The 72,089-nt window shown below is 38.1% G+C and overlaps 1 protein-coding gene across 6 annotated transcripts; it reads left to right on the plus strand.

Moving 5' to 3' along the window:
- Positions 1–2,171: 2,171 nt before the first annotated feature.
- On the plus strand, positions 2,172–52,993 carry PPP6R3 (protein phosphatase 6 regulatory subunit 3). Of its 6 annotated transcripts, XR_010783869.1 has the most exons (25): positions 2,172–2,272; positions 23,749–23,981; positions 24,990–25,176; positions 25,990–26,127; positions 26,690–26,755; positions 27,624–27,736; positions 28,205–28,318; positions 28,990–29,119; positions 30,193–30,345; positions 32,235–32,384; positions 32,871–32,935; positions 35,403–35,518; positions 35,910–35,995; positions 37,202–37,288; positions 38,881–38,978; positions 40,933–40,987; positions 41,654–41,784; positions 42,414–42,532; positions 43,862–44,015; positions 45,088–45,194; positions 46,131–46,281; positions 49,088–49,105; positions 49,430–49,552; positions 50,614–50,735; positions 51,525–52,993. XR_010783869.1 is itself a non-coding variant. In XM_066552760.1 (24 exons), the coding sequence occupies exons 2-24, from the start codon at positions 23,755–23,757 to the stop codon at positions 51,574–51,576; spliced, it is 2,640 nt and encodes an 879-aa protein (XP_066408857.1). In that variant the 5' UTR covers positions 2,172–2,272; positions 23,749–23,754; the 3' UTR covers positions 51,577–52,993. The 6 variants fall into 6 exon arrangements, 4 of the variants coding, with proteins under 4 accessions (XP_066408857.1, XP_066408859.1, XP_066408858.1 ...); XR_010783870.1 differs by lacking the exons at positions 50,614–50,735; positions 51,525–52,993 and adding an exon at positions 48,470–48,661 and having other exon boundaries at positions 49,430–49,512; XM_066552760.1 differs by lacking the exon at positions 50,614–50,735.
- The last annotated feature ends 19,096 nt before the right edge of the window (positions 52,994–72,089 follow it).

The raw sequence follows: 72,089 nt of genomic DNA on the forward strand, positions 1-72,089 counted from the left end.
TTTGTCTTTTTGTAACATCACTAGCTTTGTCTTAATGGGAGCAGACCTGCTGATTGTTTTCCAGTAGGATGGAAGTACAGCTGTACTGAGCTTAACTTTGTCAGATGAGCATGTGAGAGATGTGAAGATACATTATTCACAGTGGAGTTGGTTTGTCCTAGACTGCTGATTTAAAGAAATATCTTGTTTTCCTCTCCCTTTGGTACATGAAATCAACACAGTGCTACCCTTCAGTTTTCATGTCCTCTACATGAGAGGCCTTTAAGAACTACCCTAATGCTAAACTATCATTTGAGTTCTGTTGTTTCTTTCTCCAGTGTAACTAAATAAATTAGTGAGTCCTTGCCTTAAGTAGCCCATGCCCTCTTAACAAGAAACCAGTCAAAACCACATTGAAACTTGACAAAACCCCATCGAAACCAAGTAAAAGCCCACCAAAACCAGACAAAACCTGTGGACACCAGGCAAGGCAGGTACCTGATGGTGACCTGCTGCCCACAGGCAATGTGCTGCTGGCCACAGCTGGGTGGTGTCCAACAGGGACAGGAATGTCATCCTGACAGTGACATTCTGAAACCAGGGAGGCTGCCCTGAGGGACCCAGGGGCTCGAGCCAGAGGGGTCACCACCTTTTTGGGCAGATGTGATTCGGGAGGCTTTGTGAGGGAAGGCCAAAAGCATCCTGGCCAGCCAGACTTTGTTCATGCCTTTAAGACACAGGGTGCTCAACATGCACCGTGGGTGTCCTGGTGTCCTGTGCCACTTGTGGGGCACAAGGTGCCTATTCACGTGTGTGCCACCTGAGCTTTCCAGCAGGGGCCCTTGCCCGCCGCGCTCAGCCGAGCAGGCCTGCAGAGCAGCAGCCACAGGTGGCAGACAGGGAGGTTTGCCAAGGCTGAGGCACAGCACCCGCCCTGGATCTCACACACGTTCATTCCCGAGCGCTTTGGGCTGTATGAGGAATTGTGTGGCCATAGGACCAGGGCAGTAATTGTCCCCCTGTACTGGGCACTGCTGAGGCCACACCTTGAGTGCTGTGTCCAGTTCTGGACCCCTCAATGCAGGAAAGACACTGAGGTGCTGGAATGAATCCAGAGAAGGGCAGTGGAGAAGGGTCTGGAGCACAAGTCCTGTGAGCAGCTGAGGGAGCTGGGGGGTATTCAGCCTGGGAAAAGGAGGCTCAGGGGTGACCTTATCACTCTCTACAACTGCCTGAGAGGAGGCTGGAGCCAGGTGGGGGTTGGCCTCTTCTCCCAGCCAGCAAGCAGGATAGGAGGGAATGGCCTGAAGTTGCACCAGAGGAGTTTTAGATTGGATACTAGGAAAAATGTCTTCACTTTAGAAATTGTCATGAATTAAGAACAGGCTTCCCAAGAAGCGGTGCAATCAACATCCCTGAAAGTATTCAAAAGGCAGGTGGAATCTGGGGACATGGTTTAGTGATAAGCAAGAAGGTGTTGCTGGTTGACGCCTGGACTTGATCGCCTTAAAGTAGGTCACTTCTAACCTTAACGATCCTATGGTTTTATAAAACACACTCTGCCGCATCTTAGGCGGCGTTGGAGGCCTGACGGGCAGGGGCACCTGCAGGCACAGGCGAGTCCCGCTGGTGCAGCAGCCGGGCGTTCCGACACCGAGGGAAACCCCGGGCCCCCCCGCAGCCCTGCGCGCGCCGCCGCCCTGTTGTCAGGCAGTTTGGCGCCCGCGCGCGCCCCGGGGGCGTGGCCCCGCGCGCTGGCCAATGGCGAGGCGCGGCGGGTGAAGCTGCGGGACGGACGCCACCGCTGGCTCCCGCCCCCCCTCGCTGCGGCCTCCGAGCACCTCGGCTCCGGATTGGACAGAAGGGGTTTATTTTTAAAAGGAATCTGCTTTCTCTATTGGTCGAAGGAGACGCCTGTCAGCGTGACGTTGCCTTGTTGCTAGGCTGGGAAGGTGGGAATCGAGGCGCACCCGCCCCATGCACTGATTGGCCAACCGGAAGCCGATAGCCCGCCGCCATCCGCGTCCCACCCTGTCGCAGTCGCGCAGCCGGGCGACTGACATTGGCCAGTCGCCAATGAGAGGCCGAGTTCCGCACAGCGCCCAATAGGAAGGGACGATCCGGGGAGAAGGGCGGTGCCGGGACGAGGTGATTGGCAGGTGGGCGGAGGCAGAGGAGGGCTCGCCGGAGCTGCCATGTCCGCCATCTTGAAGCGTCGGTGATGGTGGCGAGCGGAGGTTTTCCCGCCTGAGCGGAGGCACCCGGGGCCTGTGGCGGGGGACGCGCTGCCGAGGTACGGCCGGGACGGCGCCGTGATCTCCGCCCCGCCGCTTCCACGAGAGCAGCGCTCCGGCGGCGGCTCCTCCGCGGCGGCGCGGGCCTGGCGGCCGCTCACGGCCGTGCGGGGGCTCCGGGCGCTGCTCGGGCGGCTCCGGGCCGGGGCCGCCGGGGCCGGCGGTGCGCGGCCTCCCGCAGCCGCAGCGCGGGGCCCGCGGCGGGCGGGGCGCGGGGGCCGGGGCGCGGCGGGGAGGCCGGTGGGTGCGGCGGAGCCCTCCCTGCCTGCCCCACTTGTGCCCCGGGCTGCCGCGCGGGGCTCTCGCTGGGGCTGCTCAGCAAGGCGGCTTCTCGGAACTGTAATGGTTTGGGAGCGTAGCAGTGTTTGGGTGAGATTTAACTGCTGTTAAATGCGTTTGGCAAAATGTCGCTTAGAACCTGCCAGTTTTTCTGGTTTTGTTATTTGTTGGTTGCTAAGAACTCTACAAAGTGTAAGAGGGAATTAAGTGTTTTAGTCTACTTAGTGTGATACGAGACTGTCTTGTATGACATAAGTGCAATTGAGGCTAAAGATCATTTCTGTCAGCATAAATTGTTGTTTAAGTCAGAACAGGGATACTTTGAATGGGTGTGTTGCTATTTTAAAAAAGTGTTCTGAGTGGAGAGAACTTAGGAGTAGGTGGATAGCTTTTGAAAGGAATCTTTTGAGATGTTGACAACTTAAAATTGAAAGATTGTGTTACTTAGTGGTGGTGCTGTTACTTAGGTTTTGAATGTCCTTCAGTGGAATGAGTCTAAGTGTACTCTTAACAGTGCAGTGCGTTTTTGGATTGCACATATACCTGTATGGTTTTTTTTTTTCTGGGATGCTGAAAGATGGGAAGTCTCTCAGTGTTCCAGAAAGATTGCTAAAGTTATTTGAATTTGAATGGTCTATTTCCAGTGCAACAGACATTCAAATAAGACTCTGATTACTTAGTTCTGTGTTATTTATGTTTTCCGTAGCAAGACATGGACTAACTGAAGCTTGCAAGAGTTTATACAAGTAGAAAATAACACTGCAGAATTACCTTTCAGTATGTAAGTTGTTAATGAGACACCATGCAAAAGTGATATCCAGTTTACATGTTTTTCTTGACAGTTTGTATTCTGACGTACATGTTTAGGTTCACTTAAATTACTTGTTTTGTCCATCTATGATATTATTTGAACATTAGGGATTCTTCTTATTTGCTTTCTGTTTGAAATGCAGAATGTATAGGCATTGAATCCTGTACTGTCTGGAGTTACTAAAGGAATTAATTTTCTAAAACTACTTGGAAATACTGTTTTGGCCAGAAGAACTGTTGATGAGGTCTGTTTACAGTGACCAAGGAAAACATTGAGTGGAGTGAAAGGTGTAGTTTAGAAATTCCAGAAAAGCAACCTGTTTAACAGGAATAACTTTAAATAGGGTAGTGCATTACAGCTTCTTTACAAGCCAGTTAGATTTATATGTAAAGTGCTGTAAGCGTCACAGCTTTGGATTTTTAAAAAATACAATTCAAGTAGCTGCTATTCCCTCATGGAATTAAAGATACTGAGTAGTTAATGTGTCTCTTCACAATACTGCCTGCAAACTGCTCACTTCTGCTGAGTTGCTGAAGTGAGTAAAAGTGACTTTTTCCTTTGGAATGCTTCTGTCTTGCTCTTAAGGGAGGTGATGCTATAGCCTGTGTACCACTCAGAGAATTCCACTCTGTTCCAAGAGTGGAATTCAAGTGAATTAGTAGATGGAACCTGAATTTAGCAGTATTAGAGCAGAAATTTGTCTGTGTAGCTTTAGTATTGACAGATGTTTAGAGAGTGAACTCTGTTGTTATGGCTCAACATCTTTGCTTATTTACTCAGCTTAAGCTTGACATGCATGTACTGTGAAGTGCTAAAGAGCTGGCTCAAAACCAACCAGTCAGGACGTTGGGACAGTCAGAAGGAGAAGTGTGTTGGAGTAGTGTCTGGTCCCCTCTCCTTTCTGTCCATTAATGTCCTGTTTTGTCCAAGTGCTTAAAAAGCCTTGAAGTATGTACTTAACTCCACAGTTAAAGATGGAAGCTAAAAAATGGGTTATTGCAATATGGTTGCAAAGAGAGTGTTTCAGCATAGTACACAGCATCTTTGTAGGTGGGGGACTTTTGTATTCACTTTTCTTGGGTCACTGAGGTAATTTATGGCCTTGGAAACTATGGTGGAAAGCATGGCTTTTGTGCTTGGCCAGAAGAGGTGCTGGTATGAGCATAGGGATCTCTTTCTGTGGTAGGGTAGGATGGCTTCAGCACCTTGTGTGTCCTCTAGATTGGTCTTTTGTAGTAGCACCTTCACCTGTGGTCCCTAAGCTTGCTGTGTACTCCACTGTCTCGTATGCCAGGTTTAGGAATACTGCATTAGCTCAGGTTGGGATCTCACAGCCTGATTCTAGAAGACCACATGTCTGGTTGGGTTGTCCTAAAAGCAAGATGTAGAGCCATTGTTTTTGGCAAAACTTTTCACAATAATAAAACAAGTAGGAGTAAATGAGAAATAATATGTTGCTTGTGTCTTCTTATTTTGGTAAATTGGAGGAAGAGAGCAAAGAACTTGAGAAACTAGTGATCCTGGTATTTTTGGGGTGGGAAGCAAGTCTGAAAGATCAAGGAGAAGATGCACAGAGAACATGAACATCATGCTGAAAGCTCTGCATAGCATGTTTAATTGTTTCTGTAACATGTCAGGGTGCCAGCATGTGTTTTAGAAACCATATGCTACTAAGCAACTGAAGTAAAATATTTTTCTACTCTTGGATATTATATGTAGCTTTATAGCTAGTTTGGGACACTTCTCAGGAAGTGGAATAGACTGACTTGAAAAGATTTGGAGGACATGTGGTTTAAGCTTGCCTGTTTATGGAATAGCTCTTCACATAATATTGGCAAAAATTTTGTTGGTATGAAGTACAAGACTTTTTGTGACCCTTGATTATTCAATAGCTTACATAACATGCCAAGAAGCATGTTTGAAATGGTATATGGTGATTTGGAATAGGTGAAGAAGTTCCTGCCTCACCCTTTGACTTTTTTTTTCCTTCTTGTTGTTCGTACAGTCATCCCTTAATTCTGTTAAATGGATGTATCTTTTCCTCCTAAACTTGAAATGCTCAGTGTCAAATCTGTGGGATATGTTGCATGCCAGCTGTGGAAAAGAGTAGCAAAAGCACCTTAGCATACAACCTTATGGACCAGTGAAGCTGTAACACTCCACTGGAGGGGAGATTTATGTTGTTAGGCCTGGAGGCAGAATGGCAGAGAAGAGTGCCTGGGAAATGCAAAGTGGGGATTTGATTAACAAAGGGAAGGAGAGTAAAAAAGGAGATTAAAAAAATGTATGTGTGCACAAACAGAAATTGCCCAGTGGTGAGATTTGAGGATGGATTAGTTTCCTTGAAAGGTTCTTAAAATTTTATCTGATTTCATTTTGATAGAGATGGCTCCAAACATTTATGCAGTTTAAGTTGTGTGTCTTTGAGGAGGTGGAGTACTGGCCTGGTGTTCTCTTCCCTGTGTCCACTGGCTCTTCTTGAAAATGAGCACAGGAACACCATAGGCCAGCTCTTGTCACCTGTGCCAAAAGATGCTTTTAAACGTGGAGAAATCTCTAAAGCCCTTTTAGGATGCCCAGGCCAGTCCTAGATGAGGCTTAAGAGATGGCCATGTGATTTCCAGTTTGGTAATAAAGCACAGTTGGGATGGAGGATGAAAACTTCAAATTTTTTAGTAAAAAATAGTTTCTGAGTTAAGTATGTTCTAGAATAGCTATTTCAGTACTCAAAGCATTCTGATTAATTACAGAAGTGAATCACAGGCTTCCCACCCCTGTTACACAGTGGGAGAGTTTCCTTCTTGAGTGACCATTGACAGGATTTCTAACTGGATACCAGTATATAAAATAAGATTTTGTTGTACAAATTTAACTTCTGCTGTGGGTGTTTGAAGGGAATCCCATTATTTCCTAAACTATTCTGTAAATGTAAATGATGCTCCTTTAGAAGGGCAAAGCCCAAGACTAATCCTCAGTTGTGTTGCACATTTCTCTCTTGTGGGAGTAACCTAATTGATAGATTAAAAGCTTCAAATAGTGCTTTATGCAGTGGCTGTAGGCAATGCTAGTGCAGGTATGATTGCATTTTCCATTGTATTGTTTGAGCCTTTGTTAGAGCAGAAAACAAGGACTCTCAAGGCTTGCCTTGCTACAAGTTGATATTATTTGAGTTCTGTTTGCATTATGAAAGGAGTGTAAGCCACTGCCTCCGCAGGGTGGATTTCTGCATCTTTATAGCAGAGTGCTTATACAACTAGTGATTCTTATAGAAATGGTGAAAATAAAATGCTGTTTGCTTTTTTTATAAGTGTAGTGGAAACCAAGCCTTGTGTTTCCAATATACTTAGTATAGTATAGGGGGGGAAAAAAGGGTTTTGTGTGGGTTTTTTTTGTATGTGGTTTTTGGTGTTTTTTGGGGTTTTTTTGGTTTTTTTTTGTTTTGTTTTGTTTTGTTGGTTTTTTTTTTTTCCAATTACTCTTAAGTTTCATTAAGGCAAAATTCATAGGTTAGGTATTGGTGAAAAAACTCATTCTTTCTGTGATTTGCAGAGGTAGAGCTCTCCATATTCTGTTCTTGCTTACCATGTACCTACTGCTCGGACCAGTTACCAATCTTAAGAGTTCAGCTGTAAACTCTAAAGTTTACAGTTTAGAGTAAAGTCTGGTTTGAACTGCAGAATTTGAATTCAGGTTATTTCTTCTGCTACTGTCTTTACAGACTTGCTGGATGTCCATGTAACTGAAAGCTAAGTCTTCTAGAAAATAATAGGTAGTAGGTTACATTTGACAACTTCAGCTGTTGTCACCAAACTTCTTGGAAAAGGATGGAAAGTTTAGAGACAGCTAAAACAAAGCTGTGGTGGTGGCAGGAACAGACCCACTTTTTTAGGAAGGGCGTTCCTATCAGGAATTTAAGGTCCGTGTCAGTGTTGGTCTAGATGGAAGTGCGCCTAGAAGTTGCAGCAGCTCAGGGTTTTTGCTCCCATTGGCCATATTTGTCTTTTTCTGTTCTTCCTGGCTCTTACAAAGGAGGAGTTTGTCACTGCTGGTGGCAGCTCTGATGGGTGATGACATGTAGGAGTCTTTTCCTGTCGGTGAGGGACAGCTGTAGAAGGTACAGTGAGCTGGCCATGAAGTATCAGTTCTTCCTTTTGGCTGTGACAACCGAACATCCATCAAAGGATCCTTCTCTGTGTGTACTTGATGGTGGGCTCTTTGTTACAGATTTAATCCAAATCCAAATAGCAGAAAATTGTTCACTGAACTCTGTTTAGTGAAATCTTTATCTCTTGATAAAAGAGATGGTAAAGGTAACATTAATGAGAGATCTGCATGTCTTAATGATCAACATAAAAAACTAAATGTTTCTTTTCAGACTGCTTGCTTGTACTCTAAGGGCTGATGCTCTCTTTTAGAGTCACAATATGAAAGTTTATACATTTTTCTGATACAAGTAATATGCGATTGAAGACTGAACTTCTCAACCCATTAATGCTTGATTACTTTAGTTACTTAGTAGTTGTGCCAGGTGCAGTTGTCTTAGTATGACTTCAGTCATAGATTGGCACATACTTTTTTCCCCTGTCTCTGCCTCATCCAGTATGCCCTCCTGCTGTACTTAAATATAACTTATTTTGAGAACAAAAACCAAAGAACTTTAACATAGCTTAACTGAGTACCAGGTACACTTGGCTTTAATGCTCTGCTTCAAAAATGTAAATTTATAATTTGCAAAAATGCAAGTTATAACTATAAATTAATCCCTAATGCCTTGGTTACTGACTAGGGAATTTAGTTTCCCAGATTGGAATTGAAGAGATAGGATATTGAAGGCAGACAAGAATAATTCAGAATCTTTTATGTATGAGAGTGTCTGTAGAAAAAAGATTCAGAGTCTGAAAAACCCATGGGATTTATGTATTTACTTATTTATATCTTTTTTTTTTTAAATAGGAAACAGCTGCAGATGTTTTTCACTATGGGAAACTGGATGCCTTTTAGGGCATAACAGAAAGCAATGATGCTGATACTTGTACAAGATTTTTGTTCTTTAAAATGCACTGGTCCAGTCTTCCCCTCTTCTAGATTTGGGAATTCTGAAGTTTAACTTATACTCCTAACTGTAAGGCTGGAGATTAGAATGCAGTGGGGTTGGGGTTTTTTCCCTCCCTTATTGAAGTTGTAGCCCCATGCAGCCAGGAATGAAATTATTTACAGAGACAATAAAAACTTGTGATGTGGTGCTGGTCTCATCCTCATTAGAAGAAGGCTTTATAGGTTATCCAAATGTGTAATTAAAAAAAAAATATTGTAGGTAGTGAACATTGAGTGAAACCACCTAAGAGGTCTTGTTATAGACTTCAAGGCATTTCAAACTAAGTTAATTTCTGTGCCACTTGGCGTAGCAGTAACTTTACTTTTTGGAATGGTAATAAGACTGTCTTGACAAAAGTCGGTGTGGAACCCTAAATGTTACTGAAAAGAATAGAAGACTTACATTCAGGTCTTAAGTAAATTGATTTCTAAGTCTTTGGCTCAGCAGGGTATTTTTCTTAAGGGCTTTATCATGTAATGCTGTAATAAATACCATTTTAAATTCTGAGCTTGCATTTTAAATAGCTTGGTTTCTTTGAAACTTTATGCTTTAAATCCCTTGAGTAGGCGTAGGGCAGAGAAGTATCACTGTAGTTTTGTGTAACTATAACCTATCAGTGCTGTTTTCAGTCTTGCTTTGGGATTAGTTTTAACAGTGTGTGTTCAGTAATTCTTAGTAAAGTAACACTTGGTGAGAGTTGAGGCACTTCTTGCAGCAGGAGAAAACTGTTGGCAGATAGATTGGTGGTTAAGAGAAAGAACTTGTAGGAAGGAATGGATGCTGCAAGTACTGTGGTGAGTTACTGTGTGTTGGCCCTCTCTTGAAAGGGCACAAAGAAAATGAAAGAGAAAGCAGCAGTTGAAGGAAGGGTCATTTCAGAAGGACACTGTGTCCCTTAACTGTGACATATTGCTTGAATGGGTTTTTTAAACTCTGTTTGCAAGTACATACTAGTGCCCTTATGGCATTGCTCAGCTGATGATCACTTCAGTGTAAAAATTTAGACTAGTCACCCTTTGGAAACAGTATTATTAACAACTGCTGCTAAATCTTTGAGACAGACTTGCCCTATAGTTGCCACTTGCAACTGCAATAGAATTCTGAAAGGCACTCAAATCTGCTCCTCTCATGTGTTTGAGTCTTAATTCAAGAAGCATTGAAATAGAATTTAAAAAATATTACTTTGAAAATCACAGAGAAAATAGTAGGTTTGCATCTTTTTTTTAAGGGAAATTGAGTTTTTTTTTTCATTAAACTAGGGTGAGTGTTGCACTTGCAAGAAGGTGTCTTATTCTGTTAGGCAGTCTTGATTTTTGTACTATTGTCCAACAAAACAGAAGAGTTCCCTGGGGAAGGCATTGCTTCTGTTCAGTTGAGACACCAGAGACACCTGTGCCTAAAAAATGTGTGATTGCTCTGTGTGTGTGATTTGTAAAAGGACAGTGTGGCAAAACTCAGCTTCTGGAGTCTCCAAAATAGAAATTGCCTGTGGGAGCGGGAAATGGGAAAGAAAGATGGCATTAGCTTAATAGCCACTTCAAGCTTCACTGGGAAGGCTTTTTGCACTGAAGTTTCATGACTTTGGTGGGTTTCTAATTTCTTTTCTGAAACATATTTTTGCATGTACCTAAATAAAAATGATGGTAATTTATTAAACTTATGTAGGTGAGAATTGGTGAAATCTTCCCATTCAAAGGATTATTTTCTTAGTTTTCTAATATGAGTCTCAGAAAAGTCAAGCTGGTCATGCTTTTTTAAAGCTTGTTGTTTAAGTGACAGCACTTACTGGACAGTTGTCTTTCTAGCACTCTGTATTACAGAAGGAGGATATTGAGTCACTATTCAGCTGTCTTAGTCTTTGAGTGATAAGTTTATCTGACTGTTCAGCATCAAGTAGTTAATTGACATTTCATATGTGTTAGAATATTTTTTTTTTTCTGAGGACTTAGCTTCATCCTCAGGATATTTGCAGAGGTCTTGTGTAGGCTGCTTTCTCTGAATATATAGAGGATGTTCTGTGAAGGAAAGTAGTGTTCTTGTTTGGTTAAAAGATCAAATAAAGCTGTAAGATTGGCACCAGGCTGGGGAGATTCCAGGTGGCACTAAAGCATTTTGGTGAATGCAGATACCAAAATCTAGAGAAGTGAATATGCTAAAGTAGCATCACTCCCCTTGTATTTAGATGCTGCTTCTGTGTTTTATTTCTCTTGCTTGGCATTGGAAGAATTTTTCTACTAGAAAAGTTTCTTCATTGGAAGAACTTTCTACTAGAAAAGTTCTACTCGGAAGAACTTTTCTACAATCCTAGGGATTGTATTGTTAAACTTGAAAATGCTGCTGTTGTAGAAAAAAGTATAGATGGGGCTTAAGCTCTTTGGGAAATCAAGTCAATTTAGTAGTCTTTGCCCATGTGAGCAAGTCAAAATAAAAGTTGTTTTAACTTGCTTAAATTAAAGATTAAAAGAAGAAATATCTTCAGCTTTTCTGTTCATGATGTTGGATTTGAACTTGAAGAGTGTTAGGGATTCTGACTTTCATTCTGAAAAGCAAAACATGCTTATGATACTGTCATTAAGGGAATATTTAGCTTCTGTGTGCATTTAGGGTGGGTTGAATAGTTCTGTCAGTTTTTTCAGGATATGGTAGCATTTCTTGATATCCTAATTAAAAGAACTTGCGAACTTGCAGCTGTCAAAACTTACTTTAATGACTTTGTATAATGCTTAGTATGAGGAAAACCAGGGAGGTTCTCTTGCCCACAGCCTTTAACTAGTGCAGTTCATGTAACTTACAATGAAAATTCAGGTTACCTGAACAGCAGGTCCCAGAAATCTTGAATGAAAGTGAAGAATTAAGCAAGAAGTTAAAAAATGCTTTGGATTTAATTTTGAAGTTGCTATCTTCATGTGAGAGTTCACTCCAGTTGTGGCAGCGGCTGTAGCTGACTGGAGCTTCAGGGGATAAAACATTGATGTGCTCCTAGAAGCTGCTGACTTCCATTTCTGGACTGCAAACGGTCTTTAAGTATTCCTTTTAACAGGACTGGGATTTTGCATGGAAAAAATAAAGCAAATAATAGACGTGAATGCACTGTTTATACAGAAAGTACACTGGTGTCCTGGTTAGAAGTTGCTGAAGTAGCTTTCTTTTACCTCCATGTATTTTTCATGTGCCTCAAAATCTGATTTATGTCCAACTTTCAAGGTCTAATCCACGAGGGGAATAGGAGGATGAACTTGAAAAAAAAATCCAAACTCATGCTGTCTTTGAACTAATACAGTGAATAAAATAAAACACATGCTTGTAAAAGAAACCTCTGGTAAAATTCATGCCTTGCAACTTAAGGCTGTGTCTTTAAGTTACAGTAGTCGTTTCTAAAATGTTCAAACAAAAAAGTTAAGTTTACTGTTAAAGCGGTGAGTCAGTGTTACTGGGTTTTTTTGCATTTCCAGAGTAGCAGTACAGGAATTCAGGACTCATTTATGCTTGCAAATTATCAGCTGGTTGAGACAACAGTAGAACTGATGCTGAATTGTCCAAATTCAGCATCACCCATCTTATTTATTGGATTCAGGAGAGCTTTTACTCTGTCATCCTGAGCAGACTTGAGGTGATACAATATAGGGCAAAGATGGAAGAGTCAGATCCTGTTTGCACTCTCCCTAGTGGTGTGTTCCCTCTTCCTTGGCTGCACTGGTGATTGATAGACATTTTGAGTTGTTCCATCCCATGGACATGGCAGAAAAACTCTTCTCCCTTCTTCTTCCCACATTGGCCACTTTTGGAGTAGGTTTTTTCATTTGGAAATGTCTTGGCAGTGTTTTCATCACTGTTGGAGAGCCAACAGAGGGTGACTGCACAGCAAGGGGTAGAACAAAGCTGCTTTGCATAAGCTCTTTTAGCATCCTGAAGCACTCCTTTGAGACACCATGAGGAATTTCAGTCCTTATCCTCATTCTGAGTGTGGATGGTGACATTTCAGCATAGAAATGTATCCTCTAAGCAAGCTCTTAGGAACTGATGGCCAAAGCATTCAAAGTTTAAGCCCTGACCTAAGTGAGATGCTTAGTAGTGTTTAAAAATTGCCCTAGTTGTCATGAAGATTTTTCTATAAACTTAATTAGTTCATAGATGAGACTAGTTCAGATGCATCTATGTCTTGGCCCTTCAGCTCTCACCACTACCAAATTGATGGTTGTGGACAACACTTTCAGGTCAAGTTTCTCTGAGAACCATGTGTCCAAGGGGTTACTTAAAAGTTTTTGGGAAGAGATGTTCCAGATTGTGTGGTAACACATGAGTGTTCTAAGGAGGAGTGCACATTACTTTGATTTTTCTCACCTGACATTTGGAGAGGTGTGATAGGGGGCAATGCTGAGTCTTCAATTACAATTTCACAGCGCTCTGCTGAAATGTTACATTAAACAGTTTTGTGTTGCTAGCCTGTAATTTCACTGAGGGATCTTTCTGGGTCAGTAAGCCAGTGGAAGAAGGGAAAAGATTCTACTGTTTTGTGCTTCAGCTGCTTTTCACATGTGTTGCATAAAAGTTCTTGGACATTTTTTGGCCTAGAGAGGTGATAGAACTAAACCATCCCATGTCCTGTGCTTCCCTTTATTAATTGTAGTCCAGGCCCTTACATTTGGGAAGAGGTGCTGGTGTTCTGCTAGTGGTTTTGTCAAGCTTATGTAACAACTTTATTTCAGATATATGAAGTTATATAAGTTAATGCATGCAGAGAATTACTGTAAGAGCAGCACTATTCAGGAGCTTGCAGTTCTTGCGCTTTTTTACCAGGATCCACAAATGTTTCATTGGTTTCTATTAGTAGAGGCACTTGTTTCATTTCAGTCCTTGGGCCAATAGAGATGCATGGGAATAGTTTTACAAACAGACATGGCCCAGTTCATGCAGCATTAATAAAATTAGTTTGGTCATCTTCATGGCAACTGGTCACATAGTGGTTAACTTCTCTTATCTAAAAATGTGTGAATAAAGTTGGGCAGTACTTAAAACAGATTTTGCCATGCTATTGCATTTCATGTGAAGATGGATCCTACCCTGGGTAGTTGTGCCTTGCTTTATTTTCTGGGTATATCACATAAAACATGAACATGGGTGTGGTCCTGGTTGTGATGAGTCCTCATAGTTCTGTATTTGAATGTAATCCATCTGTATACATGCCAATACCTCCATCCTGCCTTTGCATGTTACCTCAGGTCTAAGGTTTTAACCTTCCATCATTGGATACTTCTTGATGACAGAGCTGTATTAACTTGGCTGAACTATTGCTGAATGTAAGCCATCTGGATGTAGGAAAGTATAAATAAACTTGAACCTCATCCAGTCAAGTGATTCTTTTTTAAAATTGTTTTATGAAAGAATTCCTGTGGGTTTTTGGGGGTGGGGGTTTGTCCCTTTTTTCATAATGCAGTATCTAATCTGTCTTGCAGAGAGGAACAGTCAGAGTTAATAAACCATATGTACCAGTAAGTGTAAGTCAGTCTTTAGACCAACCTCTACACTCTTGTAGATTCTGAGGTGGACTGAAAAAGTCCTGATTGACCAGAGCAGGGTTCTGGTGGCACACTCTTTACAGGGTATGCTATAATACACACACTCCAAGTATCTTGCTAATTTTGATCACACTGGTGTCTCTAATTTACTATGTAATCCTACTGCATTGAATTCAGAAGCCAAGGGTATTTAGACACTGAAGTCTTCAAACAGAAAGCAGAGTAGAGAAATAACAAAGGTATCCTTGTAAGGGGAGTAATAGTAGTGGTTTTCATTTGGATAGTTCCACTAGCCATTGAAATCTGTCGATCTTAAGAATGTGTAAACTCTTCTGAAAGTGCATTAAGCTAAGCAGGCTTCTTTGTTTCCACATAACTGAAGAAGTGATGTTCTCTCCCGTTTTGGAGCTCTGCTTTGGAACATAGGTACACTTTTAAAATGCAGAAACAATAACCTAGAAAACTTCAGTGAAGTGAACTGAGTCCAGAAAATTTGTTTACTTTTTCTGCTCTAGTTCATCACTTGACTCACAGGGTATTGGCAGGTCTGTCAGGCATGGAGACCTGAAGGTCTGCAGGTGAAAAAACACATTTAAAAGACCTATAAGAGAATTATGGTCAGTGTATTACACTGAACTTCAGTTCATGTGTATGTTGGTTGCTAAAATAACCTGAGAAATAATTTTAAGGTACTTTCCAACCCAAGGTATTCTTTGAATCTATGATCTTTAGGTTGACACAGACCATCTGTAAAATCAGCTGCAAAGATCAAAAGCCAGCTTTGGAGACACAGCTCCTTATCTTTAACATGGAAGGTGTAAAATGAAATCCTTCTTCTCTTTGGCAGAATACTTGAAATGCTATTGAGGTGAATAGTTTGGGTTTTTTAGCTGAAGATGCCAAATACTGGGAAGTCACTGACATGAGTTAAACATGCCATTAATTTTGCTACCCTTCTTAGTTGCTAGTACTTTATTTTCCATAAACAGTATTACCCATGTTCCCAAAAGAAACCAAAGTATTGCGTTCCTTGAAACCTGTGTTAAAAAGCAAAATCAAAAAGCCCCTCAAAGTTCTGGAGGGTGAATTTTTGTTTTAGAAATTCTTCCTGCAACTACTACAAACAGCTAATTGGAAAGAAAAATAAATTTGTAGGGTGCTTTTTCTTGCCTGTGTGGTGTTGACTAGAGCACAGACAGGTAAGTGTCAGTCTGAGGCCAGTTAAGGATACCTATTAGAGCTTGTTAATTCTTCCAGTGTAAAGCAAAGTAATATTGAACTATCAAAAGTAGAGATTTTCATAATGATGACTGAATGCTGTCTTAATTCAGCTTGTTACTTTGGAAGCCTGAATGTGGTCTGTGTTGGTTTTTTTTGAAGTTGGCCTGTTTTCAAATTGAAACTAGCTGAATTCTTTGTAGACTTGTGCCAACATAACAGGCATTCTTAATGCTTTTAGGTTGTTTCTGTGCAGGTTTGTGGATAAATGACATTACTATAAGGGAATAGTTATGAAGATAGGAAAAATTTACTGCAGAAAGCTCCACTAATGGGTATTTGAGATCTTCCAGATCTGAAGATGTTACTTTATGGGAAAATGCAAATAGTTTTTTTTTAGTTTGGATTTATGTTAGATTTCAGTGAATTGCAGCTTCATTTCAGTGAGAGAAAGAAGTTTCTTCCTTTGACTCCCAAAAATGGAGGGAAATGTTAAAACTGGTTTAAAAGTAAATAGGTATTTCAGAAGACATGCTGCTTTTCATTTTATTTTCAGTGTATGTTCTGCTGAACTGACACTTTTCTTCCTAGCAAGTTGTTTCTTTCCTCTGTTCATGTGTTATATTTGTTGCAAAACAGTCCTTAGTATTTATGCAGTTGTCAAGCTCTTGAATAGAACCTATTAACAATATTAAATTATACAATTTTTTTTTTGTCGTTGTAGGAAGAAATCTGCTTCATCTAATTCAATGCTAATTCAGTCCTGCTAATCTGCTAGTACTGTAGATTGAAAGATTTTTTTGCTGTTGCCAGGATACCCTGTAATGGGCAAGAAGCCTGAGAGAATACAAAACATTCTGATTTTTTAACTTTTAAAAACTTTTGTGTTTTAACAGGTAAGAAACTATTAAACTTCACATACAGCAGTAGATTTAGCTTCTGCATCTCTAAAGCCTTATGCTAAAACATTCTGAAACCACTTAAAATTTAAGGTTTTCCTGTCCTTGATGTCCCCTAAAATCACCTGATTTTATAGGTTCACATTTATCACTTTCTAAGCTGCAGTTCCTTCTTCGGTTCAGACTTTGTGGCCCTGCCTTCCCATTTCTTGCAGCTTTTTTCTGACTTCTTTCTAGCTGGTTGAGTCTAACTTTGTCTTTTTACCTACCCTGCTCTTGCACTATCTTTTTTCACCCTGCTTTGGGGGAGAAATCAATCAGGGGTGTTCCAGATACACAGTTGTGGATATTCTGTTTGTTTTACCGTGTTTTGCTTTTGTGCCAGGAAGTGTGTCTGCTGCCCAACCTTTTTGAAAGAGGTTCAAAGCAAATGTGTTCATGAACTGACATACAGTAGATATGAGTGATGCTTATAGATTATTATACTGAAGTAATACTGTCTTCTGCAACTGAATTTTTTGGTACTAAACTTCATGTTTTGGTGCAGAAGTGTCTTCTGGGTAGCTATGCATTGTTGAGCTTGCACTTTATATTTTATGGAATCATGTGCATTTCTTAGTGCAGTAATATCTTTATTTTCATTTTGAAGTTAATTGGAAGAATTTGGAATAGGAAAAATCTAATTGAATTCTGTGACCAGTGGATATTTTAAATTTGTAATTGGCAGTTGATGTGAAATTACTAGAAAATTATTCATCTTCTCTGCTTGGGCAGGAGAGATTAGTGTCTTAATTTGTAATTATTGCAGGTAATTAAGATCTTTATTTATTAACACTTAGTTACATGTGGTTTGAGATAGTGTAGGAATCGATGAGGATATAGTTGTTGCTTGGTATGAAATTGCTCTTGTAAATTCACTGCAGACTGTAGATTTCACCTGATTTTTGTACTTCTGTTGAACAGTTATGACCTCTTCAGTTTTGGGGGATTAGTGTCTTAGAGTAAACTTGAAGTAGTTTGGATTTATTTACACACTTCATGTCAAAGCTATAGATTATTGGGGCATTCAGTCATAAGGGGGGGTGTATATGCACATGATCTGTGTGTGTGTATATATATATATATATAATGAATTATATAAAAAATGATAGGATGACAGAGTAGTTAGGGTTGGAAGGAACCTCTGGGGATCATCTAGTTCACCCTCCTGCCAAGGCAGGGTCACCTAGAGCAGGTGACACAGGAGCATAATCAGGTGGGGTTTGGTTGTCTCCAGACCTCCCTGGGCAGCCTGTTCCAGTGCTCTGTCACCCTCAGTGTAAAGTTCTTCCTTGTGTTGAGGTGGAATTTCTTGTCATTTAGTGTGTGGCCATTGCTCCTTATCCTGTTGCTGGGCACCATGGAAAAGAGTCCAGCACCATCATCTGGGCACCCAGCTTAGATATTTGTATGCAAGAATGAGATGCCCTCTCAGTCTTGTCTTCTGTGGACTGAAGAGGGCCAGCTCTCACAGTCTCTCATCATAAGTGATGCACCAGACCTCAAGTCCATCACTGTGGCCTCTGCTGGACCCCTCTCCAGTAGCTCCTTTTCTTGAACCATGGAGACTGGATTGGCCATAGCACTCCTCTCCAGATGTGGCCTCCCTAGGGCTGACTAGAGGGGCGGGATCAAGCTCCCTCCACCTGCTGGCCGCCCTTCCTGATGCACCCCGGGGTACCATTGTCCCTCCTGGCCACAAGGGTACACTGCTGACTCACTCACACGTGTTTTTATAGTTCTCATCTAGATAGGTGTGCAGCTGGGAGCGATAAAGAAGGGTAAAAGTGATTTCACTTCACTTCTTAACTGTTCTGTAGCAATAGTAGGCTCCTCCTTCTCATGTCTGATGGGGGAATGGAAGTCCCTGCTTAATAACTTGCCTCAGTAGGAGGTGGCACATAGTTCAAGAGCATGTTAGGAGATAACTGTCTTCATTCAGTTTTCTGGCATGTTTTTCTCACAGTCAGGGAAATACTGCCACATCCCATGTCCTGCATTTCTCTCAAGAGGATGTAGTTACCCTGGGAAGGTACAGTAGTAGTTAGCAGAGGAGCATACCTGCTGTGAATGAGTGTACTGTCTGGGAGGAATCCTGTCACGACATCAGGAGGCCACTGTGGCAGCAGTGTATGTGGCCAGCTGTGGCTGTCCTGGGAGCTGGGGAGGCTGTGGCCTGAGAGATGTGCTCTTGTGGGAGGAGGAGGCTTAGGTAGACTGAGGTCCCCTTTTCAGGGATCACTCCCCTGTTCCTGCTGCTCCTTGGGCACAGGGACTGCCCTCGGCCTCCCCTCTTGTGCCCAAGCTTCAGCCTGCTCTTTGTCCTGTGTCTGGGCTCCCCTGCATGAGACAGGGGCAGCAGGAAGGTCAGAGGTCCTTGGTAACCTCCCACTGTGCATCCCCTATGCCCAGCAGTGGCTGAGAAGAGGGTGAAGCATCCAGAAGTCTTGCTGTAAGGAATGAAATGCAGCCAGCCTGCACGAGTCTCCCAGCCTTCGTGAAGGAATTGTTGGTTGGTTTTGTTTCCTTTTTAGTATCTCTTCTACTTTGTTACACCCATGGACTAGGAAGGAGTGTGCATGGTATAAGAAGTATGTATTAAACTGTTGAGATAGAGGTGTTTCTATTTTCTCTTCTGTTTAATTCCTATTAATTTCAAACCCTTTATTTCAAATCCTATTTATTTCAAATCCTTTCTCCACAGAGTTTCTTTGAAACTTTACTAGCTTATAAGTAATGAAGTATTTCTTTTCCACTAGGTCTCAGGTTTGTGACATAAATAGGCTGTTCTGACACTGAAGAAACAGCTGTGTGTTATTTTGTATTCACTTGAAACTTGTATTCTCTGTCAAATTGATCTTGCATTTTGTTTAAGAAATGTAGCAATTGTACCATGAAAGTTTATTACTGCTTTTATTTTTTTTTTTTGTGATTGCTGGGTGTAATTGTAAAGTACTGTAATTAAATCTGGGGATTTTGAACGCCAGCTTACATCTTTCTAGCTAATAGTACTCAGTAAATCTCATTGCTCTGATTGAAAAGAAATTTATTCCAAATAGGTTAGGGCAGGCAGTTGTAGACAGAAAGTTTAGGATGGGTGCTGCTCTGCTGAGCGCAACAGGCAGTTTAAAAAGTAGGATGTAGAGTGTCTTCTGTCATTTTTGTTCACTGGTAATTCTCTTCAGCTCTAAATTTTTTTCAGAGGTGCATTCATGCTTAGTTTTGGTTTGAACAGATGGTTCACTTTCAGTGTCAAAATAAGCACTTTATAAAGGCTAGGACAGCATCTTATTACTGTCCATTGACTGGAGAAAGGGACCCCCTGCCCTAAACTGGAATCTCACTAAACATGCCAGATAGTAACTAGGTGAGGTTATGTGGAACTGGCAGAGGGGCATGCTTGGCATTTGAAATAAATTTCTTAATGTGTTTAAAGGTCTTAGAAGATAATCTACCAAAATTTTTCATGATAAAAGCTTAATAAATTATCTTCATTAGTGCTTTATCCTTCCTTAAACTTACCTACCTATTTGGTTTTTAGGATCAAGGGATTCTTTGCATTGGAAATGCTTTTATCATTAGAAAGTGCAAGACCGTCCTAAAATCAAGGACTCCTTTGATGGTTGCTCTCCTTGCATCCAACAACTAGGTTGGCTTTTGCTAGTTGCTGCACAGAAATTATAAATTCTGTTTTGCTGAAGTAGGCTGCATCACTTAAGATGTGTTTCATTTGTGGAAATGTTTGTTAGTGCAAAAGTAACTAATTTTCCATCTGTGTACTTGAACTCTATAGTAAGAAAATACAGTAGTGCACAAAGAGAAGTGACAGATTCTGAGGTTTTTTATAATGCAGTAATTTTTACAACTCTACATGTAGCATTTCTTAGAATTTCACATACTACAGAATCTTCAGCTTGACACTGAAAGTTTCACTTGCTTGAAAAATGAAACTGGTCATTGCAGTGTGGAATTCCTACCTGATGCTCTGTGTACCTACCTTTGACATCTATGTAGTTACCAGGTAAAGAGCATTCAGCTGGCTACTGAAATCCTTCTAGTTGTCCTTCTGCACTAGTCTAGATGCCCATGTCTGCATGGAGCTGCCAATACTCACTTTTATATGGAAATCTGAGGTACTCAGTTGGAAGGAACTCGGTGTAAAACACTCTTCTCATGTATGTTTAACCTAAGTATGATGCTTAAAAGTTCAACTCAAAGGAACAGCTTACTTCAGTTTTCTTATTTACTGAAAAGAATTCTGGATGCCTTCAAGACTTGTTAGTCTGTTTTGTAAAAGGTTCAGTATAGGAGACGTTGTCCAAAATTAAACTGTATGCTTCTCTGACTGGAATTCACATCTTAGTCTGGTAGCTTGAAAATACCAATGTGTCTGCTCAGGAAAGGTGTGTGACAGCTGCCATCACTTGAAGCTACAGAGGGACTTTGTGATACAACTGTTACCAACTTTTTTTGATAGAAATGCCACTTAAGCACTTAACTTCCAAAATGAGCCACTGATTAGTTACTGTTAAAAATATTTGTGTGGTTTTCTTTCCCTAAAAAAGATTTAATTTTACTTCTTGGTCTGAAAGGATTATTTCTAAGCATTATTTCTTCCATTTAGCACATAATAAAAGTGAGAATTTCAGTAACCTGTATGCCAGCAGTTGAAAGCAGGCTTTCTTTGCTTCATTGAACTTTTTTTCTTTTCAGATTTAAGTCAAGTCTTTATTACGTGGAATGCTATTTGGCATTCATTCAGAGAAGAATCTGTTAACAATATTAATTAAGAAAACAAAGCAATATTTTTATAGATATTAGATGTTACTGAGAATCTTGAATTGTTGTAAATTGAACTTGCTGATCAAGTTCGTGTAAACTTTTGTAACTACTGTTTAATGAACTGGATGTCAGTCTTGCTTACTGGAAGCTTTCAGAGATTATAGAAAACTAACATGTTACAAAAGACAGTCAAATACATTCAGCATCTTTACCAACACATTTTGTCTTTCCACATGTGAGTTTTTAATGTCATCTTGGATTATTTTGCTTCTTGCAGCTTCTAATCTTGAGCATGTCTCGTATTTGGAAGTCTTTTGTATTTTGCATTAAGTCCAAATGTCTTTTTCTGCTCTGGCTGAAAGTGAAGTAACATTGGGAGTAATACAAGCCATTTGATCCATTGAGTTTTTTATAAATTTGCAGGTAGTGAAGTTTTGGAAGGGGCACAGTTTTGGACAGAAGGCCTAATGCCAACTCTGTTAATGGCACTGAAATTTGAAAAAGCATGGTGATGATTCAGAATTAGTAGATTTTGGGAGGGAGGGTAGAACAGTAGGCTTTGAGAAAAATACCAATCACATGTTTTGATTTTAAAACTTCCAATCAAAACTATGCTAGGCTGATTCTAGATTACTGTCAGTAATAATGCCTGAGAAAATTCTCTTCTCTTCAGGGTTCCTTGACTTTCCTTTGGCACAGTTTATGTTGTTTATTTTTCCTTATTTCAAAGGACCTGGGCTCCTGTTGAGAAGTGATGGAATAATCTGTGGCCGGCACCTGACATATTGAGGGAGCAGCCCCTAAAGGAGCTTGCCTGGGAAACAGTTTGTGAAATAACGCAGTAACATGTTTGCAGTAGTATGCCTCTTTTTTTGTTATTGCTCTTTTCCATTGTTGAATTTCTCTTGAAATAACTGACTGAGAAATACACTGAAGCTACTGAAATGAGTGTTAATCACCACAGAGGTATTTACACCTCAAATTAGCATTGATAGTGGTTACTTATGAGCATGGTACTTTCAGTAATTGGGGCAATGTGGGAGGGATTTGATCTACTTTCTAGTGGTTTAAAAATCCCAATCAAAAAGTACCCTCTGGCTTTAATAACACACTGTTTTTACTTCCTTACAGTAAGTTTGTATGTAGCTTGCATTACCCACAAGCTAGTGTTTTTCACAACTGTATAAGTTGATTTAAACTAATTTGTAAGATCAGGTATGTTAAAACCTGCTTGAAAGTTTACTAATACTTCTAGTACAAAATAGGGTTTTTCTGCTTCCTAATCATTTAATATTGCATGGGATGTTAGATTAGTACCAGTACTGCAGTCAGATAAATCTGTACATTGCCTGATTGGTTTTGTTTCAACCCCGTGTCTTTATAAACAGAAAGCTGTGTTATCTAGGGCCAGTTACAAATGTTACAACTTCTGAAAAAAGGTCAAGCAGACTAAAGTAATTGGTATGTAGAGGTTAAAGCAACAGTTAAAACCCTCAAAGCAATTAAAATGTCTCCATAGTGAATACCAAGCTTTATAATAGTTAGACTGGATACTGGAAGTCTTGCTAGTGGAAAGATTGTACACACAAAGGTTTTGCTAGATCCTTGAGGTTGTTTCTGTTTCCAAACTGCTCAATTACTAAGTTTGACACAATGCTGTTCTAAGTAGCTGTAGTGTGCATGCTGAATCAATTTCAACTTGGAAGTAGGTACTTAACTGCTGTCTCTTTGTTGCAAAAGAATTGGGTATTTCTATTCTATATTTTTGTGGTGTTTTGAGTGTATGACAACAGGATAGTTGGATTATTGCCTTTAAGCTTGCTCCTGTATACAGCCTACAGTTTACAGAAGTGTCCTTGCCAAAATAATACTGTTCACTGAAATTCCCTGCCTTAACTACATGTCCTCACAGCTGATATTGCTAATGCACAGCAGTAACTAGTATATTGATTTAATCTTTCACATTTGGAAAATATTTACTAAAGGAGCAAAAGGAGTCTCTTTCTTTAAGTGTGCTGCTCAAAACTGCTGCTTTCCATTGTAAGGAAAGTCTTTCCTTCTGTGTTCTAGTATCTCTTTTCAGTCCAAATAAAATCTGCATTCATATAAGCCCAGTTAGTACTGTGTCAGAGGTCAAATGTCATGTAAAAGCCCTGTTTTCAGGGCTGAAGGGAAATGAAGTGTTTGTATGAAGCTTAATGAGAGGTGAAAGCAAGAATTTAGTGGATATATTGTAGACTGAAATACTATTCTCTGATAGCACAGTTGTCTCAGTAGCAACTGTTCAAAAGGTGTCGTGGAGAAACAGAATTAATATAGAGGTGCCAAAGGATTTTATAGGAAAAAGTGAAGTTGTTCATTCTTATAGCACTGCTACAGCCTCTTAAGAGTGTTTCAGTGGCTGGGGCCACTGCCCTTGACATGTTTGTGAAACACACCTTGGCCTTTGATATTCCTCCTCTGTCAAGTTTGTGGAGGCAGGGACAATTAGTGTAGTGTTGAAATTAGCTCCTGCACTCTGAATTGTGCTCCCTGAAAGCTAAAATTCTTCTAATTCCTCTAGCTTTATAGATGTTTTCTTCAGTGGTGGGGGTGGTATTTGAGTGCAGTTTTTCTCTGTCTTTTTCATCTTCACCCAGCTCGATTAATTGCTGAGCTAATAGTTCTGAATCTCTGTCTCAATGCATAGATTAAAAACAAGGAAAAGCAAATTTCATACCTTTTTCTTTAATGCAAATTGGCCTGTTCCTTTCATGTAAGTAAAACCCTGCCTAACTCTTATCTTTGATATTAGAATAATGGCTACTGCTGATATACTGCTGTTCTTCTTACACAGACCAGCATGTTTTGGAAATTTGATCTCCATTCGTCATCGCACATAGATACACTTCTAGAGAGAGAAGATGTAACACTGAAGGAACTGATGGATGAAGAGGATGTTCTACAGGAGTGCAAGGCTCAGAATCGCAAACTTATAGAGTTTCTGCTGAAGTCAGAATGTTTGGAAGACTTAGTTTCATTTATTATTGAAGAGCCACCTCAAGACATGGATGAAAAAATTCGATATAAGTAGGAAAACTTTTGGGGCTGGGGGAGATTTGGAAAGTAGAAAGAGGACTAAATAAAACTAGTTGATTTGATAGTGTGAATCCCTGTGTGCTGGTGTATAGTACAATATTGGTGTGTTTTAGATTAAGTATGTTTTCAAGAGGCTTCACAGAACTTCTAAGTAAATCATTCTAATATATGCATAGTTTTCAGATGGAAGCCTCTTACTCACAAGTGCTTCCAAAACCGGTTCATGTCCAAAGGAGTTGCTAAAAAAAGGTCCAACCAGGACTCACATTAAGTTTCCTGTAGTTGTGTTTAAGAAAATAGTTGAATGAAAAACCCTTTTTGGGTAGTATAACTGTATGGTTAGCTTTGTTTTGTTTATTTGTAAGATGTTTTGAAGATGCCTCTTAGAAGATTTGTGATAATCCTTGGAACAATGTCCTTAGGGTCCCAATGCTGATGTTTTCCTTTCCAGAGTACGGCCATGACTTCTGGCTTGCTGAGAAGGTTCAAGCTCAAAATCCATCTAACAATTTGTAGAAAAACCCTTCTACTGCTTTTGGCCTATTTTAGTGTCTGTACAGAAAGGTGCTTTTTTTCTTAAAATAGTGTGTTAAAATAATGTGAGATAAGTTACACTGTTAGTTGCATAACTTCACCATTTCTGAAAAACTAAGTCTCCTGTAAATGTTTCTAGTAGAGTTGGAAACTGAAGCAATAAGAAGTCAATACTTGAAGAGATGGATTTAACAATAGATCTTGAAATGAAAGCTTGCTCTTTGCTTTTTCAGCTTCCCTACTGGTGTTCTATTGCTACTGAAGATTGAAGTAGTGCCCTTCTTAAATGAAAACAGATCTTATAGGCTGAATGTGCAGTTCTATTAGTTTGTGTTAGTCTGCTACTTTAGTATAGACCAAGCCTGCTTGAAAATTTAGTCAGATGCATTACCAGGTTCTGAATTCAGAGCTGCAGGTATGAGAGTTCCTAAGTATGAGTGATGGATAATTTTTTCTTTTCCCCAGATACCCAAACATATCATGTGAGCTGCTTACATCAGATGTCTCACAGATTAATGATAGGTTGGGAGAAGAAGAATCCTTACTCCTGAAACTGTACAGCTTCCTCTTAAATGAATCTCCTCTAAACCCTCTACTGGCCAGTTTCTTCAGCAAGGTGTTAAGTATTCTTATCAGCAGAAAACCAGAACAGGTAACTATTTGCAAACTCACCAGTTTTACAAGTGCTCTGATAAAGCTGTGGTACTCAGCAATTCTGCTTTAAGATACACAATTGAGGGATAGCAGCAGAGTCAAAAGAGGGCATTCAGGTTCCACCATAGCTGAATACACTTTTTCATGATGCACATGATTAAAAAATACACTTGGATGAGTAGGATGTATTTGATTCAGATTTGCCTGAGCTATTTATGCAATCAGTGTGTGAATGCCTACCTTTTGGCTTAGATCAGTGTTTTATATGATCATATTTGCATTTATTGCTGTTAAAAGCAAAACTAAATGACTTGAATCTGTGATAGTGATTCTGACTTGGTGTGAAGAATTTTTTAGAACAAGGAGAGAAACATTTGGACTCCTTGTTGAGAAATGCTCTTGTACTCAGTGTATGTGGTTCAATACTGCAAACATCTGCAATGATTTGACTCTCAAACCTGAGGTACTGTTTGTATTAAGAGTTTTGCTCTGTTGAGCTTTGCCCATTAAGCAGAGGTGAGACTGATTCATATCAAAAAGAAAACCTGACTCTGCTTTGGATTATAAGTAGGTTATGGTCAGCAAGTTGGGTTTGAGAGGAGACTCAGGACATGCTGCATGTACTATGGATCTGCCCTGTGCCTGGGTTTTATTTTATCTTGTCTTGTACTGCAGGCTTTAAGTGGCAGAGGTGTTTAAGAAGTTCTCATCTATTTTGTCAGTTTGATAGGAGAGTGAAATGAAAAGTGATTGGTGTAATTTATCATGTAAAATATATGAAGCAAATATAAGCTTGCTTTTTCATTTCCAGATTGTAGATTTTTTAAAGAGGAAGCATGATTTTGTAGACCTCATTATTAAGCACATAGGGACCTCTGCTATCATGGACTTGTTGCTCAGGCTACTGACTTGCATAGAACCTCCACAGCCCCGGCAAGAAGTGCTAAATGTGAGTAAAATATCGCAGAACTTTTGTCTGACATGTGTGAACTTGAAGCTGGCTTAACTTCTCCTGGCTTTGCTAAGTTTATTTCTTGAATATGCTGAAATTAGACGTGTGAGGTTTTGTTTGTTTGTGGGTTTTTGGTTTTTTGTTTGTTTGTTCTTGGTTTTGGGGTTTTTTTGGTTTTTTTTTTTTTGAGCTGCCAATATTTTTCCAGTAAAACCCCACTGCTGCAGGGGACAACTTAGAACCTGAGTGGCTGGTCTGTTCCCCAGTCTTTGGTATCTAACTTACATCTGACAGATGCAATTTTTAAATTGTTTTGAACCTTACCAAACACACTTTGGCATCAAAGTTTGTTGACATTAACCTAAGATTTTCTTTTTTACTGTGGCTAAGAAATGCTGATTTTACTTTTTCTTTTTTCTGAATTACTGTTAGTCCTTATTTAGAAGTATTGACATTATGACTTGTGGCAGTTGTCAAAAGGCTACTTGCACTTTCATGAGTTCATTTAATTAATTCACTTGGGAGAAATTCTTATTAACGTCCACAAACATTTTTACAGTGGCTGAATGAGGAGAGAATTATCCAGCGGCTTGTGGAGATCGTACACCCATCTCAAGATGAAGATGTAAGTGCTGCTGCTGCCTTGGACAGAGGCTAGATAGAGTTAGAGAATAAAGTGGGTGTTTATTAAAGGCCTTGCACAGATACAGCTTGGGCAGTGCAGGAGCCTTGCAGAGGCTACACCCAAGATGGACAGGAGTTTTCTCAGACAGATCTAAGTTTAGTCTATTTGCATATCAGAGGTTAATTGTCCAATTATAGCTTCAGGTAATGAAATCACATTGCCCTGGTTTTCTTCTCCCCTCAGTTCATTTTTGTTTATACTTTTCAGACCTGAGGCTGTGATAGTGACCTTGGTTCTCAGGCCTGGAAGTATTTTGTCTGACCATACTGTGAAGAGAGCTTGCTAACACTCTATATGAAGTTCAGTTATACACTAATGCAGTACAGGATCTGAAAAATATAAAAGCTAAAACTTAAGGCATCACTGGCACCCCCCTGGGTCTATCTGTTCAGCTGTACAACATACTGTTAGAACTTTTAGTTTTACTGTTTTCTGCTTGCTTTTTTCAGTAAGCTGATTTCTGTATTAAGTGTGGTTTGAGGAAGGTTATGTGGTTTTGTCCACCTCCCTGCCTCCTTTTTGAGATCCATATCAAGGCCTTAGGCATACTTGAAGTTGTTGGAAGATTCAGCTCTTATGTTTTGCCACCTTCATGTTGGAAATAGATTCTTGCCTCATGCTTCAAGATTTTTGTTTTTGTTTTGTTTTTGTTTTGTTAAGGGTCAATTAGGACATAAAGCTAACTGCCTGAATGTTTTGTGGGTAGGAGAGCTCTTGTTCATGTTGAAATTTTCACCTTTTTAAACTGAAGAATTAGAGTCCAGCATGTTGTTATTCTTGTAGTTCAAAGTGCTGTTTTCTGTTTCAGAGGCATTCAAATGCATCACAGTCACTCTGTGAAATTATTCGTCTAAGCAGAGACCAGATGCTACAAGTACAGAACAGTTCAGAACCAGATCCACTGCTTGCAAGTTTAGAGAAGTAAGTTGGTTTGAATTTTTGATTTTATTCTCACTTTGTAAGAAACTAGTTTTTAACTTTTGACCTTGAAAGCCTTCAGAAATGGCAAGCTCATTTCAGGTTAATTTTCTTGACTACCTGTCTTTTGTTTGTCTAATGAAAAATAACTTGGCAAGTATGCAGAGGACACCTGGAGGATTTTCTAGTGGGGAGTGTAGAAGAGAAGTTGTCTAATTAAGTTATTTTCTGTGCTGCCCAATTGAATGGTATCTTATGTGTGGAGGTCAGCTTGATACTGTGCAGACTAAATATGGGAAACTTCAGCTTTGTTCTGTTGCTTGTTTTAAGTTAATCTAACTGTATGTTTCTGCCAGAAAAGATTCTCTTGTATTTAATTTTCCCTTTTTTTATGTGGGCAAATGGGAGTTATTTCTGCTAACAGCTGTATCCTGAAGTGGTTTCATCTGTTACCAATGCTTTTCTTTTCAGACAAGAAATCATAGAGCAGCTTCTGTCTAATATTTTTCATAAAGAAAAAAATGAATCTGCAATTGTCAGTGCAATCCAAATCCTATTGACCTTACTTGAGACAAGACGACAGACGTAAGTGTTATTATTTCACTTTGTTTATTCCTGCAGTAGCAAATGCCTTCCTTGTGCTTGTGACCAAACCACTTCTGTGACCTGTTGTAGCTGAAGGAGTAAAAATGCAAATCAGGTGATTGTGGTTGGCATTACTACACTTTCACCAAATGACTGGTCTTTCTGCAGCTTTTTCTAGTGTGAGTACCAATAGGCAGATCAGATTAAATACATTTCATCACTTGGTTTCTGGATACAGGGAATCGAGTAAATAGGTATAGTGCAGTGACTGAATATTGACTTTTCAAAAGTTACTTGTAGTATTATTGCAACTTAATTTGGAGAAAACTGCTGAACAGATCTCTCTGGTACATTCAACTTACGTTGTTTCAGATAGACAAATGAAACTCTTTATCTGCTTCAATAAAACAAATTAAAATGTAATTTTTAATCTCAAAACTATTTTGAGGATTTCAAGCACAATAAACCTAGAAATACCAGGGCTAGTGTTTGAGAAAATCTCTTGTTCAACCATTATGTTACACTTAATTTTTATGTGTGTGTAACCCTAGGTTTTTACATTTTTTACCTCTTTGTTGTTTTCACATCCTTTCAGAACTGTTACATACCTCAGAGATGTTTTACACCTAGTTTTGGTACTAATTATCAAATTTTTCTTATGTGCATTTTAGATTTGAAGGTCATATAGAGATCTGTCCTCCAGGCATGAGCAATTCCACATATTCTGTCAACAAAAGTGTTTTAGAAGCCATAAAAGCACGACTTTCATCCTTCCATGAGCTCCTACTTGAGCCTCCAAAAGTAAGTGAAATCTTGTGTTAACAAATTAATTGAAGCAAAACTTAACCATGTGTCTGTTTTAGGCAGATTATAATAAACAAAACCCTGACAACTTTCAGGCAAGCACCCAGGCTACTTCCTAGCCTGTTGTGAGCTTTGGCTCAGGCCAGCAGTAATAATGAACAGCAATGCTTTGTGCTTTTCCAGCACAAACTTGGTTTAATTAGCAAAGTAACCTTGGAGCAGTTACTTCTTCCGAAAAGCAGCAAAAAGAGATTTGCTGTATATTTTGTACTTGAAAATGCAGTCTGGATAGGAAATATGGACTATAGATGCTGCAGTTGTTTGGAACTTTGGAATGGCCCACATTAGGCTCATGCAATTCTCTTGACTTACCCAGGACCCAAGTAGATTACGTCCATGTCATATCTCTGCACCCTAGGCATGTTAAATTCCTTGGGCTTTTTAATTGATTTAAGCAATTTAACTCTGTCATGCTCTTGCCAAAGATAAAAAGAATGTATAAATAGGGGGTTTACCTGTGATCCATTTGTATTTTCTACTCACATTTTCACTAGCAGAATTTCAGTTGGAGCACTGCGCCCTGAACTGGGTGCTGCAGATTTTAACAGGGAAATGAACGTGAAATTGTTTTTAAATATATGGAGCTAGGGTTGCTGAGGCATTATAATGTATTTATACTGTCCACCTAGCTGTTCTGTGTACATTGTAGTAATGTAGAATTTAGCTAGACTGAGTGAGAATTATTTCTGAGGAACTATCTTGTAATTCCTGTCAAGGTTGAGTAGACTTCATCTACGTTGAGAACCTGTCTATAGTTAGCAATCATTTTTTTACCGAGTTGTAGCTTTCATGTGACTGGTTTCATGTGTTTCCTGTCTGTGGAATTAAAATAAGCTACAGTATTTGGAATTAAAAATAGGAGGTTTTTGCAGGATGAAAGTAAGACAGTTGCTTAAGGACTAAATGCATCTATTTTTAAGCACTGCTCAGCTATTGTATGTAGAATTGATAAGCTGAATTTCTAAAAGGTATTTGAAGGGATTTATGTATTAAACTTTTTTCTTTTTCAGAAAAGCGTCATGAAGACAACCTGGGGTGTACTGGATCCACCTGTAGGAAACACACGTTTAAATGTGATTAGATTAATATCTAGCCTTTTACAGACAAATACAAGCAGTGTGAATCAGGAGCTTATAGAACTTAACAGCATAGGAGTCATACTGGTAAGAACTTTATGCTGTCTTCATTTTTATGGATTGCTGTTAAGATCTTGTCTGCTTTTTCTGACTCTGTAGATAATTTTCCAGTCTAACTTATTTTCCAGCCTAACTTTTCAGCACCTTTGTATTGTGATGTCTGTTGCTTGGTTTAAGAACTTTTAATACTGGATTTTACTGTTAATCTGTCTGAGGGAAGTGTTTCCTTCTGACCACTTGAATGGTTCTTACTTGGTGCACCTTCATAAATACATAAAGTGGTTTTCTTAATAAGCTTATTTTCAACTGGATGTTCTTGAGTTTTCAGCCATGTTCAAGGCTTCATTGCTATTTTCATTTTTTCCCTAAGTTGTTCCCTCAAAGCCTTTTTTTCTCACTTAATATATGGCCTACAAAATGGTATCTCAGCAGTCCTGTAAAGGAACAGTTCTGCTTGGTAGCTTGTACTCCTTCAGACGTCAAAGCAAGGTGGTGTACACCAAACTCAGTTACCAAACTCAGTTACCTAACTCATTGCTTTTTGCTGATGTGAACATGTACTTTTGAGTACTTCCTACCTCATACTTCCACTATGGCAGATGTATTCTTTGTGTTTCAGTTCACCCAAATGTTGGTTGATTTAAAAATAACTTAAATAATGTAGAACTTAAGCTAGTTACTGAATACCAATATGTAAACTTGTAAGTTGGAAGTTGCAAGCCTAAAGTGTAAATACCTTCTCTTCCCTGATTTTAGTCCAAAACCCCTTTTTCCTGTGACTGATTATTACAGTGTGATTCAAATGTTTTCATCTCAAATTTTCTTCACAATTGGGTTTGTGGACAGGTACCAACTTTTACACAAATAGCTGACTTCACTGTAGCTGCAGTTTTTCCTAGATCCATTGTCTAAGGGAGCATACACACTATGAATGCTTGCATGTTCTTGTAAATAGATTATTGTGTGAATTGTATTGAGTGAGGTTTGAACACACTTTCCTGTTGCAGGTTTTACAGAAGGAAAAAAGTAATTGTAGCCATGGAAACCTCAGTGCTTCATGCTGTTTGCTGAAACAGCACATGTTTTACTGGGCAGACTTGACTTAAGAAAAGTTATGGGTGAATGTCATTAGGACTGAAGAGAGATTGAAGACCTTTAGCTGCACTTTGAATGAGACTAAAATTGTTCAATACTGTTCCAATCACTGCACATATTTCCAGAACTCACTACATTTTACCAGTGACACCAATCATTTGAATTTTGCCGTGAGTAGCCTAAAATAGCTAGGCTTGATGAAAATCTTACTTGTGTTTAAGAGAAAAAAATGTGGAGGAGCCAGAACTTGACTAAATGGATGCTGGTTTTTGCATTTCAACCTTAGTATTTGTCTTGTACTTTGCTAATAATCTTAAACTGTTTCTAGATGAGGTGGTGGATGATGATGGGTTTGAAACAGGTAGATACAATTTCATAAGGAATCTCACTGAAGTGAGGGGCACATTTATAAAAGGGTATTGTAGGTACTAGGAAGTTAAGTGAACTCAAAAAAATCAAGGACTTCTAGGGTCATAAATAACACTTCTGGGCTGCAGCTGGCAGAAGGAATGTAAGTAGGGAGCATTATTTCTCCCTGTCTTCATAGTCTGAAAGTGCATTACTTGTGACCCCTGCCATAAATCCAGTTAGTTGCATTCTTGTTCTGATCCAGTATAGTATTCTTTGCATTCAAAAAATGGCAAGCACAAAAGTTACTGGTTTTGTGGGTCACAAACCTTTTCTTGTACAATAATACTTAGTGTAAAACTTAAAAGATTTCTTCCAATGTAGACATTCAAGTGATTAGCTGGGTGAGACTGTTGGTTATGTTTAATGAAAAGGTCTTGGTTTGTGTAAACCTTGGTGAATTTGTTTTTCAGGACATGTTTTTTAAGTATACGTGGAATAACTTTTTGCATACTCAAGTAGAAATCTGTATTGCATTGATTCTTGCAAGTCCTCTTGAAAACACAGAAAATGGCACAATTACAGATCAGGATTCCAGTGGGGACAATCTCTTACTGAAGCATGTAAGTTGTGTTTTGCAAGTCTCCTGAATTTTCCTGTTTTCATGCAGTTAATTTTACATAAAATACACCCCTTTCTACTTAATGTATAGAATGAACAACAGTCTTTCTAGTTTTATTTAAAATGTTAATTCAGGGTATTAAACCTGAAACTGCCAATAGAGAAGATTTTTTTTTTGTTGCTCCAAAGTGAGCATGGTGAAGAGCTGCAAGTATTAATTTCCCCTGAAGTTCTTCCTATTTTTAAGGCTTAAAATCGCTATTTCAGTAGCTTTATGCTACTACAACAACTCAGCACTTAGAGGAGTAGAATTAATAGGGGTTTATCTTTTAGGTTTCTGGTTGTGATCTGACTGCTGGAGTTTCAACCCTTTAATGAAAGTATATATCCTGAATGTGAAATTAAAAGTGTTGCAGACTTCAGTATCAACTGTAAAATGCATAGTGTTACATTTTACTGCTGCTAAGCATATTTTGCTTTTTTGACAGCTCTTCCTTAAGTGCCAATTAATAGAAAGAATACTTGAAGCATGGGAGATGAATGAGAAGAAACAGTGAGTAATTAGTTTCCTCATTTCCTGCAATTGTCTAAATAAGACTTGAGTTTTGAAATGAACGTATAACCAATTCAGAAGTGATCTAGCTAGTCTAAAATCATTTGTATGTTAATATTTGAGTTAAACCTTTCTCTTGTACTTTTTGCTAGCATTGTAATTATTTTTCCTGTGGCCATTTGGGAGCACAAGAATTGTCATTCTTGCCATGTATAAGATATTACTATGATCTCTAAAGTTTACCCATGTTTGAGTAAAAAAATAAACATACTCTAAGTGTTGAGGGGACAGGAGGTACTTTCCCCCAGCAAGCGGTTGGGAATTACTTGTGAACACATCAAAGCATATCACATCTGGGAAGCATCAGACTCCTAAATAGTAAAAGTGAATTCCTCAGCAATTAGAATACCTTCTAAAATTATGTGTTTGAAAGGATGTAAGCTTCAAGTAGCTAATATAGTATATTAGAAACTGGTTTTGTAGCAGGAAAAAAAAATCCTCAGTTGTCACCTGAGGTGGTAAAATGTTCTCATGAAGGCCGAATAATTTTAGCTCTGGAGGTACTGAACAGTAAATGTTAGTTCTGACCTGTCAAAATATTGAATTGACTAACTGGGGTAGTGCTGCTGGTTTGATGGAGTGTTGAGACTGTTCCACTCGTGAAAACGTTCATATCTGAAGTGAATCAGATAGTAAATATATGGCTAATGTAACTGACCTGGAAATAAGGATGGTGAAGAGGGGGATAATAGAAAAAGGAATGTGCTAAATTTAACTGTAAAAGACATGCTCTCCTAAGTGTCTTCCATTTTATATCAATTCTCCTGAGATTATAGAGAATTGCCAACTTCACTGGCAATTAGATTCTCATAGGAGAGAAATATGAAAAGTTTTCTCTGTAATTCCAACCCAAAACTTAATTTTTACTTAGGTAAGACTGTTCGTGGTCCAGTGCTTACCATATGAATGATTTAATTAAATATTTAGTCTCAGGTTTGAGAATACTAATGAAGAAAATAGTGTTTCAAACCTAAGGTAGTGATTTTATCTGGAAACAAGCTTATAATTAATTCATCCTTTATCCAGTTTTGTTGAGTTGTGGCTCCAGCTGTAAAAGATAAAGCTTTGAGGGTACTTTTAGCTTAGCTGTTTCAGGAAATGGGTATTTTTTTAGTCCATTTGTATTCTATCACTTAATGGTATTTCAAACAGCTCTAGAAGCTTAAGGGTGACTGCTTTCTGCTGGTAAAAATCTGACATAGTAAAAGTGGTTTGGTTTGCTGGGATGAATAAGCATTTGCTCACAAAAGATACAGTTGTATTCCAGAATTTCTGGCTAGGCAATGTCAAGTCTGTCTAGTTTGTCAAATAAAAGTGCTCTATGTAATATCCTGTATTAGAAACGATAACCTTTGCTGTTATCATGTGCTGCTTATTTTGAATGTGCTTGTTACCTAAGCAAGCTGTAAACACTGTAGTATTTTATTCGTGATATCTTGCATAGACATAACATAATTTCAGTTCCCTCATATGTTAGATGATGATAGTGGAAAATAAAATCATGTGATCTGTGTTTGCATAACATAAGGTATTTCATGAGCTGCTGTCACTTTACAAAGATTTTGGTCATGGGAGGTTTGTCTAGCTGGGTGAGGGGGTCTTTCTTGGTTTTTGTTTGAAACACAAAATCATAAATTGATCCAGCAAAAGTTTGGTTGGCTTGCTGCCAAATGCTAGAGAATCAGTTCAAGCTGGATCTCTCATTATTGCTATTTGTTCAGATTTAGAATGGTTCCAACTGGCAGTAGGTGTTCAGAGCACTACTCTAACATCTGGTAATTCCTGTTTGTGCAGAGCAGTTCTGTGTGAAATATTTAAATGGCTTTGTAATTTTAGCTTTGGTAGGCATGCAAATGTTGTTCCTAAATTTCAGGAAAGCAATGACCCTAACGTAAATGGGTATGCCAAGAAGCCCTGAAATACTAAAGCATACTTAAGAATGCTTTAGTATTCTTTAGTATTAGCTTTTCCCCTTTTGATCATAGGCTGAAAGCTCTGAGGGTATATTTGGTGGTTTTGGGTTTTGCAAAATACTCTCAGCTACAGGAATTTCTTAAAAACTCTGAATCAGTTGCTAATTCTGTCATTATTTTGCTAATGCATTTAGATTATTTTGTGTGCATTTTGCTTTCTACACACACACACACACAGAAGCAGTACAAACACTTGTACATGCTTCTTGGTACTTCATGTGCTTGTTAACTCTCCTAAACTGGCTCAGTGAAGTCAAACCAGTTGATCCCTTAAATTCTTAAATATTTTTGTGAACCTGTGGTTTTAGGATGCAAGTCTAACTTAAGAACCCCAGTTTATTGTCTTGTGTACCATCTTGACTCTGGCAGTGTTCTACAACACACGGTATCGGAGTTGCTGTGAGTGCAGCACATGAACTCTTGGTCTCTTGCAGGGCTGAAGGAGGAAGAAGACATGGCTACATGGGTCACCTGACAAGGATAGCAAACTGCATTGTGCACAGCACAGATAAGGGGCCAAACAGCACACTAGTCCAGCAGCTCATCAAAGGTATTCATTCATGGTCCTGACTTTATCTTCAGGGCTTTCATTATCAAATGCTGAGGATATTAAGCAAACTTAAATTAGAAGGCAGCTGTTGGATTAAATAAGAAAAGAACTGGATTACTTCTGAAGTATTGCATTTAAAGCAGTCATCCTTAAACAAATGCTTAAGTATTTTCATTTCAAACAGTGTTAAAGCTCCCTGAAATAGATGCAGAGAGGTAGTGATCTGCTTGATTTGGACTTGTTTGCTAGATGGAGTTACATTTATGGGTTTAGGAGGATGTATATGTTCTTACCAGTGTTTTTGGTAGTGCAGAAAAAAATACTTGAAAATCAAGTGATGCTTCATTGTTGATAGTTTCTAATTGGTTTGGTGTTTTGTTTCCTGTGCTAGAACTTCCTGAGGAGGTGAGAGAGCGATGGGAAACATTCTGCACAAATTCTTTAGGAGAAACCAACAAGAGGAATACAGTGGATCTGGTAAGTAGTGATGGGTAAGATATGAAAATTACTGCTGCTTTACTTGGACAGTTTCTTTTTGTCGTCAGCACTATCAGTCTTCCAGTATCTAGTGTACTTTTAAGGAGTCCTTCTAGTTGCTGAGTTATGGAACTGGTAATTCTTTAGTTTACTTTTCAACTAAAACCGTATCATTAATATTTGTGCAGGCATAATGCAGATGATCAGCTTGTAATAGCTAACTGGCTCATTACCTAGTGTAGCTAATGCCAGGCAATCTGCAAGGAGGAGGATTTCTTTACCTCTTCAAGGTCATGTCCTTGAAAACTCCAGTCTGCTTAAGAGTATGAACTAAAAGTGCAGGAGCTGGTGTTGATTGCTTTCTCTAGGATGTAAATGACCCAGTACAAGTTTAACAGAAGACTGCTACTTGCACTCCACTGCCTGTGTGACTGACCTTGCTTAAATAACTTTGCTCACTGTTGTGCACCTGCCACATTTCTTCTGCATGCAGTTGTAGCTGTTACACTTTTGGAAAAACACTGAACTCAAGTAGCAGAGGTTTGTGTAATCATGTTAAAAATAGTCTAAGAGCAATCACTTGGAGACTTTAATAAGCAGAGGCAGTTTCTGATGTCATCAGATGAATTAGTGAATTTTACTTTATGTGACTTCTCCAGGAATGTGTGCTTTGCATGTGGCTTCATTAATTCTGCTAGTCTTCTGTTATTTGGACTATAATTAATTGTTGAATTCACTATTTCAGCATAAATATTAACTGGAGCAAGGTGTTAACAGGTGTCAATAGAAGCAATAGGAAATTCATCTGAAACTGTGCAACTTGTGAACAGGACTAAAAGATGTACATAAGGCATTTTTTCTTGAGCCTGTGAATGTGAAGAAGTGTGTAGGGCTTGCAGATGAATGTTATTTTTCCTCTTGGTAGAAACTATGTCTTGGTCAAGACCAAAAGAAGGATCATGTCAAGAGGAAGAATTTTAGGCTTATGCAAAATGGCACTAATTGGCTCTTTAGATACATAACCATGTGCTTGGAGGTACTTGATGTATTTGGAAGTACAGTAAAACTTAATCAAAAACTTACCTCCAAACTCCAAACTCCGCAGTTTTCAACAGGATAGAAAGACAAAGCATTAAAACAATTTCTTTTATCTGAAACAAACAGGTGCATTATCTACTCTGCCAATGACCCAATTTATTTATCTAGGTTACTACCTGCCACATTCATTCTTCCAGTGATGATGAAATAGACTTTAAAGAAACTGGGTTCTCACAGGATTCTTCTTTGCAGCAGGTGAGTTGAATTCTTTTAACAGCTTAAGTTGATCTTTCCGTAAAAGTAAATTAAGTAATTTTTTAAAAAGCAGTGGAACTTTTATTTTCTCTCACAAGCAAATATAAATCTAGAAAGTTTAAATTAAAACCTAGACATGTGTGCATGCACACAACTGTGTCTTACCAGACTCAAAAGCATCTCTTTGAATTCTTTTGCTGGTAGTGAAAGAGTGAGAGTCTTGTGGCATAAGATTGCCAATAGATCACTTAGATGGAATCAGATGCTTTAGATGCATTATTTGTCGGGGTTACTAACCAAAATCTTTCAGATCACACTAACAGCTGTGTAGTAACTACCTAATCTAATACTGGCTTTTGTGGTTTATGCATTTTCTATTGTTTTTATAATAAGTAATTGCTTGTCTAAGTTTGAATTGTGGGTGGTGGCTCAATCTTAAAGAATCTGATGCATTTTTATCTGATTAAGTGTTTTTGTACCTATAAGGTGCACCTGTACAAAAACTTGATAAGTTGGGTGCTATCTTTAGCAGCTTTAGTGAGAAAGTAAGATCTTCTAATGTCTCTGTGCTTTTCATGCATCCCCTTAGTGACCTGCTGTGCCTAGGCAATCCCAGCAGTTCCAGGTAGTTAATCTGGAGAAATGCAGATGGTCCAGTGCTGCTTCTTTCAAGTTTGTCTTGCTGTATACCTCCTCCTTTTATATATATTTTCTTTTTCCTTCAATTTTCATAATGCCTTAATCTAAACTTGGGGTTTTTTGATCGTTCTTTTGTTTTCTTTCCATATTCACTTTGTTCGATTTTACCACCATACTGTGTCCCCTCAGCTACCTGGGCAAGACACCAAGAGTTGACATGACAGCTTTATTTCCTAGAATATCTTGGCATTGGCTGACTTTACACATGGAAATAACGTTATTAAAAGTCCCTAGAGGATGTGTAGTAATTTATAATTTAATGATAGTCCTGGGAAATAAGAGACAAAAGCTATTGTTAGGGACAGGTGATGCCCACATGTACCTTAGTGTATATACTGATCTGCTGGCAGTTGACACTCATCTTTATTTAAAAAACCAGCACAGTTGTGTCAGTGACACTGCACTGAAATGTAAAATGTTCGATGTTTCATTCTTCTAATATTTAATAGATGCTGCTGGTGTGTGTACCTGAGACTGATTTTGCTAGTGATACCTGCATAATAACTATGCAACTATGCTTTAGTATCTATATATAGTTCATTTTTCTGGTTCTTACTATTTATAACTTCATGTTATTTTGAGCAAAGACAGCTTTTTCTTTTATATAGTGTTGTTTCTCTGTTTCTTTGGGGCGCATTTGGAAAGGTGCTGGTTAATGTTAACAGATGTAACTTCTTTACTGAAAGCTGTTAGATTGGCTTTCAAATCAGTAAATGTGAGTAGGGTTGTAGTTGATGCTATGTTTCAAAATTCAGAGGTTAAGACAAATCTTTTTCCTGTCCTTTTATGTTTAGTTTAGATAGACTTTTATTTCTTTGAAGCAAAATGGGCAAATAGATTTTAGAGTATTAGTAGAATCATTATATCACTGTCGTTGGTCCTGGGGTTGCCAGGCCTTTTCTGATTATCAGATGCAACAAATGACGTCCAATTTTATTGACCAGTTTGGCTTCAACGATGAGAAGTTTGCTGATCAAGATGACATTGGCAAGTGAGTATAACACTACACTGAATTTGGCTATAGTCTTGTGACTTTCTTTCTGACTGTGTTTTTGGCTGTGGTTTTCCTGGTGATAAGTACAAGCATTTACTGATGTGAAGCAGTTGCCAATCAGTCCTGTCTTTTTTGTGCCATCTGTGTGCATTGATAGAAGCCTACTTGAAGAGAGGAAAGCAGCAGCTTCTCTTCTTTTTCTAATCTTCTGGTTGGGCCAGTGTTGAGAACACTGTGCTTGTGAACAAAAAACTGAATTATAACTCTGGTTTTTAACAGAGGGTTTTTAACAGACAGCTATGGCTGTCTGTTGACCTAACATTGTTTGGGTCACTTTCACTTTCTGTCTGTCTCAAAGTGGGTTTTTTCCCCTACTGATGACCCGATGAATAGCTCTACTTGTGAGTTTTCCTGGAAAGGATGACAGGAACAGCATGTCTCTGAGTGTATTTTTCTGTAGGGGAGAGTAAGGAAGGGCATTGTAAATCTACCTTTGTTTATAAGGTCAAGGCAGTTAAGACTCATTTCTACAAATAGTGTTAGTGAAAGATGAGGAAAGAAGAACAGTCTTGGTCAGGTTAAAAAAAACCCAAACTAAACAAAAGCCAGCACACAACAGAAAACACCCCTCAGAAAAGCTGGTATCTTTCTTTGTAAGTAAATTGATGCATTAAAGGGAAAAGGGGAGAATAGGGGTTGTTGCAGGTGGTAAATTTTATCGTTGTTTTTATAAGATTTCATTATTTGGGATGCCAGAACATGAAGGTAGGAATAAAAAGCATTACTTCAAGATGGTTTTTAGAAGGGTGTTTTTATAATAATCTCAGTGCTCTACTATAAGACATGTTTAGTAAGTGATGTCTGACTGAAGCTTGTGTCTTCCATCCAAGAAACATTGCTGCTTTTTTACACCACAGAACCTGGTGAGATTAGAGATTAAGATATGATAGATGAAGTAACACAGTAAGATGAAGTAAGCTCCTTAACTTTGTTAGAAGTAAGTGGATTTTGGGAAGGATAGGAATTGGAATTCCTTTAAGTTCGTGCCTTTGGAAGTCCGTTCTCTTGGTAGAAAGAACATGACTACTTACATAAAGAGGTCTCAAGACTTGTGACAGGTACACTGATGATGTAGGAGTTGAATTAAGTTGAGGTGACGTTACTTTGAAGTTATGCCTTCTATGCAAGAATCAATCACACTCTAAGGTACCTGCATAGCATCATGCAGTAATACAGTCACACTCACAACTTAGGTTCCTTCAGACCACTTATCTTTTTCCTTACTTGGGAATGCAATGAATATTAGAGGAGTCATGTGTCCTCTGCTGAATGCACTCATGGCTAGATGAAGAACATATGAACTCTTCTGATATGTAAAGATGTGTCAAGCCTAATATATAGTGTTATGTTTGGGAAAATATTTCAGTGATTGGTTAAAAAAATATTTGTGAGGTTCTTTTGTTAGGAAACAGAACTTGATAATATTTTCCATTTTACTCCTTCCTGTTGAAAGGGTCCTTTGATAGAAGGATGAATTCAGTTAAAATATATAAGAACTGAAGATGCAGATATTTGCAGGATTTTGAAGTATATCATCGTAGAGCATAGTCAGGTTAGGCATTCTTTAGGTCTAGGTTTTCTCCAGTGCATAGCTATACAGTATTTGAGATTTGGGTATATAATATCAGTTATGCTTGTTTAGACTTGTTGCATACACCTAACTGTAGATGGCAATGTTCTGTGTTCTTGTTAAAAATGTTTAACAGTTAAAAAAAAATCACAGGAATGCCAGGTCTCCTTGGTGTGTAATTTTGAGTATTTTGTGTTGGAGACTGTCTTTTATCTTCTATTTTTGGATTATTTGAATTTAAGAAACCAAACAGAAATTAAATGTCTTCATGTCACAATAGAAAGTCCTGTTTTACTGAGTACATTTCTTTTTTTCTTGTAGTGTTTCTTTTGATCGGGTTTCAGACATCAACTTTACCCTCAATACAAATGAAAGTGTAAGTATGTGTTCCAGTATTATCAGAAAAATTACTGTCTTTTAAGCTTTGGCATGACCTCAAAGTTTTGGCAATGATTATATTTATTCCTTTTATGTGGAAATCACTGGAAAATAATTACCCTGCTTTATTCTCATATCATGAGATTTGCTAAGTGGAAGACACTATTGTTCTTTCTGATCAGTATTAAGCAGAATTGCTTCTAATTTGTATAACTGGGTTTAAGATTGGGCTTAGATCTGATTTGTGCATATTGTGCACTTGTGTTTTATGAGTAGAAACTATTTAAATCTTCAGTGAGATTGTAGTGATAGGAAAGAGTCTCTGAACCTCAGTATTATTTGTTGGTTGAGCTAAAATGACCCCCCACTACAGAAAATAAAGCTGGAGTACTTTGTGCTCTGGTTGTCTGGAAAGTTCTTTGGGGTCACTCCCACATCCCATTTTTAAACATGATGGAAGCTCCTAAGTGTTCTTTAGTCCACTCAGCTTGTTACTAGCCAAGTAAAACAAGCAGCACTGTGTATTTTCTTGACAAGCTTTAAATTAAGACATTCTGGTTTTCTGCTGCTTTTAGAGAAATGCTTTAGATTCTCTTCAGGATAGTCATGTATTTTCAAGATGTTTACTAATGTAATATGGATTTTATACTTTGGCTGTATTTAGGGCAATATAGCCTTGTTTGAGGCATGCTGTAAGGAGCGGATACAGCAGTTTGATGATGGTGGCTCTGATGAAGAAGACATTTGGGAAGAAAAACATATTGCATTTGCACCGGAGTCCCAGAGGCGTTCCAGGTGAGAAGGGTGTTTCTCATCCACACAGCAGTGTAGTGAGCCTGCAGTAATACACCTGTCCTCTGGTTCAGTCTGTTTGTTAGTGCAGACTGTCCAGCATAACTAGGTATTTCCATTCTGTGGAGAAATGAGTGGGCATGTGGCCCTAGTGATTTGTTTTCCAGCCATAATTTGCAGAAGGTGCACTTTGGCTTTCATAGCTTGTTGATTTTGGTTTTTTTTCCCCTCCTGTATATTCTTTCCTTCTGCTTTTAAACTGGCTGTCCTTGCTTTGGACAAGGCAGCCCAGCTCCACACCTCTATTAGACCTTGCTGTCCTCATTACAGTACCAGTATGGCTGTGAACAAAGGAAATGCATTGAGTGGAAGGAGCATCTAGGCCCCAAAACTCAGGGCTGTGCAGCCTCCCTCAATATCTACTGAATGCCTCTTCATGTGATCAAGTGAAAAATCTTAAACCTTGTTTTTTTGAGAGAGGAATGAGGGGAATACTAAGAGCTAAAAATTATACCTCAAGTAATCTTTCAGAAATAATTGTAATTTACTCTAGCCTGCAACTCTGCAGTATTTCATTGTGCCCAGGGTGTTACACTAAAACCAGAATGTAAACTGTCTCTCTGTATTTGTAGCTCGGGCAGTACAGACAGTGAAGAAAGTACAGATTCTGAAGAAGAGGATGGAACTAAACAAGACTTGTTCGAATCCCACACCAATACAGAGGACAAAATGGAAGTAGACTTAAGTGAACGTATGTAGTTTTTTCTGGTGCTTTGGGTTATAGGAAATTGTTAGATCTAGCAGTCTGATTTTGTAGGAGTTTCCTTGTTGACTGCTTTTATTCCAACTGTCTTAGTGTTTCCCACTTGCCACAGAGCATGCGCATATTGAGAAATTTGAATTCCTTACATGTCTTAAATTACTTACTCTCTTTAAAATTCATATTTCTACTCTTCAAGAGTTAAAAAAGGAGGAGTAGTCAGAAAGGGGAGGATTAAATGCACGGTTATTAATATTGAGTGCCTACAAAAACCTGATATGTTGCTATCCAAACCCAAAAGATGGTATTTTTACTGGAAGCCTTTCAGACCAGCTTTTTGTCTAACAATGTTCTTTTAAAAGACTTCCCCTCTGAAGATCAGTGAACTTGCATTGTTCTGGTCTCAAATGTGAGTGAAAGATACACATCAGGAGACTCTTATGTGGAATCTTAACTGATGTAATAGGTTGAAAAGTTTTCACATTCAAGTCAGACTAAACTGGCTTTTGTTAAACTGGCAATGTCTGTAGGTAAAAGCCCTGTGTTTATCTAGACTGTAAGGAATTAAATTAGAAGGAAAAGTTAAGGGTTTTCTTTTCTTTTGTCAGATTGGTGTCGTTGGCATCTGTGTGTCAAACAAGTTTTGATCCATGTGGGTCTCCTCCCATATCTGCCTGGGTTGGAATTTCTAATTGCTAGTCAGAGCTTCCTTTTCAGCCTGTTTTTTTGTATGTAAGTGTTAATGAAAAACATGTTTCCCTTGGGTAGGTGAAGTTTTTTGAATTGACCTATCCTAAATTAGATGCTATTCACAGTTGCTCCCAAATTTACAATATCAATAAATATTTTAAGTTGTAAAAAGCCTTAATTTTTTCTGAAATTTAGCAGTGGTCTTAGTGCATGAGAAATTATTTGAAGAAATTGAAAAAGGGATAAAAACTTTTGTGGTTTTCATTATTATAGAAATTAGTTCAAAAAATGGTAACAAATATTGAGGTTAATTTAAAGGATAAAGCAGGATTGTACTTGTGATTGAATATGTTTTATTAGTTTTGTTTTCAGATAAACTTTTTTTTTTTAGCAGAGTACTCTGAATTACTGATCTTAAAATTCTGCCTTACTAGCAGAATTTTCCTTTTAGGGAATACATTAATTTTTTAACAGGATGTACAGGATTTTTCTGCATGTGCTTTCAAGTCTATAGTTATGAATCTTGCTTCTCTTTATGAAATGTACATAGAGGGAATCAGTGTTAGGCATATGTGCACTCATGTTCTTTAAAGAAATTTGTTCCTAATGACCCTGGTGATGGTTTTTCAGCACCTAACTGGTCAGCGAACTTTGATGTACCCATGGAGACTGCACATGGTGCCAGTCTGGATTCTGTTGGCTCTGCTGTATGGAGTACTGAAGCACCTGTGCCAGCTAAAGAAACTGGCTGGGCTTCCTTTTCTGACTTCACATCTTCTTTGAGGTAAGAATGTCAGTTATTCAGGGTGAGTTTGCTTTTCTTGCTGTGTCCCTCTCTGCGCAAGCCTGTGTTGCTGGTGTATGTAAAGTGTCTGAAGAGTGTTGTGTGTTCCAGCAGCATGTGTCTGTGTGATCTCCCTTTCCGGGTTGGGTGGGTACTAGTGTTTTGGGTTTTTAAATTTCATATTGTTATGCAGCTGTGATAAATAGGTCAGGTAGTTCTGCATGATTTTGAGAACACACAAGATAATGCTGTTCTTTTTCTGGATTGAACTCTACACTCTGCTGAAGTCTTGCGTATGTACCTAATTACATAGATGTAAATTTTGAGTTGCCAAATATTGGCAGTCAGGAACTAATTCCTTCTCATATTGGAAGACTTTGCTTTTATATATTTGGCTTTTGACTTTCTGTCTGGGCATCAAAACAGCTCAGATATAAAAGTATGATTTTTTTTTTCCAACATAAAATTGTGTTGTTTCATGATTGAGGCAGATAAATTGATAATCAAATTAAGGGCCTAGAAAATGAAGACTTGAAGTTGTCTATTACTGGATAGAAGATACATTCTGTAAATGGTGACATGTTTTTTTAGTGACCAAATCTTGTCATCTGAGTTCCTTAAAAATGAAAAATTTGTATAGCTGTACTGTATATAAAATTAAGTAGTGAAATCACTTTTGTAGTGGTTCATGACTGCACTGGCAGTTTCAACAGGGAACTATCAAATTGGAAAAATGCATTTAGCAAACCAGTTAAAAATATTTGGAAACACTGCAAGGAGCTGGTGATTACCTGTATGCCTCAGTTACCAGGGACATGTCCACTAGTTGTAATGTAGCAAAATCAAGTGAAAATGAGATTACCATCTAACACCCTCAGCTCAGTTCTGGTGCATTTTGCATTACTAAACTTCTATTTAGCATGTCTTTCCAGCACTCTTAGGAGAAACTTGCTTAATTCAGTTTCAGTATAATTCTAGGCCTTACAGCTTTCATAGAGAACTAATACTGTTTTAAGAACACTTCATTTTGCTACTCAGAAATGTTTCTGAAGTTTTTTTATTTTATTTGAAGCTCAAAAGACTCCTTAAGAAGCAATTCTCCTGTGGAAATGGAAACAAACACAGATCCAGGTGATCCATTGAGTGCAAATGCAACTACTCATACAACACAGCTAGAGAGTAAGTAAGCTGCACTGCATTTCCAAACGCAAATGGCTTGTTCATAAGAGTTGCACATAAGAAAAATCTCAATGGACTTCCAAATTTTAGGTTTAGACTCCTCTCTGGCTCTGCTGCTGTTCTGATGGTTATTAAAAGTAACTTTTCAAAGAATTTATAAACTATTTAAAATAGTTTCCAATTTAAAACAAGAGCCGGGGTTACTGATCCCGCTAAAAAGTTTGCACATCATGAACAGAAAAGCATTACAAAGAAACAAAGTTTGTAAGTTTGTTCTGTTAGAGAATCTTCTCACTTGTGTCAGCATTTGGCTGAGCTGATGCCCAAAAAGAATGGTAGCTTCCAGTCTTGATCTGTGTGGCAATAGGCCAGTAGCCTCAGTGTGTTCAAATTTCTCCTTCCTGCTCATTCCTTTCTAAAGCCACCTTCACTGTGCATGCCCTAATTGATTGTCCTACATGTATGAACTGGTAAAAGGACAAAAATATTTTTATGAGCTTTTTTTATATCTGTTATTACCAGAGGGAGCAAGAAGTGCAGGTGAGAAGTCCAGACACACTTAACATCCCAAAGATTTGTCAGTACTCAGAAGCTTAAAGTCAAATTTGTGCTGTGTAGACTTGTCATGATTTTGACTGTACAGAAAAATAATTGGTCACCATAATCCTACTAAGGCGTTGTTGAGGCAAAACTGTTGCAGTAACCACTGTCAGTCAAAATTAAAAAAGCTAGAGACTGTGGCTTTTCCTTAAACCCTCTGTAAGTAATACTCATGCTCTCTCTGCTGCACTTGCAGAAAGGTGACATGCTCTGTAAAGAAGAATTCAATATGCAAAGCTGCAGAAATACCATTCTTGATATATTGGCTTATGTGCTTGCACATGAGATAGAAACATAACCAGCCATATGCTAAATTGCTTCTATTGCTACTTGCAGCCCCAGGAAGTGTTGCTATGGAGGCCAGCTCAGATGGAGAGGATGATGTGGAAAATGCAGACAAGGTAACCGAGACAGTCATGAATGGCAGCATGAAGGAGACACTGAGCCTAACTGTAGATGCTAAAACTGAAACTGCTGTTTTCAAAAGGTAAGAATGCCTGTTTATTGTCTTCCCACCATGTTGATGGAACACTGTATCATCAAAGAGACTTTAAGTGATAATTTACTTATCAAGCCGTAGTTTCAGTGCAAGGTTATTAGCAAAAGACTGACTCAGTTTGTCCCTGATGCACCTTATTGTGCATTTTTCATGTACAGTTCTTCTAACATTGCACATCAAAACTAAGCTTTTAAAATTTTGCACAGAATTCTTAGATTTGGATTGGAATTCCATTCTTCTCATCCAGGAGGATGGAAGCAGAAGTTGAAGGCCAGTCAGGCACTGCTTTTGAGTGTAGCTCATCAGACACTTGGGGAGATCACTGTTGGTGGTATGCACAATGGTGTTAAATCTCCTCTGGACTACAGGTGGCACATGGAATTCTAGAATAACTGGGAGAACAACTTCTTAATTTTGCTGTCTTCTGATACAGAGATTCAGGAATAAGTGTCTTGCAAAATGGTCAAATTGAATATTATATCAACACTGTGATCCTTTTATGAGAATAAAGCACATTTCAGTGTTGTCTACTCCATGCCATCTACTAAGATATTGTGAGCTCAGATTTAATGATCAAGTGCTTTTTGTTTAGTATTATGTGCTTTTGTTTAATCTTTATGTAGGGAAACAGGCTACAAACAATACGACATGCCAAAATTTTGCTTTTATTGAAACTGACACATTCTGGCTCCACCCTGATGTTGACAAATTGGAACACACTGCTAGAGCATTTTGACATGCAACCCTCTTCTCGTTCTTCTAGAACAACTTTCTAGTATCTGTTTCTATTCTAGCTTTAAATACTAAAAAGAAATTGTCAGTATGTCTTGGAAATTGCTTAAAAAAGCCAACCCCGAGTCAATTCCAGTATAAGAAACTTTTCCAGTGTTACTCTTTGCACTGCCTATAGTTTAAATTAATTTACTTCATTAGAAGTAGGAGATAATTCCTGAACTATCCAAAATGAACAGACCTTGAAAACCAAGCAGCTTTCCACCACTCTTTATTCCATCCTTTTGGTTATCTGAGTGACTTAACTTCTGATGGTTTTTCAGCACAGAGGAGAGGAAATTTGTGACTGCATGGTGCTTCTAAATCAAATGGCAGTGATACAGCAGTGAACCACAGCACTTTAGAGAGGTGTTGGGACTCCGTGCAGATTGATGTCACATGAAGCCATCCATAGTGCATTGCTGATGTAGTAAATGATGTGTCTGCTCTCCAGTTTGTTGTCTTTTGCACAATGCTTTTACATGGCCTTCACTCTTAGATGTTCACAAATTTGGTTTAGTTATCCATTGTGTCTTTAAACTTCTCCTTAAACTAGTTTAGCTTACATGCACTTTCAGGTTGTGTGACTTGTGATACTAGTGCAAAAACTAACATGAGGAGGCAGCATCTGGTGACAGTTCCTGCCTCCCTTCATGGAATTACCTGCTTGAACTGTAGTTAAAAGGACCTAGAGGTGCAAAGGGATGCAATATCATAGAATTGCCCCAGTCAGAAGAGACCTTGAAAGTTTATCTGGTCCAATCTTTTATGGGAAACGGAGCCCAGATGAGATTACCAGGCACTCTGGCTTATTGTATATTGAGAACTTCTTGGATCTTGATTTGGAAGGGAAATGTCAAAGGAAGATACAAGGGGGCTCAAAGATGAGGCCTTAAATGTCAGGACTGTTCTACTCTGATAGACATGTGCAGCTTCATAGTGAGTCAATACTCAAGTGGCATTTTTTTAAACCAGCTTGCTGGGAAAAGGTATGTAAAGTAAGGGATAGTTAGAGTAGTGAGGGAAAGTCCTACTCTGGCCTGTTTGCCTTTCAAAGTGGATGCTTCCAGACTTCAGCTTTATCTAGGTTTCTGTCAATAGAAAATTGATGGTGTTGAAGTCAACATTGAGGGGATTTATAAGCGCCATAGTTAATTTGTGGAAAGCTGCAAAGGACAAAAATGTGATTTCTGAACTTAGTTCAGAGTGGAGAACAAGTAGGAAGAATGCCAGCAGAGACTGCCTCTTTAAAAAATAAAAAAACCTAGGACATCACTTTCAGTGGTGATGGTGACAAGTATTTTATTTGGAAGGAATGCGAAGAGTATCAAGGCAACTGAGATGGGGAGATTAGATGGGGAAAACTTGGTGAGAGATTGCAATGCAAAAGACAGTATTTTTGCAGGCTCTGCAGGATAGAAGGAGAAAAGAGAAGGATTCATTGAAATTTAAAGGATCCATGGAAAGGAGAACTGTGAGAATAGGAAGAAAACCAGCAGAGGAGATTGGCACTTCTTGAATAAATAGATTTGTTGCTACAGAGGTATAAGATTGATGTTTGTCTACTTCAGAGCTTCTTTATAACTATCTCTTGCAGGTATATATGCTCAAATTTGTATTTTAGTTTGCTCATAATGGTGTGATTGAGGTGGAAGAGTGTGGAATAGAGAGGCAGAAAAGTTTGGGTTTAGAGGCAAACCAGAAGATTTGTTCACTAATGACTTTTGAGGCTGCCTGGTTACATGGTACTGTCTTACATAGTGTGAGTGTAGAGCTTTTTCACTGAACTTTGTTTTTGTCTACAAGAGGAAGTTTGTGAAGTAGATTGGGCTGCAGTGTTTGTACCCCATAAACCATACATGGTATTCACTGTGGAGTTACTAGGGAGTTTATTATGTAAGACAGTGATGAGTTAATGATTTTGCTGCTATGTTTCATGGACAGACTTTATTAATGCCGGTTTCTGAGGGAATCTTGAATTTCTTTTATACTTTCTTCCATTTTTGCATTCTTCTGGCTTCAGAGTGTTGAAATCCTATCGGTATGTATAGTAAAGGCTCGTGATTGTTATCATTTCAGGCATTACATACATTCCTTTTTTCCTTTCTGATCTTATTTGCAATCACTGTGTTTCCTGCCCTTTTATCCAGTCAAGTTTTAATGGATGTAAGCACCAGTGCATCCTTAGGTGTTTGTGAAGTCTAGAGCCATGTGCTTGATCTTCATATTGCAATCATAACTTAAAATCCATTTGCATGTGAAATATGGACCCGTCTCAGTTTTCTCCTGTTGCCTGAAATTCCCTATAAATAAACGTCAAATGCATTAAATAATAACTTGCTTTTGTTTTGTTTTGTTTTTTAAGTGAGGAAGGAAAATTGACTACCTCGCAGGATCCTTCTTGTAAATATGTAGTAGAAGAGAATACAGAGGTTGCAGAAGAGGTCCCTTCAGGTCTTCAGCCTACTAACAGCAGTCCAGAACAGAGGTAACTGTATTCAAGGCTGTTTTCAATTCTCTAAATAGCAGTTTGTGTGCTTTTCTAACAGGATTGATTTAAAGAGATTGAGTTTAGCTCAGTCTAAAAATGTGCTTGCTTTTATTTTACTAAATTCTCACAAGTTGGATTTTCAGTTGTTTCTAAGACTCGAGTCATCAAAGATGTTTTTTTCTTGCAGGGAGTTGTAAATATCCCCATTCTGTTCTGTGACAATGTTACCAAGTTCGAATAGTGAATTGATTCGCAGAACTTTACTGTGTGTTCTCATTGTACTCTAGATAGATTAAAAAGGTGTAAATGTGTTTGACAAATTTAGATTCTGTTTTTTAAGACTTATTTATGAGCCAGTATTTAACTAGCTTCTTTCTTCTAACTTCCTGCTCTGCATAAATCTCAAACTTGATCAAGAAGGGGATTCCAGTCAGAATAAAGCAACCCTGTATACTTAAAGTGGGAGACCCAAAAACTCTTTCGCATCTCCTAGAGATGCTGTCTTTATCAAAACAACAATTTTTTTTCATGTTGACAAGCATTATATTGTAGGGAAAAAGTCCTTGGGTGCTAGGTTATCTTTTGAGTAAAAATGCTTGTCTGAACAGGCAAAGGGTTCTCAGAGCTAGCAGTTTGCTAGATTGCCTTTAAGTTGTGTGAAATCTCAAGGAACTCCTTTCACTGAATCCTGCTGGCTTCAGCAAAGCTTAGAACTTTCTCTAAAGGTGGCTGTTGCAGTAGATCCTCCTAAGCACAGAATTAATACCCAAGATAAGCCTAATGGTGCTTTTGGGGCTCCATGTATGTATGACTAGTGGAAGGAGTCCCCTAGGTAGGTCTCTGGCTGGTGGCTAGCAGGAGTAATCTCTGCTAGGAGCCCTGTTCTGTCATAGACTTTTTTCCTGGACAGTTAATAAGTGAGTGATGGTTGTGCAGACTGTCACACTTCCTGTCCATGCAGCATTTGTTTCTTACCTTCCAAGTTTCTCTAAAAAGTGTTTGCTTTTGTCTAGTGCTGTCTGTCTTTTCTCTAATGTTTACATATGTTTTTTAAAAAGTGTTTTTAGAGCTTAGCAGCCAAAGACTTAGCTAGGGGGCTTCTGCTGGTCATGTGCATGTAGAGCACGGACCCCAGAGTGGCTTCTCTGTGATGTCCACCATCAGAGAACAGGAGTTACAGGTAACTTTCCTCATCTGTAGTTTCAAGCAATATTTGCATTCTTTTAGAGAATCTTCAGATGTATTCCACAGACTTGCATTGAATGGAAGTTGAGATTTTTTTTGCCTCTGTTGCTTGCATATTTTTGATGTCCTCATGCATTGGTTTGATCTCTTTGTGCCAGTCCAGAGCAACTGAGCCCATGTTTACACTAAACTTTTATCTAGAAATGTATATACTATTACTGTTTTCACTCTTGTAGATTTGCTTTCCATTTTTCTCCATACTTCATGAACATTTCATCCTAATGGATTGACATTCAAAGTATTTGTGAAAGGCTCTTTGTAGATTAGATTAATAACTAAAGCAATTTTTAAAGATGCTGTTGTTTTCTCCTGTTGTGTCTTAGTTGCTGGCTTTCCAGTGCAACCTTAAATACTCCTGGTATCACATTTTGCCTCAGAATAAGATTTGGATAAGTATCAGAAATGTGCTCCTTATTAGTAATTCTGAATACCACATCTCCAGAGATCACTTATTAGATCAGTTAATGAAGACCACACATTCTTCAGTGGTGTGCTCAGTTAATTGAGTGCTATGCCTAATTAGGAAATAAGGACTTCAGAAATGCTGGACTGCAGAAGATAATTGGGATGAGCATGTTATTAGCACATGTTTCCTTCCTTCGCTTCATGGGTTTTGCCACACAGGATCCAGGGTTCTTAGTGTTTGGCTTGGTTTTTATTGCACCTACTTGAATTTGCTTTGACCTTTTTTGTATGCTTACATCTCTTTTTTTTGGCCTCTTAGGACTGATCAACACACCCATTTAGGAGAGGCATCTGTTAATGGCCCTGTATGATATGTGATGTTCACGGCCTTGGCTGAAGAGAAAGAACTGATGTCCAGGTGTTTGAGTATTTCTTGAGGATATCATCTAGACCCTGTTGAAGCCAGTCACTGCTGCACTAATTTCGCAAGGAATCAGGACCAGCAACATTTATATTCTAGATTTTAAGACATTGTACAGAAATTCATAAGTGTAAAAATATTGCACATTGAGAAATACCAATAATTTTTGCGTATGTTTATATTGTATTGTTCTAAATAACAGGGGGCCTGTGAAATAAGATCCTGCTACCCATGTAATGATGACAGTAGTGTTACTATAGTTAAAATGGCTGTAAGAATAGTTTTATAAAAAAGTGAATACAAAAATCTAATGTATTTGAGACATAACTATTTGACGATTAGTGTGACCAAAGTATTTAGCAGTTTTCTTACATTTTTCACCTTGTAAAAAAGAAAAAGAAAATTCATGTTTTTTCTGAAACTGAAATGCCCTATAAATGTTATTTTGGTTGGTTTAGCTTACAAAAGTGATTTAAATAAGAATTTTTTGGTGTTCAACATTTTACAACAGGTTTTTTAATTGGTAATTGTTTTCTGTATTGTTCTAAACAGATCAAAAAATGTAAGTCTATTGGTAGAGATTTTAAGTATTTATTGCAACAGCTTAGTTGACAAATTGATGTTACTGTAAAGCCATATGTTCTGTTGAGTCTAGTTTGCTTGAAACAATACCTTCCAGGTGAAACACTAGAATATTTGGAGTGCACATGGCTTGTTGTGTTTAAGTGGTTCACCTGCCTTTAAACAGTTCACCAAGATTTAGTTTAATACCAAGCATTATACAATGGAACATTTCAGAACAATCTGCGTATTTAAAACGCTATAATCCTTTTAGACAAGTCAAGTAAAAGAAATGCTCATGCTGCTAATGTAATTACAGTACCTGCATTTTAAAAGTAAATAGTGTTTTTAATACAAATTCTGGCAGCAGAGCATGTTAATTGGTAATTTCACTGTACTGATCTGTGTGAGGCTTTCATTTGTATGTTCTGAACCAGTTTTTTCACAGCTGGTTTGTGTATATATATAGTGATTATGGAAACTAATTCTGTGTAATTTATAATTTTCTATGTCAGTGTAAAATTCCAACAGCCTTCTCAAACAAACAGAAGCAATATACTGTATATTGCCACATTGTCTGGTGAAAGGGTTAAAATACTCCTGCACTTTCAGACGCAAAACCATTTTTGTTTCTGTAATAGTCATATTCATTTATTTTTTACATCATTTGTTTTCCTGACCAGTATTTAAAGCCAAAAGGATATTCTAAACAATGGCCAATGATTTCTTTTAGAAGGCGTCCCAAACAACGTGCCTAAACATTACATTGCATACAGAAATAAAAAACCCACATGTATGTCACTGCCCTTATTGCTTTCTCTTTTGCATTTTTGGCAAGGTTCAGTACACTTGTCCTGAGAAGTTTTTGCCAAGTGATCAGTTGTGTGAAAATGAAGGGGTAAAACCACAATATCATAAGTGGAATTGGTAACTATTAACAAACTTTTATTTGTACTTTATAAATGATGGAATCCAGTCAGTTTCTAAGTTTTCTTTATCAGTTCAGAATTACTTTCAGATCAGCTTGACCAAAACCATTTTGTGCGTTAGCTTTAAGGTTGGCAGCTGTCCTCTTGTCACTTTGATCTGTCACTGAACAAGCAGCTTTGGAAACAAAACTGCTCATTTTGACACATGAATTGGAGTCAAGTACAAGTTCCAAATTCAGGCAAACAGCCAGTTGGTTTGCATAAGTTTGATGCTTTTTAAGGAGAAAAACTTGTGTCCTTTCCAGTGGAACTGTTTGTCCCTTGCTAAAAAGTTGATTTATTTAGCTCTGTAGCCCTGAAAACTGGAGAACACAGTAAATGAAATTGCATCTGGGCCCTGTTGCCTTCATTTCAGCAGTCTTGTACTTGTTCTTCTGTTCACAAGCTGTCATATCAGTCCACTGTTCTGAGGACGTGTAGGGTCTGTTTTATCCACTCACTCTATTACTTGCACAAGGAATCCAGAACTTGAAAGCATTGTAGGTGTGTTTGGGATGGGGAGGGAGGGTCTGTGGGAGGGTGTAAACACACCTCTTCTGCCATCCTTCATCAACACTGCTGCTGATCTGCTGCTCACATAGCCTTACAAAGGGTTTGAATGTACTGCAAGAATCCTGAATGGCTGTTACCCAGCCTGTTTAATCAGATTGGACTTGCATGCAATGGAATTTGAGTCTTCTTGAAGAAAAGGTATTTTAATGCATTTGCAGCATGGACTGAAGTCTAATACCTTTGTACAGGTTTGAATTCCTACAGTGTTTTTAGCAGGAACTGGGATGAAATGAGCTTGCTTTGAAAGGCTTGTCCACTGCCACATTCCACGGTGCTTTTTGAAATGGCTAAAGGCTCAGTCACTTGAAACTGAGGAATAATGATGTTGGTTGATGTCAATGGGCAGTGGATTTACCCCTTAGGATTTCTCTGGAAAAGGATTTTTACTCAAGCAAGAGTATGTTTCAAAAGTGGCTAGACCAGTAATATCAGTAGTAGCTCATTGCCTCTTCCCATCTGGCAGACTGGATGAATCATGCCTTCTTGACCAGTGAAACCATTATTTTTAAGTGTAAGCCCTGAGTTAGTTTAATAGCACGATTGTTCCATTTAAGTAAAAGCATAAGTCATCATCTTGACTAACATTACTATTAATTCACCAAAAAGATAACAGGACAGTGGAAACAATCTCATTATGTTGTTGTACATGGAATTCCGTGTGACCATGCTCTTGAGTGAAGTCTACATTTTTGCACCTATTAAACCTTGTATCTACCTCTTGGAAACAATGACTTCTTTGTTGTCATCTGCATACTTCTGTGGAAACTTACAGTGACATTCATTCTTTGTGTGAAATCCATTGAGGAGACTTGTGAGGAAGATGAATCAGATTCTTACTGTCATTCATTATAAGCTTACTTTTCTGTTTAAATTTTAAAGCATTAATTTCCTTGGAGATTTTGTTTTTTGGCATATGTCTCATACAGTTATATCAGGAAGTACTTACTGTATATAACTGGCTCTATTAATAGACTTAATCACCTCTGACTGTTTCAGAATAAATAGTGCTTTCTCTAGTGTAGTGTAAGTGCTTTGAGTTTCATTATGAAAGTGTCTGTATTGTTTTCCAAACCAGGATGGAAAATGGCTGTTATTGTGGCAGCAAAATGTCCTTTATTGGTAAAGGTTTTAACATCTGTATTTTAGCTTCTGCATCTTACTTGCTAGCAAGGTAAGGATTTGACATCTTCCTGTTCCATTATTGTTTGAGTATGTAAGGTTACAGCATGAAAGGAGATTAAGTTAATAAAATGAAAATAAAAAATATTCTTACTGTAAAGATAGATGCATTTTTCTGTCTCCTTTAGGTAGGACAGTTCATGACATTTTTTGGACTTGTTCAGACCAGGTTCTGTTACTTGTTTCAAATTGTGATTTGCCCTGTGTTTAGTCTTGGTTAATGACTTGGATGTAATCACACTTCTAGTGATATCCAAGGGAAATCTGTGTATTTCTTACTCTGTTGCCACAAGCTAAAGCACTGAGACCCAAATTTACCTTGTGTTTTTGTCTTCTCTAAGTCACTAAGTACCGTGCAAAATGAGGGGGGATTCCCTTAGCTTTCTGGCCATAGCTTAAATACTGTAATTCTGATTCTTGGGCCTCTTTCTGGAATTGAGTTGTGTATGGTGTGGGTGCTTTCCCGTGATTTGTGTTTTCTGTGTCTTAAATCATGATTCTGAAGACTGATCTTGCCATACAGCCATCCAGAGTAAGAAGGCTACACCTTGCCTAGCTGTGGTTGTGTAGATTTTGTTGCTCATGTCCCATGAGACAGAATGCTTGCCCATTTGCACAGGGGAAGTTTATCTCGTCTCACTACTTTGATCTGTAGATGATATTTAGGTAGATGGGTGTTTGGTTCTCAAGGATGTAATAGACATCATTTTTTCTGATGGAATCTGGACCTGTTAGGAATCAGTTAGGTCTGCTTTTAAACTCCACTGTGTGCCACACTGATGTCTTTCTTACCTGGGAATGGTTCTTCTATTCTCCTTATCTACACCAATTATCTGTCAAAGATTGTCACAGTTTTACCATGGGTAATGCACTAGCCTGGCTCTTTTGCAAGAGCACTGAAGCCTGACTGCAGATGATGCAAATAAAACCTGCTTTTCCTTACACCAAACAATTGAATGTTTGGGAAATCCCTCAGCTGTTTTTTCAAATGAAAGAAAGAAAAATGTTGACTGTCTTTCACTGCTTCTCATATCAGACAAGATTGCTAAAATAAGCTAAGACTGCTAAAACTCAAGTGACCTTGTTTCTGTTGTTGGGAATTCTCCAAAGCACCTTTCCTCCTATATCTTCAATGAAACATTTGTTAATGCTCTACTTGTTAAGCTGGGCTGTTTTTCTTTAGTTACTGCTAAACTTACAATTCTGAGATGTGCTTTCAGATGAGAAGGGCTCTGCTTTGGAGTGAGCCATGGAGGACTGTGCATATTAACAGACAAGGTAGCAACAAGGAACTGTGAGATATTTGTGGGACTGTGGGGCCTTATTGTTTCTCTTTAGTCCCTTCAGAATAAAATAGCTTGAAAAGATAAAAGGGCTGACAAAATGTGCCACTTTTCTTTTTAATGCTAGTACTTTGTTTGTCTAGTTGATCTACTTCAAAGACAAATCTCTGAACTTGGAAAGTGGTGAGTAATTTCCTGGTAAGTAAATTGTTTCAAGCTTTAGTCACACGATTCATATGGGATTCATACTTATTTTTATGTACAAGCACTGAAGATAATTTTTAACTGAACTATTTAAATAAATCTCTCTAGATTCACACCTGTGTGCATGCACATCAGTATGTAGGACACAATCTCTTAACATGGCTGGTGCAGTGCCCATGGTGCATTTCCAGAGTGTGCAGAACTGTGGAATCCCAGGAAGAACGAAGAGGTACTTGTGCACAGGTTCCAGCCCATTCTAAAGCATTTCAGGCTTGTGTCTGCATGGGTAGACGCTGTCAGTGGTCTCTGGCCGGCCTGAAGGTATCTTGATGGGAGGAGGAACTGGTGCCTCTGGTGTCAGGCAAGCTTCAGCTTTTGTCAGATGATTTCTCTGATGCTCTCTTAGTCCAGCTACCTGATATATTTGAGCCTGTGGTAAGGCATATCCAACTGGGAGTCTCTTAAAATCTCAATGACAATCTAGAATGGAGTAACTCAGGAAAGGACTTGGATTGTAAAACTGAGTGCAGGGCAAGGGTTATGTTAACATGAGTTTGTACATGTGCATGCTTGGTACTTTTCCATCTGAGCTGTTCTCCAGTATCCTTTTTTGGTCATATGAGAAGGTATGGACTATGTGTTAAGTCACTAACAAGTTCCTTCAGTGAGAGGAGTAGATGCTACTTCTGGGTACATTTTTGTGCCAAGTGTCTGAAAAGGAATCAAGAAAGAGATGGTGGTGTAGTGTGATACTTGTACAGAAACCAGATCATCTAGTCAGCCTAAAACATGTATTTGGAGCCAGAAGTCTTTGTGTTCACAAGTGTGCAAAAAGGCTACAGGTAGGCAACGCTCAAAATGGAAAGGCAATTGCTTTCGAGTCTCAAGAGCTTTGATTGCAGGGGAAGGCTCTTTGAAGTCCTTAATCTCAGGCAAGGCCTCGTTTCATTTTTTGGTCATTGCAGCGCTTCGGTGAGCTAGAAGAAGATGAAATCTTTCTGGCTGGCTGTCTGCCTGTGGAATAATGGATTGCTCTAAACAAGAATCCTCAAATGGTCTTGGGTTCCTGGGAGAATTCTTTTTCATAGTTCATGACAGTGATGCCAGTGGCACGTTATGAAGGGAAAAGACTGAAGTTGTGAGTTGCAGTGGGAGAAGAAAATACACACTAATGAAAACCTCTGAATAAGTTGTGTAATGAAGTCAGAATTGATACTCATGGTGTGGCTGTGTGTTGTGTAGTGATATCTGGCCCTCTGGAATGTGAAGATTTGGAAACTTGAATGATTGCTGCTGCTAGACAAAATCAGAATGTTTTGTGTTAACATCGGTTGTCTTGTGAAAATTCCTCTGTCTAAACCTGCTGAGAGAACGGAGAATTTATTCTTCATTTACCCATAAAAGATATGACTGATAATATGACATGTTTGAAAGAGTAACTAGTTAATTTTTAAGATTATTTTTGTGACTATCGTAATGTCCAGCCATATGTGTCATCAAGGTATTCCAGAGGCACTTAGGTGACTGTAGGACTTTGTATGGCCTCTGGACTTTTGATTTGCTCCAGCTTTGACACAAAGCAGTATTTTGCTGCTTGAATACTGCTGTCTCTGACAATCTTCATTCTATGTTTTTATGAGAAAAAAGCTTTTTTTAACCTCAGAGCAAAAATTACTTGTTTATAAACAGTCTATGGCCTTGATGTGTGCCACAAACCTCCAAGAATGTCTTAGAAACTCAAAAATAAGTATAAGCATTTCTGTTAGCTACAGCTTTTCTGTTGAGGAGAAATAAAGGTAATGAGGCTGACTGCTAAGCTGACAGGCATTTATTTGGTGTTCAGTTTACTGAATGTGTCTGAGAGTCACTCTCTGCTGCTGCCAGAGCAGCTTCTGTGGTGGCTGAGGGTGGAATGGATGAAATCCTACAGTAATAACATTTGAACCTTGAAACAAACTGCTCTTAGTCTAAGAAGCAAAGGAGGGAGCAGAAGCCATGTCAGTATTTCGCAATGCTTTTCACTAGAAGAGGTTTGTATCCTTTTTCTCCAAATGCTTTATCAGGATAATTTCTTATAGGAATAAAAGAAAAGGAACCAGTGCTAGAAATGGGGTTTTTTTGTTTTGTTTTGGGGTGGGTTTTTTTTGTTTTGGTTTGGTTTGGTTTGGTTTGGTTTTTTGTTTGTTTTTTTTGTTTTTTTTAACAGTCAAAGGATGAAAATAACAAACAGGGTGACAGATAAATGTTTGCAGGTTTTGAACTATTTACAGGAAGCTCTTCCTTACTTTCCATTAAAATCCTGGCAGTATTACATTTGTCATTCTCTTTTGCCTGATGTCTCATGGAAGATTTCACAGAACTATTTGGGGTTGTGGGAAGATAGAATGAACAGTTATGAGGACTGCAAAAATCACATACTAGAGACATAGGTGTTGATGAAGTAAAAGTTCTTTCTTCATAGATTTTACAAGTTAAATAGATGTGATGGCTGCTAAGTAAAAGCTGAAAGGGGTAATTTAAAATATATCTCGTACAAATCTTTGTAACAAAGACTAAAATTCATTCTAGATCAGCTTGGGTCTGTCACATGTCAGACAGATCTGGGTCTGTCACATGCTCTGTGGAAAGCTCAGTTGACTTCATACAGCATAATTAAGATCATTGATGCTTAAATTCTTACTCTGTTTCTCCTTCCTGCCCTCACTAACTTCTTGAGAAATAAAAAAATGCTAGAAATCCAAATAGGATGTATTTTTCCTCTATGGGAGATTGAAAATAAATAAAACTTACCAAAATTATACTTACTGAGATGCTGAAATCAGAGAAGAATATGAAACAAAGAATCAGGAGAAGAAATTGAAGAAATCAAATGCTAAAAAAAGAAGAAAAAATTTTGAAGCAAAGTGAAATCAATAAAATGGAGTGGGATGACATGAAGTTCAGTGAGGTTTTGTACTGTTCAATTTGCTTAGATAGTAATAGCCAATTCTTCAAAACCTTCTGAGCTGCACAGGCAAGTTGCCATACAATGAGAAGGGAAAACATGACCACTCATCCCACCCTTGGCATTTTTTTCCCCATGATGTATTTCTACACACATTATAAGGATTTAAGAGATTCTAGATCAGTTTCTGTAATATATTTTACTACTGTCAGTATCTTTAAAGGAAGGCATTTGTTTAGTTAAAAGATCCAAACTTATTTGTAATAGGTTAGTACTGTTAAATAAAAATATGAATGCTTAAATGTTTCTGAGATCAAAGCTTTTGTTATTTTCATCAAGTTTTAGAGCTATTTACAACTTGAGATAATCAGTAGTAGTGGTATGTTCTCCAACTGCTGTTAATGTGATATTGAAAGATGCAGCCATCCTTCCAAAACCAGGACAGGGAAAAAAATGGCCCCTTTTCAAAATTTGAGCACACACAGTAAACAGCATGGTAAAACTCCTCAATTGCACATCACACTGCAATCACTAATATAAATCTGACTGTTGTGGCTGTGAAAGTATAAGGAAGAAAAAGATGAATAATTTTGTCTTACAATAATTAAAAAAAAATTCTTAATGAAGTATACCAGAATAATCTTACTAACTCCATAATTAAAAGAAAACAAAAACTCAGCAGTCTTGGCTGTAGTACTGAAGTACTGCCAGGGAATTTATAATGCTCCCCGTATGTTGAAATTGAAAAGGTCTGACAAGTCATTAAACTGAGATGTGGTCAGAACTGGGCATTTCTGTATTGGTAAAAAATTTTCTGCAGAAAACATTTGAACAGTGACCAGGATAACTTGGTGAATGATTGGTGTGTTGCTGGCATCAGCAAACATTATTAGTCGGTGTGAGGATAACATCTAAAACCTGGATTGCCTATATTCATCTGTTAATACCTTGTTATATTTACTTAGTCTGAGAGAAGTGACTTCACTGATTTTTATGTGTGAGAAGGCAGCATTCCTGAGCTGCAAGAAGTACATCCTGAGTGATCCTCCAGAGGAACCTGTTTCTGCAATGGTTATCAGGAAAGCCTAGGGGAATACGTGTCATGTATAATGATGCAATTATATTAACTAAGACTGGGTGATACAGACAGTCCTTTCTGTAACTGAAACACTTTGAGTTTTCTCTCCCTAGAATGTTGTTTACTCCCATTCCTCCAAATAGATTGATTTCATGTTGGGGAAGGCAAGAGAAAGACCTTCATAATTTTACTTCCAATTTTCCTGCTTCCTAGTCACCAGAACATTAGGTACAAATAAAATGTAAGTGATATTCTTTAGCACTGAGCAGCACTTACATAAGAAGCAGTGTGCTGCATTTCCCTCTCAGGTAGGTTAACTTGCCCCTTACTGCTCTACTTATCTGTTAGGCTGGTGTCTAACTGTTGAGTGTGAAATCCAAAGTAAGGGAAAGAACCTTAAAGGTTTCAAACTGAGAAGGGTAACAAGATGAATTAGTGACTAGAAAAATTTAAAGGAATTAAGTAACTATCCCATGACACCTCAAAGTAGCACCAGACAAAGCAAGTGCCTCTGATGCATATGAATTCTGATCAGTAATTAAAAAAAAATAATTTAAATCTATGTTTTGTTTCTATTGTTAGGATTAGCTTTGAAGGTCACAACCCCATTTTTAATACTGAATCTCACATTTGTGAAGCACAGCTTCCCTTTAACTTTCCATGTTTGCCAAAAAGATTGAATTTATCTGCTTATTTTCTAATTTTATTCCTTATTACAACTTATGCTTACTAGTTATTAGCTTAGTCTCCTTAATGCCCCATAAAAATAGGACCTGTTTTATGGTTTTCCACTCCTCTAGTACAAAGTAGTATTTGTCAACCAAAACCAGTTACTCTTTATTCTGCCCTTGACAGGCAGCACTGATGCCAGAGGAGTTTTGACCCTCTTGAAGGCAGATTACAGCAAATACATCACTGGATTAACCAATGAAGGGTATCCACCCAAACCCCCTGAAAGCAAACATGAGAAACTTAAACCTTTTCCTGTCATTGCAGTGTCTCCTTTGCTTACAGACTAAGTAGTTTCTCTTCATAATCAGTCTCAACATCACTTATTTTTGTGGTTGCATCATATCTGATCATGTGCACTCTCTTTGTCTTTCCAATCCTAGTAAACTTCCATAACAGAGAGCATCTGAACTTGGGTCCTGAAGTCTTCAGTCATAAAACATTCTCACTAACCACCTGTGCCCAGTCCCTCACAAGACCAGGAGTCCTGGCTGTGCTCCCTGGACAGTGTTTGTAAGTAACTGAATTCACCATATTGGATAGGAAGAGTGAACTGGTGTTTAGTGGTGCTGATGAACTCGAAAAACAAATGCTGAGTACTCTTGGGTATACATGGGTAAAACCTTGGGGTTTTTATAGATATTTCACAGAGGTAGATTACTGATTTTGTGTGCCCAAGCAAACAGGATTACTGTTTCCTAAAATACAAGTACTACTGTCGTTACAAAGGCTCTGGGAGCTTGCAAAGTTATCCAAGCTGACAAAAATAAAAAAAAAAAACCTGCAGTCACTGGACTTGTCATGGCTTAACCCCAGCCAGCAACTAAATACCATGCAGCTGCTCATTCACATAGGTAAAAGTGAGCCATATGATAACTGTCCTCTGAGCTCACAAACAAGTTGCTTAAATAATTTTAAAAAGATATAATGAAGTTGATGTTGTCATCTGATAAAATGAAAGTTAATACCTGCAGTTCTAGATGTGATTTCAGATGTGTATTCTTGCTTCTTGTGGGATCTCTCAAAAACCCAACAAAATTAAACCATTTGTGGTTTACATAAGCAGAAACAATCCAAGAAATTGAAGCTGATTCAAAACTGGATGTTTTGATATGGGTAAAGATTTACCTTTTTACAATTAAGTTATATTGCAAAACAAGATTCTTCTATGAAAGAATGTTGATCCTATCATCACATTAACCACAGAGCTGGGTCACAGTGATGCATAGCATATGAGTGTAATCATGTCAAATTTCAAATTTATGAGGATTTTTATGAGTATATCTGGAATGTAGTCTTAGAAAATGAAAAATTATGAAACAAGTCATGAGCTGATCATACTCTGAAACTGGATAAAAAATAGAAATTGCAATCAGCTAGGTAACATTCTGAATAATGGACATAGAACTGAAATCTGAAGTGGAAAAAGTCAGGTAAATTTTTGTAAAAAACAAGAAAAAGAGGGATCACTAGGGCTGTTCATAGAGCACATGTTCTCTTTACTTTCCTTGAGGTGCCTCTCTGTGTAAGTTGGGGTGGGTTGCTTTGCCTTTGCTGATCCTGGGGTGACAGGATAGCTCTGCATCCTTACGTGTGAGCCATAACATTGAACATCAACTAAACACAGATCAGTACATCCAAGCAGCTGGACAAAAGCAAACTAAGAACTGTACCAAACAGATTCATGCTATTATTCCTGTGCTGAATAAATGAAATATTTATTCAGCACAGGAAAAAAACCTCAGCTAGAGAATTGGAGAACACTTCTGTGTTTCTAGAAAAATGTACCCATTTGGACAGAGAACTTAGAAAGCTATGCAAACTGGAGATGTCTAGTAAATGTAACTCGTGAAAAGCACTTGTATGAATTCTTGGATAATTTTGGTCTCTAAAAGTCCATTTTCAGCCCCCTGATTCTTGATAATTTAATATTTACCTTTCTGGATAGAAACGGCAAATAATTATTGTTCTATTTACAGCTAAGAGTTACTGTGTGGTGCAAAAGGTTGTCTTCTTGATAATGACTGCTTGCTAATTTCCAAAGCAAATACAAAATGGATCTTTTGACTCATCCATTTTATCGGAAATACAGTGTGCAGTCTAAATTGAGAAAATGAATGTTCTGTTGCAAATAATCTATGTTCTGTTGAAGGGAATATCAGACTATATGCAAAAGAAGGAAAATGCAGATTTGCTAATGTAACTGAAATCAAGCACTTATTTCAGAATAAATTACTTTAGGCTGAAGGCTTCATATCTTATTCTCTACTATGCAGTTGTTTCTTTGAAAAAAGAAAATCAACTTTTTTGTCATCTATTGTAGCAAAAGAATCTCTGATTTAATATTGGAAAGAACACCAATGCAGGCAACAGACAAGTGATTTAAAACAGATGTGAAATTCCCTCTGTTAGAAAATTATAGGCACTGGTGATGACATTAGATGCATATGACTAATCGCAGTTAATGCTTGCTGTTGCCAATTAGCTTTATTAGCACAAGCAATTTGAGCACAGCATGACATTACTTTAATTACTGTAAGCAGCTTGTTCATTTATTGAGCAGTATGCATTTAGAAAAGGGTTATTCTATCTGCAAATTAATCATAACCCTCTTTGTCATTAGAATTTCAGGAACACTGAGGAAAAAGACTTTACCATGCAAACAGAAAAAATAGGTGATGAAAGTCTGGCAGTCATTTTAGTATTTTACTACTATTCTACTTTTTATAAAAAGACAAAAGCTATTGTGTGATTTCTGTCTGAAAGCTGGACATGAGTGAGACAAAATTACTGCCATTAGAGTTAAGACAAGACATTATGACCATTAGGTGGTAGCAATGCAAAAAAAATCTTTTAGAAGTGTACAGGAAAAATAAGGCTAAAGATATCTTGGACAGAAAAGCCCCAATCCAGACTCCAAGCAGCACAAGAAGCTTATTTTCTCCTTTTCATATCATATGAAGATACATTTGTTATCTGTGACATAGGTAAAAATTTGCATATCAGAATACAGTCGTCAGAGGCTGGAGGATGCATAATTTCAGTAGAAAGATGCAAAGAGTCATTATGCAATTATGTTCTCAAAATTGCTGTAGCAAATAAAACAGAGCTGCATTATGAGCTGACTGCATTGGCACCACCCCACTGGCTCACAAAACTATTGCAGAAATGAAAATCATGATGTTGTGGAAGCAAGAATTCAAAATAAGATTTTTTTCTTTGTAGTTTTTCCTAAAACTTTAGAATATCTCGCAAATTTATATTTCTTAATTCAAAAAATAACAGATTCAAGAGATAGAACATACCTCTCCTATATTTTATGTCTGTAAACATTTGAACTTGGATCATGTATCATATTCCCCATGTTTTACAATAACTATTTGCAATCTTTCTTTTAATCCTCCTGTCTCAAATCTTGATTTGGACAAGATATTCACTGTTCAAAAATTAATGTAGAGAGGTCTTAAAGAGAGTCCTTATCAGTTGCTGGCTTTTGTGCTGCTGTCATTCTGTTCATCCACAGGTCCTGCAGAAGCAGGACTGCTAGAGGAACTAAAAAATCTTGGGCTTGTGCTGTGTGGAAGAGGTTGCACTGAGATGTGCAAGTGTCAGGCTGGATGGAGCTTTGAGCTCCATCTGATCTATTGGAAGGTGTCCATGCTCACACTAGGGGGGTTGGAGCAAGGTGCTCATTAAAGGTCCTTTCCAAACCATTCTGTGAGTTACAGGCTCATTCTACAGTGGTGTGAAGGAGCTCCTTGGGACCCACTGTCTCCTTTTGCATCAATGCCAGCCCATTTTGGGTTACAAAGTGCAGGAAATCAGGTAGAAATGAAAGAGGGTTCAGTACTGGTGCCAAGGTTTGTTGACTTTTACATCCCAAGATATTATTTAAAAAGGTATTTCTCAATGTGTACCAACATTTTAATTTCCTAAGATTTAGAGCACCTGAAGGGGATCTGAATCTAAATCCTTACTTATTCAATACAGAGTAAAGATGAACCTCTATGACAGGAATATGCCTGTGACAGAACAGGCAAAGTTTGAAAACATATATAGGTAATGGAAAAGCCCCCAAGCAAAAGAATAAATGAAAAATTACAGAAAGAGAAATATATCCAGCAAAAAATGAAAGGTGTAGGGTAAGGGCAGTTTTAAGGGAAAGGCTGCCATACAGCTTGGAGGGAAGTCAAGACCATATAAGCTGCACAACATCTGCAGTCAAGTACCTGGAGATCTTCATACCTGACACCCACTGCAAGGCAAAAAGCTGCAGCTTGACTGCCTGCTGGAGCTGTGCTCAGCACTGGGCACACACTGGGAGAGGAGGAGCTCCTGTGGCTGGGTTCCCAAATGAGCTGTTCTCTGTGCCTGCACTCATCAACATCTCATAATACTCATTGCATGGATGCACCACAGATTTCTGTGTTGTGTTCAAAGGCCAGTCTGGGTAATTATAGCTCATCCCCATTTTCCTGTTTTCACTCAGATGTGGTTGTTGGTAGCCTAACAAAGATGTACATGAAATTATGTGCTTTTATTCATGCACTGCATCACAGTGAATGTCATGGTTGGAAAAGCAACACCAGTGAATGCAATTTATTAACAGTATTTTTAGGGTTGGAAAAGACCCCTATGATGATCAGGTCCAGCTGTTCACTCAGCACCACTAAAGCAGGTCCCCAAGTGCCACCTTCACATATTTTTTGAATGTTTCCAGGAGACATGTTTCTACTACTTCCCTGGGTAGCTGTGGGTAAAAAACAAAGTTCAGTAAGAGGGCATTTTTACGTTGGCTGTGGTTCACCAGGGACAAACTGTCTGCACACCTTAGGAGCAGAAACACAGAGGGAGCTTTGTGTACCATGACAAGGGAGATGTGGAACAGGGGATGGAGTGGCACTGAGGTGTTGTGGTCATGCTCTGTTGAAAACAATGCAGCAAATGGGAACTAAGCCACAGGAATGATCCCAACAGTAACTGAAACAGGAAAATGCATATTCATTTTCTTGACCCTATATATGCTAATAACTAAAGACTTATTTGTCTTAAAAATCTCCTAAGGAGGGGAAAGTGAGGATGAATGGGAGATTGTTATGATGGATGTCATTCCAAAGTAAAATTTAGGGGAGGAACAGTAATCTTATGTTTTTTTCTTAAATCTGACTGTTACAGTTTTAAATTGCATGAATTATGAATTCTTGATGAATGTTATGAGGTAAAGCTACTTAGAGATGCTTCCTAAATAAGGTTGGATATGGTTTGGACTTTTTTAGTCCCATCTCAACTAAATGTGGAGCTGCAAAGAATATGCATCGCAAATTTACAAAAACATTATATTTCATGCAAGTGGATGCAAAGGAGCTAATTAGAATTTACAGGTAATCAAATTATATATTAAGGTATCCTAATACAGAGTTAGAACCTTAAATTTAGGAATTTTTCTTTTTAATCTATTCAAACATGGCTTAATAAGGAAGTTTGGAGGTTAACACCTCCCCATACTGCATTTGCTGAAAAGGTAAGGCTTATTTAAAAAGAACTGATTGATGTATGACTGGGACAAGAGTTCTGCACCCCAAGGAGTGTTAATACAGTCTTCAGCCAAGGCCTGAAGCTTTGTGAGCAGTTTCATTGCCAGCGTGGGGTTGCAGAGTGGTGAGGGAGAACTTCAGAACAAACAGAAGGGAAACAAAAAGGCAAAGGAGGAAAACTCAATATGGAGAGTAGCCAGTGAATCAGACTGAGCAATAAGGCAGTGTCCAGAAAACAATGATCAGGATGCATGGAAGTGCAGTTACAACAAATGTAATTCATATTGCTTACAGTGGGATTATTTTGCAAATGAGAGGGCTATTTTGCTATTTAGTATTTTCTGAATATTCTATGAATTAGTACTTTGTTTTAAAAATGCTGTCTTGAGAAAAGATTAATCTGCTTCTTAATAGCCCAGAATGACTCACAAGGCTTCATGGTTGACACCAATTGCATTTTAAAGGTCTTAGTTTACAAAAGTCTAATAAAAAATATTCTAGACCCTCTAAATATTGAAATGTCTTTCAAAGCATTAAAATTTCCCTAAATATCACATATATTTTTCAAATAGGAGTTAATGCAGGAATAAAATGCTAATAAAATAAGCAAGCTAACCATAAATATATACAGAATGAGTAAATTTCATTTATATAAACCATGAATGTCATTTTCTAACTGTAGGCCACACAGTGAAAACTGACAGAAAAATGTGATGCTCTTTAAAGAAACCAAGAGGAAGATCTCTGTGGTGACAGAAATCATAGAAGAGAAAATTATCTAGCTATTTCTAATAACTGTGGTTCATGTGAGAAAAAACCAGAACTGCCATTTCAAAGGGTAAGCTTTTTCTTAGTCTTCAAAAATGATGGTAAATACATTTAAAAAGTATTATGCACACAGTATCTATAGGACCTTTGCAATAGAAGAAACTAACTCTAATATGTGTTGTGCTCTTTTATACACAATCTTTCAGCATTTTTTTTCATTAACTGACTTTTTCTTACCTGGGTTACAAGTGAAAAAGGAAAAGCACATTTTAACTAGCACAGCTTGAAATTTGGAACCACATTTATGAATGGAAAAAATAAAATAAATTTTTCAACTTAATGGTTAGGGGGTTTATTTTATTAACAAACCAGTTTTCTTCATGTTGAAGTCTGTAACAGAAAAAGGATTAATCAGAAGTAATATTCTTCAGAATCACTTGGCAAAGGTATAGCTTATTTTTGCATTTTCAGTTCCCTTGCATGGTAAAGAATTAAGATAAGGAAAACATGTCCTTTTGATTGGTGTCTAATCAAAGACACTGTGCCATTTAACAGATGGGACAGTGATCCTTCCTCCATTCTGTTCTTCCTCTCGAAGCATTTATTTTTCCCAGTGGAAATCTGGAATGACCTAATTCAAAGCTGAGGCATCTTGGTTTATGTGAGAGGAGCAAAGGAAGAGGGGGTGTCTCATTTTCCCCCGTGGGAAGGTGAAGGGAAGTTTTCCAATCACTCAGAAGATGTCTGCTGCTAAATAAGGCAGAGAAAGCACTTGCTTTGTTTCCCCACAACACACAGAGAAATCTTGCAGCCACTGATGCTTCAAGTTTAGCTCTTAAATACAAGCAGCAACTCTTTACCAGCTGTTTGCCTGTGGGCCTCTAGATACGGTTTTAATGTTAACACAAAAACTTGAAAGATTATAGCTAAATTGTGACAACATTCTTTTCAAATTTATGACTTCATCTTATTTCTCCACATTCAGCTGAAGCCCAATTTCAGCTCAGTGTTGAGTTCATGTGTGAGGAAAACTGCCTGCTCACAAAACATGCAGAATGTACCTCCTGTCCCAGTTGACTGCTGTACTGATCCTGCTGACAAGGGCCCAGAATAGCAGTTACCAACACAAAGTTTTGAAAGGAGCTACATCTACATGACATAAACAAATTTGCTGACAAAGTCAGTGAGGAACCCAGAGTAGACAGGCTGCCACACCGATCATATACTAAAAATATTGATATATATATATTGAAAATATATTGGAGGGACTGGTCCCAGCTGGGCTTCTTGTACACTCCCAGGGAAGCAGGGAAAGCCTTGGTGCTGTCCAGGCTGTTCAGCAGCAGCTGAAACACTGGTGTGCTTTAAAACATATGAGCTGCTGTGAAGAAAATTAAATCTATCCCAGCCCAAACCAGTGCACCTACAAAGGTAAAGTCAGTGGAGCACGAATGTCTTCCCCTTACAAACAAGCATGGTATTCTCATTTTCCATAAAGTAACTAGAGTTGGCATGTTGTTTTCATCACTGGCTAAGTAAATAATTTCCATGTCCACCCTGCAGGGTATTTGCATAAGAAATTGCTATTCAGGGTGGCATATTTGAAAGACAACAAGGCAGTGGAGTTCAGAAAAGGATACATCTCATCCGGAAGCACACAGTTATCTCGAGATGGATTTGCACTCTAAGTTCCAGTGTTGAAGCAATCTCTTTAGGGGACCTGACCAGCTCAGCACAGCTGACTAAAGGTAAGTGGGCAAAATGAATTTTACTTCTGTTTAAATGTCTTTTTCTGTACTTAAAGAGACATTCGCAAGTAAAAAGACAATTTTATCCCTTCTTACCCAGCCCAAATCCACCTTTCTTCAACTACCTGTTGTTCCTAATTCAAAATACCAGATACAACCTTTAAAATTCTCAGTATTTTAAAACCTTCTATTGGCAAAACACTCTTCTTGCCACAGAATATCATCTTGCACCTGAGTTGTCTGTCAAAATGTGTAGTTGTTCAATATTAGGGCTTTGATTATGAAACATTTCCTTATAACCTTCACCAGAGTGTGTATTTACTAACTCCCAAAGACTAGAAAAAGTCATTTTGGTTAGCCAAAGACAGAGGGAAAAGCAAAAGCCTGTTTTATATGCATGTGTGCATATCTTGCCCAAGAGTGGAGACAAAGCTTTAGACCACCCATCTTCATTTATTTGTTAACATGTGGGTCATGCCAGACTCTGCAGCTACTGATATGAATTCTTTTTGCAATGATATATTAGTGATACCCAGGACACAAAGAAAAACCAACTGCAAAAAGAATAAGCATAATTATTCCTGGTTTTGTCATGCTGGGAAAGTCTACATAGATACAGATGTTCATTACAGAAACCTTTATGAAATTTCTGTAGATTTCTAATGAAGAACAGGTAAACTATTTTCACAGTTCATAATACGTCTTGTTTTTTCAGTGTCTACAAAGCTTATTAGGTAAATATTATTAAATTATTCAAGAAAACTAGTAAGGTACCTGCCTGACAGGCATATTTCTGATTTTTTTTTTTCTGTTTTATTTAATTTGCTTTATTCAGTTATTTAGGGAAAATTGAGCCTGTAAATTTTCAGTAATAATTGAACTGCTGTGCTGAAAGAAGGAAAGAGATAAAGAAAAAATAAACACAAAGAAGTAATTTAAAGAAAAACTACCTTTTTTTTTTACCTCAGCATTTGTACATTTAGAGAATTCAATTTTGAGGTGAATAATTAACTACTTCTACTATTTGTAAAAAGGGAAGAAGTATAATCTTTCAGTGAAGATTAACTTATAAAGTCAGGCATTAGTGGCTGAAATTCTGAAGAACAAACCTTTAATCTGTATAAAGGCTTCTAGGTAATATAGGCAAGGGTAATTTTTATTATTTTTTTTAATAAAGAGGCTTTTACATCATCAATCTTTAGAAACTAACCAAGACTCTCAATACAAGTTCTTAGCTGCTCATGGGCTCAGCAGAGAAAGAAATTGCTAACAAATACTCAGAATCCCTTTCTTGAGGGATTCTTGAGTATTCTCCCTAATTTAGGCACTTCTACACCTGAACTGCAATAATGTCTTCATGAACCTATAAATAGGTTGAAATAGTAGTCCCAAAAGAGGTATGAAGGATTCTTATTTTAGGGATTTCTTTGCAAATTAATATAATATCATTGACTAAGATGGTAATAATTTTACTCTGAGTTGCAACATACAAAAGTATGCCAGTGGGGGTGACTTGGTAAGTAGTAAATTCAATATTTTTGCCTTATACATGTTTACATGTATAAGTAAAAGAAATTAAAAATTAACTGCTGGGTCAAACTCTCTAAAAACAATCCCAAAACCTTCTGATGTCCGTCTTACACTGTTAATAAAGAAGTGAAAGTTGATTTAAAATACACCCATAGAACAGTACTTCTAAACTTCTCAATCCTGCTGAAGTAATGATTCAACCAAGTAATGATTTTCTGTACTTGAAAAATAAAATAAATATTTCCTTCCCTCATGTAAAAACAAAATATCCCCAAGTAACTCTTAGGAAACACAGAATGAAGACAAGAACCAGAAATAAGGTAACGTGTTCCTCTGGTAAGTGTTTCACATTTATTCCTTTTTATCCATTAAAAAAAGACATTAAAGAATTAAATGGGTGTGGATGGGGAAAATAGAAAGAATAAAATGCAGGCTTTATCTGGATTTACTTGGTAATACATAATAAACTTGTGTGGTACTTCCAAATATGGCAATCCAAAGGACTCAATTAGATATTGCTTTTGGGTTTTTTTTTCTTGAAGAGCTTGCAACTATTTTCTAGTAGTTAATAGAAATCTCCAACTTTCACTGAAAACAAATTAGTCATCTTCTTCTGGAAGTTCAAGTCCTTTGAAATAATATTGGAAAAGATTGTATATTGTAAACATATCTTTTCCTCGGATAGAAGTGGGAGGAAACACTCAATTTGAAGCCTGCAAATTCATGTGTGGCTACTAGTAGCAATAGATAGTTTTGAAAATGGCCTAGAATCAAGATGCTCATATATCACAGCAGTGCTGATTCACTAGGATAAAGCTCTAACATTGCTCCAATACCTCAGAAACTTTCCACTTTATAAATATGCAACACTCAGAGCATACAGGCCAAGTAGCTCTGCAAGCAGCCAGATTAAGCCTCTCCTTGATCAAATATTGTGTTAGGTCCATCCACATCTAGGATATCCTGTGCTTTGTCTTTTGAGAGGATAGGTAGAACAAAATCAATTCCTTAGTTTGTCTTGCAAACCAGGCCTTTGAGTGGGGGCTTGTTACTTTTTTTTAGCTTATTTTCTTTTCTTGTGTGTACTGAGAAGTCTCCAAAGTGGTTTTTATTGGAGTGTTTTGGCAGCAGTATCAACTACCTCTCTGAAATGCCTGTACACCAACACACAGCACAGGGAAAAACCAGGCAGAATCAGAGATCTGTGTGCACATTCTCTGCAGTTACAGAGACATGGTGGGATAGCTCACGTGACTGGAATGCTGTCTTGGATGGCTGCATCTTTTTAGGAAAGACAGGCCAGCAATGTGAGGTGGTGGAACTGCTCTTTACGTGAGAGAGCAGCTGGGATGTATCGAGCTCTG

Source organism: Molothrus aeneus, chromosome 6 (genome assembly GCF_037042795.1).
Source record: "Molothrus aeneus isolate 106 chromosome 6, BPBGC_Maene_1.0, whole genome shotgun sequence".
Lineage (NCBI taxonomy): Eukaryota > Metazoa > Chordata > Aves > Passeriformes > Icteridae > Molothrus > Molothrus aeneus.

Coding starts and splice junctions, on each gene's coding strand:
- PPP6R3 (XM_066552760.1), top strand. CDS start 23,755: ATGTTTTGGAAATTTGATCTCCATTCGTCATCGCACATAGATACACTT. Junction 35,996..37,201: donor AGAGGAATACAGTGGATCTG/GTAAGTAGTGAT, acceptor TTATTTATCTAG/GTTACTACCTGCCACATTCA. Junction 41,785..42,413: donor GAGTCCCAGAGGCGTTCCAG/GTGAGAAGGGTG, acceptor CTGTATTTGTAG/CTCGGGCAGTACAGACAGTG.